This window comes from Oppia nitens, unplaced genomic scaffold (genome assembly GCF_028296485.1).
Source record: "Oppia nitens isolate AA-2021 unplaced genomic scaffold, nextdenovo-longstitch-racon4-pilon3 scaffold20_pilon_pilon_pilon, whole genome shotgun sequence".
NCBI classification, from domain to species: Eukaryota; Metazoa; Arthropoda; class Arachnida; order Sarcoptiformes; family Oppiidae; genus Oppia; species Oppia nitens.
The window spans coordinates 470,199-542,287 of record NW_026533200.1 but is presented as its reverse complement, the minus strand read 5'-3'; the positions used below and the strand labels follow the sequence as shown (position 1 = coordinate 542,287).

At 20.5% G+C, this 72,089-nt stretch overlaps 3 protein-coding genes, 2 long non-coding RNA genes and 1 other non-coding gene across 6 annotated transcripts; 2 read left to right on the top strand and 4 right to left on the bottom strand.

Annotated features, from left to right (window-relative positions):
* Positions 1 to 1,751: 1,751 nt before the first annotated feature.
* LOC128953125 (sphingomyelin phosphodiesterase-like) lies at positions 1,752 to 6,488 on the top strand. Its single transcript, XM_054298600.1, has 5 exons — positions 1,752 to 2,031; positions 2,741 to 3,402; positions 4,511 to 4,624; positions 5,019 to 5,461; positions 6,127 to 6,488. The coding sequence occupies exons 1-5, from the start codon at positions 1,897 to 1,899 to the stop codon at positions 6,486 to 6,488; spliced, it is 1,716 nt and encodes a 571-aa protein (XP_054154575.1). The 5' UTR covers positions 1,752 to 1,896.
* Positions 6,489 to 7,584: 1,096 nt separating this feature from the next.
* LOC128953177 (protein TIS11-like) lies at positions 7,585 to 9,323 on the bottom strand. Its single transcript, XM_054298650.1, has 3 exons — positions 8,945 to 9,323; positions 8,542 to 8,848; positions 7,585 to 8,468 (listed from the first exon to the last, which is right to left on the bottom strand). The coding sequence occupies exons 1-3, from the start codon at positions 9,026 to 9,028 to the stop codon at positions 7,744 to 7,746; spliced, it is 1,116 nt and encodes a 371-aa protein (XP_054154625.1). The 5' UTR covers positions 9,029 to 9,323; the 3' UTR covers positions 7,585 to 7,743.
* Positions 9,324 to 23,283: 13,960 nt separating this feature from the next.
* Positions 23,284 to 24,734, bottom strand: LOC128953184 (uncharacterized). The gene is made up of 3 exons (XM_054298657.1): positions 24,669 to 24,734; positions 24,467 to 24,565; positions 23,284 to 24,097 (listed from the first exon to the last, which is right to left on the bottom strand). The coding sequence occupies exons 2-3, from the start codon at positions 24,528 to 24,530 to the stop codon at positions 23,388 to 23,390; spliced, it is 774 nt and encodes a 257-aa protein (XP_054154632.1). The 5' UTR covers positions 24,531 to 24,565; positions 24,669 to 24,734; the 3' UTR covers positions 23,284 to 23,387.
* A 25,830-nt stretch (positions 24,735 to 50,564) lies between these two features.
* LOC128953217 (uncharacterized) lies at positions 50,565 to 51,568 on the top strand. The gene is made up of 3 exons (XR_008484467.1): positions 50,565 to 50,670; positions 51,046 to 51,153; positions 51,419 to 51,568. It is a non-coding gene; the product is annotated as an uncharacterized LOC128953217 (long non-coding RNA).
* Positions 51,569 to 54,991: 3,423 nt separating this feature from the next.
* On the bottom strand, positions 54,992 to 55,064 carry Trnam-cau (transfer RNA methionine (anticodon CAU)). Its single transcript has one exon. It is a non-coding gene; the product is annotated as a tRNA-Met (tRNA).
* Positions 55,065 to 62,114: 7,050 nt separating this feature from the next.
* Positions 62,115 to 63,279, bottom strand: LOC128953218 (uncharacterized). The gene is made up of 3 exons (XR_008484468.1): positions 63,222 to 63,279; positions 62,977 to 63,084; positions 62,115 to 62,224 (listed from the first exon to the last, which is right to left on the bottom strand). It is a non-coding gene; the product is annotated as an uncharacterized LOC128953218 (long non-coding RNA).
* Positions 63,280 to 72,089: the final 8,810 nt, after the last annotated feature.

Genomic DNA, 72,089 nt, shown 5'->3' with positions numbered 1-72,089 from the left:
TACACAACAATCAATTAATTAATTAATATTATGATGTTTACCTAAAAAAAATTTTTTTTTATTACATTATTGTTGTTAAAGTTTATAAAGTTTTTTGTCTTGTTTTTTTTAATTAATATGAATACAAATAATATTTTTTGTTTTATTCAACAACAAAAATAATTGTCAAAAAAATAAGTATTTTAACAGTTTTTTTATTTTATTTAAATAATTTAAATATAAATAACATTATAAATATTATATATATATATATATAATTTATCTACTTTAATATAAAACTATTAATAAATAGATATATAATTTTTAAAATAAAATTTGTTTTTTTAAATAACTATTAATATTGTGTGTAAAAATTTATATATCAATAGCTAAATAACTATTTTATTATATTTAATATTTTAAAAAAAAATTATATAGACTTATATAGCTAACTAAAATTTGTATTAAATATTTTATTATTATTATTATTATGTAATTTTTTTTGTTACAAACATCCTATTAAGGAATTAATGATTTCTATATAAAACAGGATATAATTTATTTGACATTTTATTATTATATAAAAAATATATTTATATAATAAGTATAATATTATAATAATCAATATATTAAAATTATTATTAAATAAATAACTCTTTAATTGTGTATAACATTTAATAATCTAAAAATTGAAAAACTATTGTATTATAACTAAAAATAAATTTTTATAAAATATCATTCAAAAAAAAAAGTTTAATTTTTTTTTAATTATTATTAATTATTATTATCTAAATCATCATGGTTAATTTGAATGAATTTTTTAGAAATTTTTGTAATAAATTTCTAGAAAAAATGATAACTAGGATAGCAATTGCTATCATTGTTACCGTAATTGTTATTATAGTTTATAAACCTATTAAACAACAACAACAAACTAGGGTTGCCATTGACACTACTACTACTACTACTACAGTCAATCCTAACTATAATAATAATAATAATTTCTACTATCGACTATTGCCAATTGATATCAAATTGTTTAACAGTGGACCACCATCATCATTATCAACTACACCTATACCAATGAAATACCCGGCCTATCCTAGGCTACCAGTGCTCGATAAGGCCAACAAGTCGACTACCCACCCCCCCCCACATAACAACTAAATAATAAAAAGTATTATTAATTAATTAATTGATGAAAAATTATAATTGTAATAATGGCAATAATTGATATTGTTAATTAATTTTTGTTAATTTTTTATTTTTAAAAAAATATATATAAAATTATCTAGTTAATTTTTTTTTGTAAAAATTTATAATAAAAATAAACTGTTAATTGAATATTATTAATACTAATTGTATAATTGTATGAAAATATGTATTAATTAATTAATTAATTATTATTATTATTATTTAAAAAAAAATAATTATTAGTATTTATTTATTAATTTTTAAAAATATGTTAATTTAATTGTATTTATTAAAAAAAAATAATAATAAATTAAATTAAAACAAACAAAAAATATTGCATAATATAATTTTAATTAAAAAAAAAATCATAAAATTTTTTTAAAAATTAATTAATATAATTAATTAATTATTTTTTTATGTATAGAAAAAAACATGTCTCTAACATAAATAAAAAATAAATTATATATAATTTATAACAACATTTCAACTAAAATTATTAACAAACAAAAAACAAATATGAAATTAATATTATTTTTACTAATAATAATAATCGGCATAACATTAATAACTACTACCGGTGCTCTGGCCAAACACATAGCGGCGGCACCGGTAGCTAAAAATCATAATAATAATAATAATAGTTATTATCATCACTTTATTGATGCCGATGGCCAACACCAGCAACAATCAATTGGTCACAGTTTGGCCATACCGTTGACATGTATGGCCTGTAAGGCTGGTGTAGCCGTTATCAGTAATACATGGGTACCCATGAGGTTTATCAGGGAACTGGCTATAATGGTTTGTCAACTATTTCAGCCGCTGGATGTTTGTTCAGCGTTTGCCGATTTATTTCAGGTAACTGTGCTCTCTCTGTCTCTCAGTCTCTCTCTCTCTTTCAGTCTCTCTCTCTCTCTCTTTCAGTCTCTCTCTCTCTCTCTTTCAGTCTCTCTCTCTCTCTCTCTTTCTCTCTCTCTCTCTCTCTTCAGTCTCTCTCTCTCTCTCTTTCAGTCTCTCTCTCTCTCTCTTTCAGTCTCTCTCTCTCTCTTTCAGTCTTTCTCTCTCTCTCTTTCAGTCTCTCTCTCTCTCTCTTTCAGTCTCTCTCTCTCTCTCTTTCAGTCTCTCTCTCTCTCTCTTTCAGTCTCTCTCTCTCTCTCTTTCAGTCTCTCTCTCTCTCTCTTTCAGTCTCTCTCTCTCTCTCTTTCAGTCTCTCTCTCTCTCTCTTTCTCTCTCTCTCTCTCTTTCAGTCTCTCTCTCTCTCTCTMTCTCTCTCTCTCTCTCTCTCTCTCTCTCTCTCTCTCTCTCTCTCTCTCTCTCTCTCTCTCTTCTCTCTCTCTCTCTCTCTCTTTCAGTCTCTCTCTCTCTCTCTCTCTCTCTCTCTCTCTCTTTCAGTCTCTCTCTCTCTCTCTCTCTCTCTCTCTCTCTCTCTCTCTCTCTCTCTCTCTCTCTMTCTCTCTGTTTGTTTGCCTATCTATCTATCCCACTGGCACTGGTAGKTAACACACACACACACACACACACACAGATACCTAAACCCCATTAGTTTTTTTTTAAAATTCATTTATAGGAACCGTCAGAATATATCAGATATAATACCGATTTAAATAGCGATGAAATGTGTGCCGTATTTCTAGGAGACTATTGCCTATCGGCTACCGATCCATCAAAATCACCGAATGTCTACTGGAGGCTAACAATACCACCACCTAAACCACCAGTGAATATCAGTAGATCTACCGGTGCTACTACTACTACTACCAGCACTACTACGACTACTACCGGTGCTGATGATAATGATAATGATGACGATAGCGATACTATTAATACTAATACTAGAATAAACAAAATATTACACATAACTGACATACATTTGGATCGGGAGTATAGGCCGCTGACCACTGCCGACTGTGGCCGACCGTATTGTTGTCGTACATTGAATCAGTCGCTGGTCGACCAGCCCGATCGCCTGGACTCGGAACTATGGGGTAGCTATCGGTGCGATCCACCCGTCCGTTTAGTCCAAAATCTATTTGACACAATTGACTGGCCATCGATGGACTGGATCTACTGGACGGGTGACGTCACACCACATAATACATGGCAGGACACACGTGAGGGATCGGTTGAAACTTCCCGGCTGTTGACCGATATGTTTGCCAAATATACGGTCGGCTCTCAGGCACAGGTAGTTCCAGTTATTGGCAATCATATATCGATACCAGTGGGCTTGTATGTACATACATATATATATGTTAATTATTATTATTTATGGTATACCCACCCCCACCCACTAATACCTTAACTCATAACACTCACCCACTAATACATTAACTCATAACACTCACCCACTAATACATTAACTCATACACTCACCCACTAATACATTAACTCATACACTCACCCACTAATACATTAACTCATACACTCACCCACTAATACATTAACTCATACACTCACCCACCCACCCATATATATATATAAACTACTTTTTTTTAGGTTAACCTAACTAAAGCACCTGTACTTTAAAAAAAACAGTCATATTTTTTTAAAATGTTCAATACTTAACTGATAATAATATTTTTAATTATTATTATTATTATTATAACTACTAATGTGTTAAAAAAATTATTATTATTATGTTTTTCAAGTTTATGTTTTATATACTACAGTATTAGATAAACTTTTTTTTAAAAAAAGTCAATAAGTTTTAATTTATTTGATAATTATTATTATTTAGTTTTTATTTACTTATTATTAATTATTATTACTTATTAATAATGTTAACATTAGTTTACCATTAGTATTTATTTTTTTGCCAATATAAATAAGTAGCTTTAATAATAAATTATTTTATAATAATTTTAAAAATAAACAAAATATAAATTAAAAGTTTACAAAAGTTTACAAAAGTTTACAAAAGTTTATAAAAGTTTATAAAAGTTTATAAAAGTTTAGTATTGTTTGTTTGATTTTTTAAAATTAATATTTTGTTAGTTATTATATTATTATATTAATTAAAAGTAATAATTGAAAAGTAAAAAATTATTATTTTATATTTATATATATATTAATATAATATTGATTATATATTACTAAATTTATTTATCTATTTGAGTTTATTTTGTTATTAAAAATTTTATAATAATTAATAAGTTACAGTTTTTAATATATATATAAATATAATAATAATTATTAATAATATTATTTATATTTTAGTCAAACATAATATTTAAACTATAATACTGTTGTAGTAATTATTAGGTTTTTACTTTAAAATAAAATAATAATAATTTTATCAATGTCAATTTTTTTTTCAAACACACACACACACACATAGTTTTGCACCTGATAATATTGAGGACAGTCGACTATCATCCAGGGATCTGTACAATGAATTAGCCCAACAATGGCAACAATGGTTACCCAATAGTGCATTGAAAACATTGAAAATGTAATTTATTATTAGCTAATTAATAACTTTTCAAATAATAATATTAATTAATTAATTTATTTTATGTTTATTATCTGTCTCTATTACATTACACATACACACACACATATACACACACACACATACATATATACACATACACATACACATACACATACACATACACATACACATACACATACACATACACATACACATACACATACACATACACACACATACACACACATACACACACATACATACACACACACATACATACACATACACACACATACACACACATACACACACATACACACACATACACACACATACATACACACACATACACACACATACACACACACACACATACACACACATACACACACATACATACACATACACATAGTGGCGGCTACTATGCACTGGCAATTAGACCCGGCCTTCGGATACTGGTATTGAACACTAACTATTGTTCCCGATTGAATCTATGGGTATACTATCGATCGGTCGATACGGGCGACCAACTCAAGTGGCTAATCAAGGAACTGGATCGAGCCGAGCGGGTCGGCGATCGGGTACATCTAGTCGGTCATATACCGCCAGATAATGCCCAGTGTACCCAGTCGTGGCTATACAATTTTATGGCCATAGTGGAACGGTATACGGAAACGATAACCGGCCAATTTTACGGACATACACACTACGATGAATTTCGTGTATACTATGCCAACGGTAACAGTAGTCGGCCAACTGGTGCCGCTTTTATCGGGCCAAGTGTTTCGCCGTATGTACACTCCAAGCACCTGATGATCAATCCGGCCTATCGTGTCATCAAATGTATGGATAACGGTATGTATAGATAGATAGATATATATGAGAAATGTAGAGATAGAGAGTTAGAGAGAGAGTTTAGAGAGAGAGAGAGAGAGAGAGAGAGAGAGAGAGAGAGAGAGAGATAGAGATAGAGTTTAGAGAGAGAGAGAGAGAGAGTGAGAGAGAGAGAGAGAGAGAGAGAGAGAGAGAGAGAGAGAGTGAGAGAGAGAGTAGAGAGAGAGAGTTAGAGAGAGAGAGTTAGAGAGAGAGAGAGTTAGAGAGAGAGAGTTAGTGAGAGAGAGAGTTAGTGAGAGAGAGTTAGAGAGAGAGTTAGTGAGAGAGAGTTAGTGAGAGAGAGAGTTAGTGAGAGAGAGAGAGAGAGAGAGAGAGAGTTAGAGAGAGAGAGAGAGAGAGAGAGAGAGAGAGAGAGAGAGAGAGAGAGAGAGAGAGAGAGAGAGAGTTAGAGAGAGTTAGAGAGAGAGAGAGAGTTAGTGAGAGAGTTAGATATAGAGAGAGAGTTAGATATATATATATATATATATATAGAGAGAGAGAGAGAGAGAGAGAGAGAGAAAGAGAGAGAGTTAGAGATATAGAGAGTATAGAAAAGGGATACGAAATAACTGTGCGCTTCTATACCTACTAAATAACCTTTAAAATAATATGACCTACCTGTTTTTATTAATTATATAATTTAATAGGTACAATCACCGATATGGACACCTATAACATGAATTTGATTGAAGCCAATCGCAATGCCGACGACACAACAACACCCGACTGGCCGTTCAGATATTCAATGGCCAGCGAATACAAACTCCGGGGGTTTACCGGTCAGGATATGGACGGTTTAATACGGAAAATGAAACGTAACTATCGGTCAAACAACCAGACAGATAAGGACAATCCGTATGTCAAACGTTTCTATGGGCACTATACACGTGCAGCACGTGCTGACAACACCAACACGTGTGACCAAACGTGTAGACAACAATTGTTGGCCGATATGGTTACCGATAATGCATTTCAATCAATGCCCGACTTTATTGCCGATATTGTTTGAAAAGTTTTTTTTTGTTGATTACTATTATTATTATTAAATAAATTTTTATCATTATTTAGTTATTTGAAATAAATATTTTTTTTAATAAAAAAAAATAGTTTATAAATGTTTATCAATTATTATTAGTTATAATAATAAATATTTTTAAAAATATGATTATATGAAAAATCTAKGGTTTTATTAAAAAAAATAGTAATAATTACTATTATTAACTATAAATTAATTAATTTTTTAGATATAATTATTATTACGATATATAGAAAATAATGATTATATGAAATGCTATGTTTATTATTATTGTATTTATACTATTAAATAAATTTTTAATTATTTAGTTATTGAAATAAATCTATTTAAATAAAAAAATTAGTTTATAAATGMTTATTAATTATCAATTTATTATTATTTATTTATTATTTTATTTATTTATTAGTTATAATAAATATTTTTTAAAAATATGATTATATGAAAAATCTGGTTTTATTAAAAATAGTAATAATTATTATTATTAACTATAAATTAATTAATTATTGACATTATTATTATTACACTAATATTTTTTTTAATAAAAAAAAGGTTATATGAAATGCTATGAAATTATTATTATTATTAAAAAATTTCATTATTTAGTTATTGAAATAAATATTAAAAAACAATTTAGTTTATAAATGCTTACAATTATTTATTTATTTATTTATTATAATTAGTTACAACTAAATAATATATTTAAAAAATAAATCATTATATGAAAAATCTATGGATTTAATATAATAAAACAAAAATATTACTATTACTGTATAATTATTAATTAATTACAAACATAATTATTTAAGATTAAAATATTATTATTTTATTAAAAAAATTATATGAAATCCTATGTTATTACTATTATATACTAAATGTTTGTATGTATTATATAAAAACTGCTTAAATCTATTACTATTTTTTTCTAAAAAAAAAACTAATATATATTTCTAGCTAAAAAAATCATAAAAAATTATAATTATTTTTATAATTAATATAAAAAAATAATTATTAATAATGAAATCAATTACTTACTAATTATTATTATTAAAAAAAAACAAAAATAAAAATCATTTCTAAAAAAAATTAATGATTAAATAAAAATTGAATGACTTATTGAATGACTATTTAAGATAATCCAGTGATATATATATATGTAGGAAATGGTATGACACGGGTTAGGKAGGGGACAGTTAGCCGAGTGGACAGTCAGGTGTCAGTGGTTGGGTCCTCAATTGTGACACATATTGGCAAACACTGACAGTCTGTATCGGGTGTATAGATCGTCAACCGCCGCCGATTGACAGCCGCCGATATCATCTACGGGTGACGATAGACGGCCACCACTTGTTGTCGATGACGACGACCCGGAAGAGGACGCGGACGACAACGAATTGGCCACCGATGAAGACAATTGCCGACTAGTAGTAGTAGTGGTGGCCGACGACGACGATAGGGTCAGACGGGACAGATCGGTCGCTATAGTAGTTGAAATACTGTCGGCTACGGCAACAGTGTTGGCCATCATATGGTAGTCATTGTTGCTATTGTTGATTGAAGTGGTCATACAATTAGCTGACGGCTGCTGTTGTTGATCAATACACGTAGCGTTGACCACATCGACGTTAACAGCTTTGGCAGCCATTTCGGTAACCGTAATCAAACCCTCCTGAGTGGCCACTACTTCATCCGGCGAGTGTATGTACGAACATCGGGGACCGAAACTACAGAAGCCGTCCGAATGAAACGCTTTGCACAGTTGTGTCTTGAATTTACGGTGACGGCCGCGAAACGGCCTCAGCTCGTGTACGCCGTGAGCAAACAGACACTGATGCCCATGAGGACAGTTGCCTTTTTCCTCCCAGTGTCGGCACATTTCAATCTTATACCGACTTTCCTGATAGTTTCGGTTGTGTAGTGGCGGCGGTGGTTGGGCTACAACTACCGATCCGTCGGCTATTGGGATGAATGGGAAAGTTAGTTAGTTATCGTAAGGGTATGGAAACCAAGTGTTTGTATTATAACATACCGGAGCTATTGGATGCTATACTACAGGATGAACCGGGCCGTTGACTTGTAGTCATCATCATAGGCAGCGGTGGTCTCATTGAATACATATTACCGGCGCTGAGGTTATTGTTGTGGCCATTATTATTGACGGCTGGCGGCGGCGCGGCCGCCGATTGCCGATAGGACTGGTGGTTGCGGTTGTTTGCCTTATTATATAAGGCCATAGAGTCGATACGCAAACCATGACCACCACTACTACTACTACTAGTACTACGACTACTGCCGCCACAACTGGCCATACCTTTTATGACCGCCGACGGGTATGTCTAATACAATACAAAAAAATTTTTTTTTTAATTACATTTAGAAAAATAAATTTGATTTTTTTTTTGATTTCATAGGCACCGGGAGATTATGCTTACCATTGAATTGTTGAATGTTGAAAACGGCATCATCTGATTGCTAGTATGATGACTATGAGGTGGTTGAACCCAAAATGTAGACATTGTTTTTAGTTTAGTTGATAGCACTGGGAGGTTATAATATCAACCCAACAAAAAAGGGGTTCACTTTAAGGTACTACAAGTATATTTAAAACTTAAATGATTTTAAATTTAGATATAATTTTTGGGGTCTCTATCTCTCATAGACTAACACCCAGTCATTCAATAAAAACAGTCAATTATAGGACAAACTAATAGTATATATAAAAGTATTTCACTAAAAGTTTGCAATCAATAGGCTTTTAATAATAATAATATTGAAAAATAATAAAACTTTGAATATTATATTTTTGGACACACATTTCACCTCACCTTTTATATTAGGGGGGAGGGGTATGAAAGCAAGCACTGGTATGTCATATATTTATATATATATATATACCCAAAACACGACTGTCCAGTCATTTGTTAGACTATTACTACTACTACTACTACTACTACTACTACTACTACTACTAGTGGTTAAGTATTTGTCTATTTATTTATTTATTTAGTTTTATTATTATTAGTATTGATATTGAAAAATAATTTCTCATTTTTAAATACCTTTATATAAAAATAACTAACAGTTTTATATATATATACAAAAAAAATTATTATTATTAATCCGTTAATCCTCTATAGAGAGAGCACTGGTAGCTAATCACATACACATACAGTATATATCTATTAAACTTTATACAGGTTTTTAAAATGTAAAATTAATTTTTGTGGTATTTTTATGATAAATAATATTAATATATTTCAAAACATTATTTGTTATCATAATTCACTGGAAATGTTTTCGTTTCAAATAATAATAATAATAATAATAATAATTGTTTGTATATTAGTATCAATAATAATAAAAATTATTATTAATTTTCAAACCCTTTTTTCCCCCTAAAAACTTAAATTCAAAAATACATTATTATTATTACTGCTATTTTATTTAAAAAAAATAAATAAAGTTTTTTTAAATTTTGTTATAATAACACTATATTCGACTTAAAAAAAATTTAGTATAATATTAGTAATAATATTAAAACATTAATTATTATATGATATTATTATTAATAATATAGTTTAGTAAACTTTTATTTGTTTGTTTGTTTGTTTATTATTTAGTATTATTTGATAAATAATTTTTAAATTTTTAATCTCAATAATAATAATAATAATAATTACGTTTATGTCACGTTTGAAATACATTTAATAATAAATTTATATTACAGTTATGTTTAAAACATTATTATTATTATTACTGTATTACTTACTATTGATAATAATTTTTAATATTGTTTAGTTTAAAATATTTTCTATTATATATATTTAAAACTAACTTTTTTTTATAACAAATAATTATTATTATTACTAACTATTTTGATTATCTATTAATTTGATAATATAGTGCAATATTTTAACAAATTTTTAGTAAATGTATTTTTTAATTAATATATTTTATTTTTAAATTAGAAAAATTATTTTCTAGTAGAAAATACTAATTAATTTTTTTGTTACAATAAATATTATAATTATATAACTATTATTATTATTAGTTATTAAATTATATTTTAATTAATTAAAATGCAATTAAAATATATTTTGTTAGATGATCTGTAATGTATTTAATTAAAACTAAATTATTACAAAATAAATAAAATATAATACACTGTATAAACATTTATATTATATTAATTATTATGAATAATATTAAAAACATATCAAATACATTAGGGTTATGTAATTAATATTTAAGTGCATGTTTACCTAGAGTTTTATTACACCCATAAAAAAATGATCATGCTACTTTATATATATATAATAAATTGGAAAATTACATGATTATTGCTTTTATGAGTTGTAATAACTTAATCAATAATTTTTTATTTTAATTACATTGTATTAGTTTATTACTATTATTATATTAGTATTAAATATAATATACAATTTATAATTATTAACATATAAAAATATTTCAATTTAATTTTTCTAAATTTATGTATTATAATATTTTTTAATATTTAATAAAAATTATTAACATTAAATAAACTAATATATAAAAATAAGGGGAAAAAATATATTTAAATATATATATTATATATATTTTTTATTATTATAAACAATTACATAAATCACCAAATAAAACATTATGTAATTAATATTTAAATAAATGTTTATATGGAGTTTTATTACAATAAAAACAAAAATGATCATGCAAATTTATATATATTTTATGATAAATTATAATATAGTTTGTTAGACAATTTTGTAAAAAAAATAACATGACTATTGATTATTTTTTTTATTTTAAATTTAATTATTTAATTTTATTACGTTAATCACTAACCTTGTATTAGTCTATTGATATTATATATAAGTAATTAATTATATATATATATATATATATTGTATTAATTATTTATACAAATTAATTACTTACCATGGTGCAACTGATTTTATAATTTAATAATTATTTTTTTTTGTGTTAGGGGTATATAATGAGCGCTAATTTTATCAATTTTTTTATATCAAATTATAGTTATTTAATAATTTAATAAAACTATTATTATTATTATTATCAAAATGCAGAAAAATCAGCTAGCTACATTGTTTCTATTGGTTGCCATTTTGTTTATCATACAAATTGGTCAAAGTATTCAAGGTAATCAATTAATATATAATTTAAATATTTTTTTTTGTTAAAAAATTATTGTTTTTTTTATTAAATTAATTTTAGGATATTAAAAATTTAATAATTTATATTTGACTTTATTTATCATATATTAATACAGTATATATATATATATATAATAGTATAGTTATTATTATTATTATTACTAATTTTATTAAAGATTAATTATCTAATATAATTTTTTATTTAATTTTAAATAATTATTTATTATTATTATTATTATTACATTTGATTAATATATGAAATAATCATTTGATATAATATATTAATTGTAAAATAATTTTTATTATAAAATTTTATTTTTTCACTATTTCTTTTGTAATTTTTTATTTTTTTAAATATTTAATATTATTATTATTACTATAATACATTTGATTAATACATGAAATAATTATTAGATTAGAATATATATATCTAATTGTATAATTAATTTTCTTATAAATTTTTTTTAAAAATTATTTTTTCAATTTTTCTTTTGTAATTTATTTTTTTTTATATATAATTTATATATATAATTTATATATATAATTTATATATATATATATATATATATATAGACTGTCTACTCAATAACGCCCCGTGTGTAGAGGACGGCAGTTTGGGTATATGTTGTACAGAATTTTGTCTCAGACAACCTAACGAAGCCCAGGGCTACTGTACCACACGTTAACAATACAGTACAACATCAATTAAAAGTACACCATGGTGCACCCCCACCCACTTGATATATATCTATACTAGTTTAGATAATTTAGATGATTTATTTATTTTTTTAATTATTATTATTATTAGTTAGTTAATTTTTTTAGATCACCATTGTACTTTGTTTGTTTGTTTGTTTGTTTAATTATATTAATATATAATTTTAATTATTATTAACAACAACAAACAAGATTAATTTATTGTGTAATCAAGATTATTATTATTTTTTTCTAAAAAACAATTTAAATTTAATAAAAAATTTTATTTTTAAAAATAATTTTTGTATTTTTATTAATTAATTTTATTAGTTTAAAAAATAATTATATATTTTTAAAATATTGATATTAATTTTTTTTATTAAATTTCTAAAACAATATACAAATTATAGTATATATTACTTTTTTAATTCAATAATTAAAAATGTTAATTAAGAAAACTAATAATATTGAAATACATTAATATATTAATATTATATATTTTTATTAAATAGTTATAATATAAAACATAAATATTAATAATAAAATACATTATAGTTATGTTATCATTATTTAAATTTTTTTTAAATAATTTTAGTTTGTATTAAGTTTTTTTTATTATTATTTTTTCAAAAATTATCATACTAAATTTATGATAATAAAAATTAATTTATGAAATTATTGTAATTTCTAGACAATTGCTAAAAAACAACATGACTATTGTAATTTTTTTTAATTATTAATTATTAATTTTATTAGTTAATAATTTAATCAATTGATTTTTTTATTGTATTAGTTTATTGATATTATTACTAATTTATTATAATTATTTTTTTTATATAAATGATTTATTATTATTATTATTAGTTTTTTTATTACTTACAATGTTATTGATTTTAGTATTTAATAATTTTTTTGTGTTTTTTTGTGGGTATATAAGTAATGATCATTTTATCAGTTTTTTTTAATCAAAATAAATATATCATTCAAATTATTGTTATTTAAATTATTAATTTTATTATTATTATTAATATGAAATTACAGAAAAATCAACTAGCTACATTGTATAAGGTGCCAATTTATTTATCATACAAATTGATAAAAGTGTTCAAGGTAATATATATATATATATATATATATATATATGATATAATATAAATTATTTATTTATTTATTTAATTGTTAATTATCTCCTACAGTACTAATAATTTTTTTGATTATCATTAATATATTAAAAAAATTATTTATTAGAAAATATAATTAAAAACTGTGAATACTGTTTATTAAAAATAAATTATATTTTTTATTATATGATAATAATTTTAATTAATTTTTTTTAAAAAAATTATGATTATTATTATTATTATTATAGATTGTCTACCCGATAGTGCCACATGTCTAGAGGACAGTATAGTAGGCAAACCTACCGAAGCCCTGGACATATTGAACCTAATTGTATTTAATTGTATTATTATTAAATAATATTATATTATATAATACAACAACAAAAAATAGACCATGGTGCACCCACCCACCCCCCTTTAGACAATGCAAACTAATTATCATTATAAGTTAGCTAGTTAATTTATTAGTATTTTTTAATTTAGTTAATTTTGTTAACTACTATAGTATTATTATTTTTTTATATAAATAGTATAAATATGTTAGAAATACTACTGTATTATGTGTTGTTTTGTATTTTAATAATTTATTTATTTTTGTTAAATAGTAAAAATATATTTATAAAATATATTCAATTATTATATGGAAAAACAAAAATATTTGTTTAATCAATATTTATTTAAAAAACAATTTAAATAATTATTTAATAAAAAATATTGTTTTCGTCAATTAATTTTAAATTAGTTATAAAAATAATAAATTACATTAATATAAAGATATATGATTTAATAATAAACTTAATAAAAATTTTAGTATATTTTACACAAAAAAGTAAAGTTTATTAAAATAAATGATTTTTTTTAAATTAAGTTTTTAATAAAAACAATATTTTAAAAAATAACTTATTAAATATACTAGATTTTAATTATTGTTTTTTTTTAATTATTATAGCTGTTAATACAATAAATGTTTATTCAAAAAATTTATAAGTTTTAAAACAATATTATTATAAATCATTTATTACTCTTATTAAATAAAACACAAAAAAATAAATTAAAAATGATAATTGTTTATTAATATAAAAACTTATTGACTATAAATTTATTATTTTTTTAAAAAAATCACTGATTTAAAATCTAAACTAGTTCAATTATTGTTGTTCAACATAAATAATACAATATAAATTATCAATTAATTAATTAGTTTTTAATTTTAATTCAAGTAAAAACTAATTTAATTATAACTTAAATTAATTTTTTTTTAAAAAATTGATTTAATTTTATTAAATAAATCATTTAACTCAAAAAAAATTCTTTTTTTAATTAAATTATTTTTGTTTGTTTTATTGTTAAATTTAAAAAAAAATAATAATACAAATCTTGATTATACATTAAATTAGTTTTCTTGTTAACAAAATTATACTATAAATACAATGGTGTTATTTTATAGATAGAAAAAAGTAAATAAAAAAATTAATTAATTAGTTAATTAAAATATTATCAATAAAACAAAACTAGAATTTTTAGAAAATAAAAAATAATATATTAATTAACATTATTATTAAAATAAAAAATATTAATATATATATATTAATTTAGATATTATAGTAGACACCATTAGTATTAGTATAATTACTGTAATATTTATAGTATCAGTTTTAACGATAGGTACAGTAGCCCTGGGCTTCGGTAGGTTTTCTGAGACAAAATGTTGAACAACATATACCCAAACTACCGTCCTCTAGGCACGGGGCGTTATCGAGTATACAAACTATATATATATATATATATATATATATATATATATATATAATTAATAAATAATAATAATTAATAAATAAATAAATAATTAATAAATAAATAAATAATTAATAAATAAATAAATAATTAATAAATAAATAAATAATTAATAAATAATTAATAAATAATTAATAAATAATTAATAATTAAATAAATAAATAATTAATATACATATATATTTGAAATATACCAGAGAGAGAGAGAAAGAGAGAGAAATAAAAAATAAATAATTTTATAAATTAATGTTAATTAATATAAATTAAATTATTACAAAAAAAAAATTATATCTAATTAGTAAGTATTATAAATAATTAAATTTTTGAATAACAAAACAAAACAAAATACAATTCAATAATAAAAACAACACACAAATAAAAACTAAAATTAATTAATTATTATATTTTGTTGTTTTTGTTGATATATGTATATATTAATTTAAAAATTTACCTTGAACAGTTTGGCCAAACTGTATGATAAATACAATGGCAACCAATAGAAACAAATTAGCTAGCTGATTTTTCGACATCATTTTATTGTAAGTTATTGACTGGCTGATTGAAAATATAATTTTTAAACTAAATCTTATTTAACTAATTTTTATTATAAAAGTGTAATAACTTTTAATGATTTTCTAATAGAAAACTACCGATCCTTATATACCTTAAATTTTTTTTTTGAAAAATATTTATTTATTTAGTTATAAGCAATGATTTTTATTTTGTATTTTTTTAATAATTTAATGATAATAATAAAGTTTTCTCAGAAATTAGTTTTTCATAATAACTACTGTATAATAAAATAAAAACAATATTTTAAATTATAATTAAATAAATTATAATTACTAGACTAACTGTTTATTATTAATATTATTATTATCTTAATATTTTTGTTAAACAATAACTGTCTACTAGACTATTAGTTTTTAATTAGTCATTTATAATAGGAAAATTTTTAAAAATATTTTTTTTTTAAAAATATATGTCTATGTTTGGATAATGCCTTAATTATAATATTTTTTTTGTATTATTAAAATTAAATAAAAATTAATAATGTTTAACATTAATAGTTATTTTTTATTATTGTAAATATATTTAATTAACAAAAAATTACTATTATTACTAAATAAAAATATTAATTAATTTTCTACAAATACTATTAAATTAATTAATTTTATTTTCATAAAAAAATAAATATAGTATTAATAATAATATTTTGTTGTTTTTTTTTGTATATTTGTAATAATTGAAATAACAAAAAAAAAAGTTTAGTAATATTTTAGTTTAGAATAATTATTATAAAAACATTTTTATTTTATTTTTTTTAAAAAATATTATAATTTTTCTTAGTATACAATGACTAATTTAAAAAATTTTAGTCTAGTACATATTTATTGTGTCTAACAAATAAATATAAAACATTAATTATAATAATAATAATAAACAATTAGTCTATTTTAATATAATTTATGTGATTTTTTTATATTGTTTTTATTTTAATTAATGTTATTAAGAAACCACTAAAAAATATAAAAATTTATTTTTCTGAGAAAAATTTATTATTATTATTATTATTATTTAATTAATTATTAGAAAAAATACAAAATATAAATCATTGCTTATAACCGGAAAAAAATATATTTCAAAAAAATGTAGACATTTTAATATTAACAAAAAAAACAGTTTTTTTTTAATAAAAAATAGGTATATATAAGGATCGGTAGCTTTCTATTAGAAAAAACATTATATAAGTTATTATAATAATAATATTAATTATATATTTTATAATAAAAAATTAGTTAAATAAGTTTTTTTAAAATAATTATATTTTCAATCAGTCAGTCAATAACTAAAAAATTAATAATAATAATGTCGAAAAATCAGCTAGCTAATTTGTTTCTAATGGTTGCTATTGTATTTATCATACAGTTTTCCCTATCTGTTCAAGGTAAAAAAAATTTTCAAATAAATATATATATTTAAGTATAATAAATTAATTTAATTAATGTTTTTATTGTTTTTTTTAAACTTAAGCTATAGATTAATTAATAAATAGATTATATATATATATATATTTAAATTTACTAAATAAATTACATGCTATATATATATATTCAATATACTATATGATTATTATTAATTATAATCAAAAAATAAAATAATTAATTTAATTTTGTTTTATCTTAATTGTAATTTATATACTCTATATATATATATATATACTGTATTATAGATTGTACTAAACATTAATTATTAATATATTGATAATTTATATATATATATATATATATATATTACTATTATAGTTTGTCTACCCGATAACGCCCCCTGTCTAGAGGACGGTAGTTTGGGTATCTGTTGTTCAACATTTTGTCTCAGACAACCTACCGAAGCCCAGGGCTACTGTACCTATCGATAAAACTGATACAAAAAAAAAATTATACTATACTATGGTGTCTACAAATATCTAAATTAATATATATATATATATGTATATATATATAATGTTAATTATTATTATTTATATTATTTATTTTTATTCTAAAAAATTATTTACAATATTGTTTTTAATTAATTTTATATATATTTTTAAAAAATGATAATTTTTTTATTTTATTTTACTTTTATTTTTTTGTTGTTGAAAAAACACCATTGTATTGTATAGTATAAATTTATATTTAACTTTTTTTAAAATAAAAAATTATGTATTAATTTTACATAATTTTTTTCGATATAAAACTGTATAATCAAGATTTTTAAATAAAATACAATAAAAATTAAAAAAAAATTAAATTGTTATGAAAACTAAAATTTCATAATCATTAATTAATTAAGTAGTTTTTAATTTGTATATTGTTTTAGTAAAATAAATTGTTTTATTAAAATAAATTGTTTTATTAAAATAAATTGTTTTATTAAAATAAATTGTTTTTTTAAAATAAATTGTATTATTATTATTATATTTTTGAATTTAACTTTAATATTAGTATTAATTAATTAAGTAATATATTTTTTTTAAATTTTTATTGATATATATATATATATATATACTGTATATATAGTAATTACATTTACTATACAGTAATAATATTTAAACAAAAATGTTAAACAATTTTTAATTTTAAAACAATTAAAAATAATTGATATGTATATATATAGATAGTAGAGTTATAGCAATTAAACAAAAATAAATAATTAAATTATGATTTAATTGATTGATTGTATGATTATATCTCTAATAAAGACAGTAATGGCCGACAAACCGACTGATGTTTTGTGTGGTAGACATCCGTCAGCGAGAAGTACTTCATTGCGTTTAGTCCGTAGACGTCGAGGTTGTTGTTGTTGTCGGTGTTGTTGTTGTTTGTGTCGATAGTATTGATAAACATAACAACCGTTACGATCATTGATCCTATCGTTGATAATCAATGTCAGCCAATGTTTGTTATCAATAGTAAACTCTTTGAAACCAATTATACCGCAAAAGGCAACTGAAAATAGATTTTATTTTATTTTTAATTATATTTAATAATTTAAAAACAACTGTAATTTTATGTGTGTATGTGTATGTGTATGTGTATGTGTATGTGTATGTGTATGTGTATGTGTATGTGTATGTGTATGTGTATGTGTATGTGTATGTGTATGTGTATGTGTATGTGTATGTGTATGTGTATGTGTATGTGTATGTGTATGTGTATGTGTATGTGTATGTGTATGTGTATGTGTATGTGTATGTGTATGTGTATGTGTATGTGTATGTGTATGTGTATGTGTATGTGTATGTGTATGTGTATGTGTATGTGTATGTGTATGTGTATGTGTATGTGTATGTGTATGTGTATGTGTATGTGTATGTGTATGTGTATGTGTATGTGTATGTGTATGTGTATGTGTATGTGTATGTGTATGTGTATGTGTATGTGTATGTGTATGTGTATGTGTATGTGTATGTGTATGTGTATGTGTATGTGTATGTGTATGTGTATGTGTATGTGTATGTGTATGTGTATGTGTATGTGTATGTGTATGTGTATGTGTATGTGTATGTGTATGTGTATGTGTATGTGTATGTGTATGTGTATGTGTATGTGTATGTGTATGTGTATGTGTATGTGTATGTGTATGTGTATGTGTATGTGTATGTGTATGTGTATGTGTATGTGTATGTGTATGTGTATGTGTATGTGTATGTGTATGTGTATGTGTATGTGTATGTGTATGTGTATGTGTATGTGTATGTGTATGTGTATGTGTATGTGTATGTGTATGTGTATGTGTATGTGTATGTGTATGTGTATGTGTATGTGTATGTGTATGTGTATGTGTATGTGTATGTGTATGTGTATGTGTATGTGTGTGTATGTGTATGTGTATGTGTATGTGTATGTGTATGTGTATGTGTATGTGTATGTGTATGTGTATGTGTATGTGTATGTGTATGTGTATGTGTATGTGTATGTGTATGTGTATGTGTATGTGTATGTGTATGTGTATGTGTATGTGTATGTGTATGTGTATGTGTATGTGTATGTGTATGTGTGTGTATGTGTGTGTATGTGTATGTGTATGTGTATGTGTATGTGTATGTGTATGTGTATGTGTATGTGTATGTGTATGTGTATGTGTATGTGTATGTGTATGTGTGTGTGTGTATGTGTATGTGTGTGTGTGTATGTGTATGTGTATGTGTGTGTGTGTGTGTATGTGTATGTGTGTGTATGTATGTGTATGTGTATGTGTATGTGTATGTGTATGTGTATGTGTATGTGTATGTGTATGTGTATGTGTATGTGTGTGTGTATGTGTGTGTATGTGTGTGTATGTGTATTTAAACCTACTGTCCTCCATAAACAAATCCATGTCCGAGCCATCGATACTACCCGTAAACTTTTGGTCAACCATTTCCCGACACTCTCTCAACATATTTGTACAAAACATTTCAAACAACTTTCCCACTGATTGTTGATTATGTTTAGCAATCATTGATTGTATCTCTCGGTCACAGTTAAGCTAAACACACATAAATAATATTTTATATTTTACTGTATTATATCTATATATGTTTATTATAAGCCATTACATACTTGTAATGCAATTTGCAAATACAATACTTGATGTGATAGCCAATACCTTTGATAGCCGCGGCCAGTCATCCATAGCCAACACTGGTCACTGATATACGGACACCCGGCTCTCAATTGACCGATACATATGTCGGATGTGTTGTTTTCATTCATAGGTATCAATAATGTGGACAATCGTTGTGTGTATTCATAGATGGGATTGACTTTACGATTAGTATAGTCCGGGTTCAGACCAAACATACCTTTTTTCAATATGAATCCAATTGCTATTCAAAAAATTAAAAATATAATTAAATAGTAAAAAATAAAAAATAATTAAATAGAAAAATAAAAAATAATTAAATAGAAAAATAAAAAATAATTAAATAGTAAAAAATAAAAAATAATTAAATAGAAAAATAAAAAATAATTAAATAGAAAAATAAAAAAAATAAATAGTAAAAAATAAAAAATTTATTTTTAATAAACAAAAAATAGATATTTTTTTAAAATATAAAAGTCTAGAAAATTAATTTAATAAAACAAAAACAAAATTATTATTTGTTTTAAAAATTTTTTTGAATAAAACTAATACTACAGTAAAAAAAATTATATTAATTGAAAAGTTGTTTATTAAACAATAAACTACTAAACCAAAAAAATACACAAAAAATAGTTAATTAAGTAATTAATTAGTTAGTTAATTTGTTAGTTAATTAGTTAGTTAATTAGTAAGTAAATTAATTAGTTAATTAGTTAGTAAATTAATTAGTTAATTAGTTAGTTAATTAGTTAATATACATTGATAATATTGGGGATCATTTTTAGCAATTGTTGGCAACGCTATCGATATTAATTGATCCGCTTTTCCGATCATATCGTCAATGATTTCAATCAATAAACTAAACCGATTGTTGGGTCGGGTATTATCGGGGATCGGGTGTCCATCACTACTACCAGTCCTTAGTAGTAGTCTAGTCTTAAGCACCGATATCTGGTCGCTGAGCACACGTAGACCATAGAGACCGTCGACAATCTGGTCGCCCGAGTGTTGGTCATAATAGACAAACAATTTGTATATAAAATTCACAGATTTTTCTAATAAATCAAAATTTTCGGCCGAGATTTGAATGGTTGGACTACTACTCAATAGAGCCGCCGATAAATCAATTGCCGGCCGATTATTGTTGACTACCACTACTAATTGATGGCCAGTTGTCTGTATGCTGTTGTCTACCAATTCATGAACAGGTAGTTCATTGCTTGTATAGACTGTCCATATTATATCCAATTTTAATAAATGATAATAAATATACAATGATATCAATGATAGTGATATTATTAGAAATTTAAATGATTTGTTAATAATTTTCATAATATTTTTTTTTATATATATTTTAGTTTTAAAATAACTAAAATTATTATTTTTTTTAATAAAAAAAAGCTGAGAAATAATTAATAATAATTAAAATATTGTTTTGTTTTGTTTAACTATTAATTTAATTAAATAATTATTGTTTTTTTAGTATTTATTAAACTAGAAGTTTGTTATTTGAGATGAATTTGACTTTTTATTGTTTAATTGATTTTTTTAAATAAAAACAATTATTAATTCAATTTTACAAACTTACCATGATAATGCTAAAAAAATTATTTGCTAATATTTATATAGCAATATTTTTTTAAAAAAATATATATATAGTTTAATAGTTAACTGGTTATACTGATTATGAATTAATAATTTGTTTAATATTTATAAATTTTGATTATTTATTAATAATTATTTTTTGTTTGTTTCTAACTTAACTTAATAATAATTTAATAATAAAAATATTGTTGGCAACGCTATCGATATTAATTGATCCGCTTTTCCGATCATATCGTCAATGATTTCAATCAATAAACTAAACCGATTGTCGGGTCGGGTATTATCGGGGATCGGGTGTCCATCACTACTACCAGTCCTCAGTAGTAGTCTAGTCTTAAGCACCGATATCTGGTCGCTGAGCACACGTAGACCATAGAGACCGTCGACAATCTGGTCGCCCGAGTGTTGGTCATAATAGACAAACAATTTGTATATAAAATTCACAGATTTTTCTAATAAATCAAAATTTTCGGCCGAGATTTGAATGGTTGGACTACTACTCAATAGAGCCGCCGATAAATCAATTGCCGGCCGATTATTGTTGACTACCACTACTAATTGATGGCCAGTTGTCTGTATGCTGTTGTCTACCAATTCATGAACAGGTAGTTCATTGCTTGTATAGACTGTCCATATTATATCCAATTTTAATAAATGATAATAAATATACAATGATATATCTAACTTAACTTAATAATAATTTAATAATAAAAATATTTTTATTATTAGTTTTAATACTATTATTATTATTATTATTATTATTATTATTATTATTATTATTATTATTATTACTACTACTACTACTACTACTACTACTACTACTACTACTACTACTACTACTACTACTACTACTACTACTACTACTACTACTACTACTACTACTACTACTACTACTACTACTACTACTACTACTACTACAACTACTACTACTACTACTACTACTAATATATAATATATATTACTTAATAAATTTCTATACTATTTTTTGATTGATTGTTGTGTTTGTAAAATTATTAATATTATTATTATTATTAAAAAATTAATTTTTATCATTAATTAATTAATTAATTACTAATTAATTTTGTAAAATGCTTTATTTATTAAAAGAAAATTTGTTTTAAACAAAAAAAATTATTATTATATAATTATATAATCAAATTGACAATCATAATGATTGACTATTAATAATATATAATTATAAGTTACTAATAATAATAATAATTATAATTTTAAACAAATATTAAAAATACCAAAAATAATTAAATAAAAAAAACAAAAAATTAAATAAATAAATCAAATTTCCGTATACATTGCAAGTGTATGTAAACCATAGGTGAGAGAGGGAGGGGAGGGGGTGTTAGGGGGTTAGTAGTTATAATACTACTGTTGTTTTGATTCGCCATTGAAACCATTGATAATCTTTTTAATTAAATCATTGAATTTCTGTAAAAATTCATTAATTTTTTTCAAATCTTCGGGAATTTTATTTTTGGCCAAACGTTTCGCCTGTTCCTGGACTACACAATCAAAATTACGGCCAATTCGGCCGAAAAAATCGGGTAACAACTGTTGAAATTTCGGTAAATCATTGGCTGATAAATCTCCGGCAATACTAGTCGATAGCCTAACCAATAGATCGCCCAATTGTCGGGTAAATATTGGAGTACCTGAACGTTGTTTACCACTGGTTAACGATTCAAATGTTTGATGTATTTCCCGGGATATTGTGTCCAATAGCCCGGCGGCCAAACCAATCAAATCGGATAGTTGTTTGTTTTTCGTGGCCAGTATTGCTTGATAGGCACGCATACATCGGGTCAATGAGCTAATCAGGCCATTACCCAGGTCATCTTGCAATATAAATCCTAGATCCTTATCCAGATTAGCCTGACCCAGATCACTAAACAGTTTGTTCAGCAATTGACTTAATTGATCAAATTGATCATGATACTTTTGGGCCAGTACAGGTAGCTGATGGCGTATGAATAGTTGATAGACATTGAACTTGTTTTCAGGACAATTACATCCATGTCCTCCTCCTCCTACTCCTCCTCCTCCTCCATGATGTCTAAATGATGTTAGACTGTCCACTAATTAAATAAATAAATTATTTTTAATTAATTAATTATAATATTTAGTAATAAATAAAACTAATTAATTAAATAAATAAAAATTATAATATTAAGTAGAAATAAAACAAATTAATTAAAAAAATAAATAAATTATTTTTAATTAATTAAATAAATAAATAATTATAATATTAAGTAGAGATAAAACTAATTAATTAATTAAATAATTAAATAAATAAAATTAATTAATTAATAAAATAAATTAATAAAATAAATTAATAAAATTAATTAATAAAATAAATAAATAAAATTAATCAATAAAATTAATTTATTAATAGCTAAACAATTTATTAATAAAAATAATTTATTAATTTTTTTTATATATAGTACCTTGAGCAATGTTAATAACTATAGCACCGATAAGCAAAATTATAGCTAGTACAATTTTTGCCATTATTTAGTTTGCCAGTATCACTAATTGTTAAAACTCTATAAAAATTTAAAAAAATAAATGTTTTAATAAAATTAATAAATTTATTTTAATTAATACAATATATTATTGAGTTAAAAAATAAGCAATTAAAATATATACCTGTTATATTAAAATTTTGTATATATAGAAATTATTCAATTAACCCAGATATATTAGATAATATTATTTTTTAAAATAAATCAAGCAACTTATATACCCCTTAATTGCATGACTAATTGATGTCTACATATACACATACACACACATACACACACATACATACACATACACACATATACACACACATACACACACATACACACATACACACACATACACACACATACACACACATACATACACATACACACACATACACACACATACACACACATACATACACATACATACACATGCACACATATACACACACATACACACACATACACACACATACACACACATACATACAAATACACACACATACACACACATACACACACATACATACATAAAAATTATGGAAAATTTTAAAATTTTAATAAAATCATTTTAAAATTTTCGTAATCATAATAATTAAAAATACATTATTATTATTATATTTTAAAATAATTATAACATTAAGTTATTGTTTTTAGTAATCAAATAGTTATTTAATTGTTTATTAAATTATTTCTATAATATTAATTAATCATATTTTATTTTGAAAATTTAACCATATTTAAAATTTCATAAAATATACTATAAATATATAATTATTTATATATTTTTAGTTTATAAAATATTATATATATATATTAATGTTTTTTAGTACTGCATTATTACATGTACTTTATTATTGTTTCATTAAAAATTAATTAGTCAATGATTTTGTAATTTTATAATTGATTACACCTATCATAGAAACTTTACTTTTAAACTTAATATTTTTATTAAATTTATTAAATAATAAAATTTATTTCAATTAAATTTATTATAATATTTAACTTATAATATTATAAATATATATATATATATATATATTTGATTATAACTTAATAAACATAAACTACTAAATTATTAAATAATAATAATAATATATATTTTTCAATAAAACTTGTTTTATTAAATATTTAAAAAAAACTTATTTAATAAAATAATATTTAAGTACTTTATTTTGTACTTAAAAATTACTTATTTAAATATTACAAAATAAGTTTTTCAGTGATATTTCTAAAATTTTAAAAAACTTAAAAAAACATTGACAAATAATTTATTTTGTTTGTTTAATAAATACATAAATTTATTTATTTAATAATAAGTAAAATATATTACAATAATTAATTTTTTTAAATAATTCAAAATACAAAAAATATATATTTTAAATTGATTTTTATTTTTTTAAAAATTATTTTGGTTGTCTAAATAAAAACAATTTATAAATAAGATAATTAAAAAAAATTGAAAATACATAATTAAATATATATAGCTAAATAATTATAAGTTACCAGTATAGTATTATATGTTTAAAAAAATAAAATGTACAAGCTAAGTTAGTAAATTAAAACAATGATTATAAAATTTTAAATTTTATTAAATGTTTTTATTACAAAATAAATTTTGTTTTTTTTGAAAAACTATGAATCAGTTAATTTTACATTTAATAAAAATTAAATATATGTTTAAATTATATGTTTAATGTATTTCTCAATTAATTAATAGGAAGGGTATATAAATCGCTTAAAAATAATTTTATTAATTATATATTGATATATAGATTATAATTAATAAGTTAATTAAATTTATTTTATAAATTTAATCTATATTAGAGGTATGAATAATTTTTTTTGTATATAATAATATTTATTATTATTATTAAAAATTAATTTATATTTTTATTTAAAATAGATTATTAGACAATAATGGCAAAATATATACAAGCAACAATTTTATCATTATTAATTGCTGCTTTAGTTATTAAAATTGTTCAAGGTATATATTTATATATATATATATATAACAATTTATTTACTAATTATTAATATTATTATTATAATAAATGTTTATTATTATTATTAATTTAAAAAAAATAATTATTAATAATTATTATTATTAATAGTATTAAAAAAATAATTATTTATAATTATTATTAAATTTTTGTTTTATTTAATTAATTTTTGTTTTAATTAAAAAAATAAAATAATATAACCAAGGTAACAACCACCAGCTAAAATGTGATTCAAATGATGATAAGTTCAATATCATTAAGCTATTCAAACATCATCATCTAGCTGAATTAGCCAAAAAAAACATCATCATGCTCAATTTGATGAACTAAGCCGATTGCTGGATAAATTTTTTCAATGACCTAGGTCATGCACCATTGCTAAATGATCTGGGTTTTATACTACACGATGACCCGGTTCAGGCACTCAACGATACAGTCAAACAGCTGTATAAAGATCGTGAACTATTAGACCAGACTAATCAACTGTTGGGGCCAACAATTGGCGGGTATGGGCGCCGATCTATTGGATCGGTTAGCTATGGTTATACAAACAGCTACCGAACCCAATGATTGAGGATAAGCAACGCCAAAGACCCGGACTATACAATCCTAAGCTATTGAAGCTATTGTTTGAATTAAAACTGGAATTATTGAATGAAATTGAATGCAAAAAATTTACCAAAATTTTTGCAATTATTATCCGAAAGTTTTGAGAAAGTTTGCCAAAATTTTCGATGTGTCTTAATTGAACAATTCAAACGTCTAGCGGAATCTAATCCGGAAATTATGAATAAATTTACCGAAATTATCAATAAATTTACCGAAATTAACAATAAATTTACCGAAATTATCGATAAAATTAAAGATTTTATCAAACAGTTTATCGATAGGTTTACTGGTAGTCCTGTAAGCGGCTAATAATCAATAGGTCTACTATTACACCCATCACCCCTCCACCCCCACCCCACCCACACCCCACTAACCCAACCCTAACCTAATCCCAAAAACACACCTACACTTACACAATAGGAGGCTTCAATTTTTTGTTTGTTTAATTAATTTTTGATTTATTTTTATCAAAATTTTTTTAACTAATTTTTTTTATTATAAATTTGTTAATTATTATGAATTATATAATTATTTGTTTTTTTTTTGATTGCTTTAGTTTGTACTGTAGTTTAGATTATTATTATTATTATTATTATTATTAAATATTATTAAAATTATTATTGATTTTTAATTGATTTAGTGTTTATAATATAACTATTTGTTTGTAATATTTTTTTTATTAATCACATTATATTTATAATAATAATAATAATAATTATTATTATTTAATTTCTTTCAATAAACAAATTTGCATTAAAAAATTAATTTTATTATTTTAAATTAAAAAAAATAATTAGATAAAAACTAAATATCTATTTATAGAAATGTTTTTATAAAATAAAATAAATTTTAATATGAAAATTAACTGAAAATAAATTAATATTTTAATCAAAATATATATACAGTATATATAATCTATAATTTTTTTTTAGTTAACTATTTAATTATTTACTAGAAAAATATTGTTTATTAAAAACTTGTTTATTATTAAAAAAAATCAATTATACAATTATATAATTTATTTATAGATTTTAATTATTTTTAATAAAATGCAAATTTAAATAATTATGGTCATAACAATTTTGATGGAAATTATTATAATATATACACAACAAAACAAAATTTATAATATAGTATACTATATTTGGATATGTTTTTTTAATTATTATTTTTTAAAACAAAAAAAAATATTATTTATCATAAAATATTTTTGTAACAACAACGAAAAAATTAAAAATTAATTACAAAAAAAATTATTTATACGGAAATCGTATCCGTTTTTTATTTCAATTGCATCTATAAAAGCAAACAAAAATTCAAAACATATTTAATAATTAATATTTATTTAAAATATTTTTTTAAATTTTAATTTAAAAAAAATAAATCAATCAAAAAATATGCAATCACCAAAATTTAACCTAGCTTCATTGCTATCGATGATATTGTTAGTATTGGTTATTATGATTATGGACCAATTTGCCCATGGTAAGTTATTAGTATATATATTTTTAAAAAAATAAAAAAAACAATTATATCTTAGCTAGTTAATTATTTAATAAAATCTTAATTAATTTTAATTAATTCCAACCCCCCCCCCTAAATTTTTTTTTTGAATAGCTTGTCTACCCCGTGGTAATCGTTGCCAACCCAATGGCAGTTGGGGTAACTGTTGTAGCGGTTATTGTAATAAAAATGCCGGCAATCGTTTTGGTTGGTGTGCCTAAAGCTATACCATCACACTGAGCACCGGGAGGTTTATCGGACACAATATACTTGTAAATGTGTTTATTATAATTATATTTGAATTAATTATTTATTTAAAAATATTGATTTGATTTTTTTGTCAATATTTTTTTTGTTAAACAAAATTATTTTCATTGTATTTAATAGTCTTAAAAAAAATAAATTTCTATCTAATATAATATTATTATTAAATTAAATTAATAGTTTTTTGTGTAATTTATAATATTTTAAATAACTTATAATTTATAGTTTCTTTTAGCTAATTAATGTTTTTTTTATTTGTTTATTATAATTTATAATTTATATTATTTAATTAGCAATATATTACAATAATAATTAAATAAATATACAGATATTTACTGTACAAAACTGATAAATAAATAAAATTTATTATAAAATACATTATTATATATATATATATATTTAATAAAAAATTTTTAAAAATTAAATTTAAAATATTAGTATATATTATTTTAATTTTTATAAAAAATTATATTTTATTTATAAAAATCATTGAAAAATATTCAAATTAACAATTTATAAATTTATTATAATTATAATATTTCTATTAAATTAATAATACATAAAATTAATTTTTTTTATAAAATTTGAATAAATATAATCAATAAATTTTATTTCTTATAAATCAATATTTAATAAAAATTTAATTAACAAAATTTTAATTAATCATATTTTAGTTACACATGATGCATTTAATATTTAATATACAGTAAAATTATTTAAAAAATCAATAAATTTAATTTAGATATTCATAAATAGATTGATTTAATTATTATAAAGAAAAATAATTGTGAGCACCTGTATGTTAACTACATATGTAGTTCCTTTCCACCATTTTTTAGGTGCACTGTCCAGTTGGTTGTCCCTGATTTTGAAAGCACATACCACTGCAACAGTTACCCATTGATCCATCAGCTTTACATGTACTATCTCTGGCCAAACATGCTAGATGAAATTAATAAAAATAAAATAAATTAATTATATATTAATATATATGAAAAAATAATAATTTTTTTAAAAAATATATATACACTAACCGTCAACAATGGCTAAATTGTTGGCCAATGATTGTATAATGACTAACATTATAACCATAACAACTAGTTTACCAATTGATTGCATTATTAAAATTAATTTTTAAAAAAAACTGTTTATTAGATATACTATTGTTTTAAAAATAAAATGATAACCTGGCTAACTAACTGGCAGCTTCTTATATACAATAAAAATTGCAATATTTTTTTTAAAAAATTAATAAATATAATTGTGTAATAATGTTTTACTTATAAATTGTTTTTATAAATAAATAAACATGTTTTTATATAATTTTTTTTTGAAAATTCAAATGAAATTTAAATGTTTTTATTATTTAAAAATTTCCATGATAATTCTAAATAATTTTTTATGATTATAATTTATGATGCTGATTTTACTATTATTAGTCTAGTCTACTAAATATACAGGTTGCTTTTTGAATTTTCTTATTGATTACGAAATTGTTTTACATTAAAATTGTAATGTGTAATAATTTTTTTAAAAAAATAATTGTTTATAATTCAAATGAAATTAAATGTTTATTATTTATAAAATTTCCATGATAATTTTAAATAAATTTTTATTAATAATATTTATTATGTTTACTTTATAATTATTAATATCAACTATACAGTTGTTTATGAATTAGAAAATATACACGTATTTTAAAATGATTTTATTTGTTTTACTACAAAATAATTTATGATTTAATTTATATTTTAAAAGAAAAATAATAATATTGATAATTTAAAAAATAAAAAATAAAACAATTAATTTATTAGTACGGTTTGTATAACTTATTATTATATGTTATTGTTATTATAATTTATTAAAAAATATAGATAACTAATGTATAATAATTAAATAACTTTTATTAAGACTAGTAAATATTTAATTTAAATTAAGTTTATAATAAAATACTAAATTAAAGCAAAAATTAGTTAATAAAAAATAGATTAAAGTTTTGATTTAAAATAAATAAAAAACAAATTATTTCGTAGTTAAATAAATTTTATTAAAAGTTTTAAATTTTTTAAATTATACATGGTGCATTATTTAATATTTAATAAATAGGAAAAAATCATTGAATTTAATTTATAGCTATTAAATATTCATATTAATAGTTTAACAAAATTATTATTAGGTATAATTGAAAGTGTTTTGAAAGCACCTGTATGTTAGATACATATGTATATCTAACCCATTTTTTTAGGTGCACTGACCAGTTGGTTGTCCCTGATTTTGAAAGCACATACCACTGCAACAGTTACCCATTGATCCATCAGCTTTACAGGTACTATCTCTGCCCAAACAAGCTAGATGAAATTTAATAAAAATAAAATAAATTAATTATATATAAATATATATGAAAAAAATAATTTTAAAAAACTATATATACACTAACCGTCAACAATGGCTAAATTGTTGGCCAATGATTGTATAATGACTACCATTATAACCATAACAACTAGTTTACCAATTGATTGCATTATTAAAATTAATTTAAAAAAAACTGTTTATTAGATATACTATTGTGTTAAAAATAATATGATAACCTGGCTAACTAACTGGCAGCTTCTTATATACAGTAAAAATTGTAATATTTTTTTTTTAGTTTAATAAATATAGTTGTATAATAATTTTGTTTAATTAATTTGTTTTTATAATTAAATATACATGTTTTTATATGATATTTTTTTGGAAAATTCAAATGAAATTCAAATGTTTATTATTTTAGAAAATTTCCATGATAATTCTAAATAAATTTTTATTAAAATTTATGTTTGTTTATTTTATTATTATTACAGGTTAACTATATACAGGTATATATCTAGTAAAATATACAGGTTGCTTTTTTGAAATTGTTTTCATTAAAATTTATATATATATATATAATTGTTTATTAAAATAAATAAATAAATTTATTATGATTTTTTATCTAAATTTATGTGTTATTATATGTTTTAAAACTTGTAGAAAATAATATACAGTTAATTATAATTAATGTTTTATTTATAAAACTTGTTTTTTAAATAATAAATTGCTTTATTTAATTAATAATTAATAAATTTATTTAATTTGAAACTTATATAACTATACATATACTGTACTAATTATGAAACATATAAATTTATATATAGACATACAGTTAATAATTAATAATAAAAAAATAAACATAATAAATTAAATTAAAAAATTATTTAGAATTATCATGATTAGTTTTTTAAAACATAATAAACATTTAATTTCATTGGAAATATTACCCAAAAAATAAAATTCAAAGTAAAAAACATGTTTATTTAATTATAAAAACAATTTATTTTAAAAATTATTAGACATCTATATTTATTAAATTTTAAAAAATATATTGCAATTTTTACTGTATATAAGTAGCTGCCAGTTAGTTAGCCAGGTTATCATATTAATTTTAAAACAATAGTATATCTAATAAACAGCTTTTAAAAAAAATTAATTTTAATAATGCAATCAATTGGTAAACTAGTTGTTATGGTTATAATGGTAGTCATTATACAATCATTGGCCAACAATTTAGCCATTGTTGACGGTTAGTGTATATATTGTTTTTTTTAATTAGTTTTTTCATATATATAAATATAATTTTATTTTATTTTTTATTAAATTTCATCTAGCATGTTTGGGCAAAGATACTGCCTGTAAAGCTGATGGATCAATGGGTAACTGTTGCAGTGGTTTCTGCTTTCAAAATCAGGGACAACCAACTGGACAGTGCACCTAAAAAAATGGGTTAGATATACATATGTATCTAACATACAGGTGCTCTCAAATAAACTGTTAATTATACCTAAAATAATTTAGTTAAGCTTATTAATATGTATATTTAATAGCTATAAATTAAATTCAATGATTTTTTTCCCTATTTATTAATTATTAAATGCACCATGTATAATTTTTAAAAATTTGTTTTTTAAAAATTTTAATAAAATTTAATTAGCAACGAAATATTTTTTTTAAAGCAAAACTTTAATCTATTTTTTTGTTATTTACTAATTTTTGCTTTAATTTAGTATTTTATTATAAATTAAATATTTACTAGTTTTAATAAAAGTTATTTAATTATTTTACATTAATTATTTATATTTATTTAATATAGAGTAATAACAGTAACATATAATAATAAGTTATACAAACCGTACTAATAAATTAATTGTTTTATTTTTTATTTTTTAAAATAAATTGTGTTTTAAATTATTAATATTATTATTGTACAGTAAATGTCTATATTTTTATTTTAAATACAATTTAAATCATAAATTATTTTGTGGTAAAACAAATAAATTGATTTTAAACTACATAAATATTTTCTAATTCATAAACAATTGTATAATTGATATTAATAATTATAAAGTAAAAATAATAAATATTATTAATAATTATTTATTTAAAATTATCATGGAAATATTTTAAATAATAAACATTTGAATTTCATTTGAATTACAAAAAATTAATTAATTAAAAAAATTTATTACACATAACAATTTTTAATGTAAAAACAATTTCAAAATCAATATAACAATTTTAAAAAAGCAACCTGTATATCTACTAGACTAGACTATTAATAATAAAATAAACATAATAAATTTTTAATATAAAATTATTTAGAATTATCATGGAAATTTTTAAAAATAATAAACATTTTAATTTCATTTGAATTTTTAAAAAAAAATCTAAGTAAAAACATGTTTATTTAGTTATAAAAACAATTAATTAAACAAAATTATTATCCAACTATATTTATTAAATTTTTAAAAAAAATATTGCAATTTTTATTGTATATAAGTAGCTGCTAGTTAGTTAGCCAGGTTATCATATTATTTTTAAAACAATCATATATCTAATAAACTGCTTTTTTAAAAAATTAATTTTAATAATGCAATCAATTGGTAAACTAGTTGTTATGGTTATAATGGTAGTCATTATACAATCATTGGCCAACAATTTAGCCATTGTTGACGGTTAGTGTATATATAGTTTTTTTATATTTATAAATATAATTATTTTATTTTATTTTTTATTAATTTCATCTAGCATGTTTGAGCAAAGATAGTAACTGTAAAGCTGATGGATCAATGGGTAACTGTTGCAGTGGTTTTTGCTTTCAAAATCAGGGACAACCAACAGGACAGTGCACCTAAAAAATGGGGGTTGGATATACATATGTATCTAACATACAGGTGCTCACAATTATGTCTATAATTATTTAATGTCTATACTATTTATGAATATCTATGATCTAAACTAAATTAAATAACACTTTTTTTTATATAACCTTATATTATATTTTAAAATGCACCATGTATTTAAAATAAAAATATTATTAATTTAAATTTGTTTGTTTTTTCATTTAAAAAAACATAATAAAATTAGATTATCAAAAAAATTAATATTTATTATTTTTTGTATAACTCAACTAATATGATACTCTAATAAGTTTATTATTAATTAATTATATTTTTAATTTAATAACATAATAATATAAAAAAAAATATTTTTATTAGTTTTATTAGTCAAAAATAATAATTTGTTATAATTTATAGTAATATGTGTATTTTTTTAATCAAAAAATAAATATATACTATAATAAATCTGTTTGTAAAATTTTTTGTATTTAATTAATTAATTTTTAATAAAAAATAATATAATTATATATATATATATATATATTTAAATACAATATACTAATATGTACTTGATCAACTAAATTATATTGTACTCACATAAAATGTACTAATATAATTTATGATATTGATGGTTTTATTTTAGCTAGATGCAATGGCAATTTTTTTATAATAATAATAATTATATTTATCAATTATATACATTAGTAACTATTATTATTAATAAATTTTAAGTATATAAAAATTAATATAAATTTTTTATTATTGGGTACACAAAAAATTAATTGCTAATTGAGTTGTTTATAAATTAAGTGTAAAATTTTTATTTAATAGTTAAACGTTATTGTATTGTAATTACAATTGTTTTTTTAAAAGTATATAAATTATTGTTAGACTTCAATAGTAGAAATAAAATAGAAAATATAGATAAATTAACAAGTTAAAAAAAACCAATAGTTTTTTTTATAAAAAAAAACATTATAAATATATTTTAATTATTTTGAATTTAATACAAATAATTGAAAAAAATGATTTTATAAAAATTTATCTTAACTAATAATTTAGTTTATTTTATTTTTTTTAATTAGTTTATGTTTAATTTATGTTAGATTTAATTTACTATAAAAAATATTTGTTGATTTATATTAAAAAATAATTATCATAATTATTAAATAACAATAAAAAAAAGTATTCAAATTAGGATATTATTACTACATTATAATAAATTAAAACAATAACAAGAAAATATAAATAATACAAAAATAATTTTTATTACAAATTAAAAAATTTTAAGTTTTTATTATTATTATTATTTAATTAAAAAATTGCTATTTCATTTAGCTAAAATTAATCATAAATTATATTAGTACATTTTCGGGGGTACAGTATAATTTAGTTGATCAAGTACGTATTTGTATATTGTATTTAAAAAAGATATAATATATAATTATATTTAAAAAAAATAAATAAATACAAATAATTTGCATTTAACTACTACAACAAAAATCTTTATTATATTATATATATTTATTTTTTGATTAAAAATTTAGCTAATAATTTATTTCTAACAAATGTGACTGTGTGTGTATGTGTGTGTGTGTGTTGAGCACCTGTATGTGTTCACACCGAACCTCCCCACCCCCCATCCTAGCCCACCCAGTTTAGGCGCACTGACCAGTTGGTTGACCACTAAGCTGAAAGCATAGACTACTACAACAGTAGCCCAATGAGTCATCATTTTGTAAACATTGACTACCAGTGCCCAAACATGCTATATATTTTTTTTAAATTGATATATATATAATAAAAAATTATTAAAATTTTAAAATTAAAAAAAAATTCAATAATTATATTAACTAATATATTTTATAGTATTTATTATTTATATTTTTTTTAATTATATTTTAAATATTTTTAATTATATTTTAAATATTTTTAATTATATTTTAAATATTTTTAATTATATTTTAAATATTTTTAATTATATTTTAAATATTTTTAATTATATTTTAAATATTTTTAATTATATTTTAAATATTTTTAATTATATTTTAAATATTTTTAATTATATTTTAAATATTTTTAATTATATTTTTAATTATATATATATATATACTAACCGCTAGCCATAATGTTGTTTGACTGTATGATAACAATCATTGAAACAATAATAATAATCATAAATAATTGATTACCAATTGATTGCATTATTATTATTATTATTAGTTTTTAAACTTATTTATTAATTTATTAATTAATACCACTACCAGTATCAATTATATTATCAATCCTAAAATTTGTTGTTTTTATTTGTATTAAAATAATTTTTTTTTTAAACTTTCAATAGTTAACTTAAATTAATATTTTCAAATTATTTATTTTTTCTACTATTAAAGTCTATTCCCAATACTTTATATATATTAAAAAAACAATTGTAAATACAATTAACAATAACATTAAAACTATTAAAATGTAAATTTATTCAATTAATTTATACATTCATTCAATGATATTAGTAAAATAATTTTTTTTTGGTACCCAATCATAATCATAAAAAAAATTATGTTAATTTTTTATAGACATAAAATTTTATAAATAATATTAGTTATTAATGTATATTATCGATAAATATAATTATTATTATTATTTTTTTTTTAAAAAAATTGCCATTTCATCTAGCTAATAAACACTATTAATGTCATAAATTATACTGGTACATTTTTTTCAGGGGTACAGTATAATTTAGTTGATCAAGTACGTATTTGTATATTTTTTTTTTTTTTTAAATATATAATTATATTAATTTTATTTTTAAATAAATAAATTAAATACAAATAATTTGCATTTAAATACTACTTTTTTAAAAAAATCTATATTATTGTATATTATATATATTTTGTGGTTAAAAAAATACACATAAATATTATTATAAATTATAACAAATTTTTATTTTTATTTTTGATTACTTATACATGGTGTATATTAAAACTACTACTACTACTACTACTAATAATAATAATAATAATAATCTAAAATATTTAAATAATATTAATTAAAAAAAATAGTAAATATATATTATAATAAATACAATATATTTACTATTCAATTAAAATTATATTAATAATAATAGTTATATATTTATTATTATTAAATACAACAAAAAAAAATCTAAATTATCTACGAGAGCACCTGTATGTTATGCGAGGACATGTAGTTTAGGTGCACTGTCCGGTTGGTTGTCCCTGATTTTGAAAGCACATACCACTACAACAGTTACCCATTGATCCATCAGCTTTACAGGTACTATCTTTGCCCAAACATGCTAGATGAAATTTATTTAGATTAGATAAACAAGCAAAAAATTAAATTAAATTAAAATAAACAAATTAAAATAAATAAATGTATTAAAAAAAATATTGATTAAATTATTAAATAACAATAATAATAATTATAAAAATAATAATAATTATTATTATCTATAATAGTAAAATTAATAATTATTAACAATAGTAAAAATTATTATTAATAGTAATAATAATAATTATCTATAATAGTAATAATAATTATTATTAATAATAGTAATAATTATTATTATTAATAGTAATAATAATTATTATTAATAGTAATAATAATTATTATTAATAGTAAAAATAATTATTAATATTAATAATAATTATTATCTATAATAGTTATAATAATAATTAATAATAATAATAGTAATAGTAATAGTAATAATTATTATTAATAATAATACTAACCGTCAACATTAGTTTCATTTAATTGTATGATAACTATTACTATAACAATCATCAAAATTAGTTTACCAATTGATTGTTGCATTTTTTTTGTTAGTTAATTATAATATAACAATATATCAATTATTATTATTATTATTTAATATCAACTTAATATTAGTTGTTTGAAATGTTGAAATCTTATAACCAAAATATAAAATCAAACTCTTTATATACCTTTTAAAAAAATTATTTATTTTGTGTTAAATTTTTTTTTTTGGTGCATTAATATTCAAATTAAACAATAAAAATAAGTAATTAAAAAATTTCCTAAAAATGAAAATAAAACAATAAATTAATGTAATAAAAAATAACATTATTTTTTTATATTATTTTATTAAAATAGTATAATACTATAGATGAATCGATATTTTTAGTTTTATTATTATTTTATTTATTTTTTGATAATTAATTTGATTGAAAAATTTTCCATTGCATCAAGCAACAATATATTTGACTAAATTATAATACAATTATTTTTATTAAAAAATATTATTTATGCAACAATTATTTTAGTATTTTTAATTTAAATTATGTTTTTTGATTTGATTATTAAAAAAAACTAAAATAATTACAATTGAATATACATTATAAATATGATTATCTGTATATGTAATTTATTTTTAACATATTTTTTTATTAATTTTTAAATTTTTTTATTAAGTATTACTATATGCTAGTATTTTTTAAGTATGTTTAATAACAATTAATTTATGTTATTATTATATAGTTATATATATATATATTATTTAAAATAAATATTTTATAATTATAATTTTAAATTAATTTAATTTTAAAATTACTTGTTGATTATATATTTATACATTTTGTTTTATTGTTGCTACTTGTTTATGTAATATAATAATAATAATATTAATAATAATAATTAAATAGTTAATTTTATCAGTATTAGCATCATCATCTTATTTTATTAATATTACTTTATTTATTTTTTTTAATTATTATTATTATTAATAATTTATTTTAATATTATTGAATATATAATTTCAATATTAATATAAAAATTTTCCATTAATATGAAATAATAAAAATTAATGACTTATTTTTATTGTTTTTATATAATATTTTTAAGATTACTTAATATAATGTAAAAACTAAAATTTCTATATTATTAAAAAAAATTAATTAATTAATTAACAAATTTAATGTTTAATAACCATTAAACAAATATTAACAACAAAAATTATATATAATCTCAAAAATTATTATCTTATAATATATAATATATAAAATATTTAATTATAATTTGTTTCTAGTTAATTTTAGTAATATATTATCATTTATGAAAATATTAATTATAATCAATAAATATTATCTAGCTAATTATGTTTTTTTATTTAAAAATTCATTTAAAATAATCAACTTTATCTAGTTATTTGATTAAAACTAAATTTAAATATTTTTTTTAAAGTAATTATTGATTGTATTATTAATATAAAAATCTATCTTATATTATGTAATGTTATCTAAAAAGTCTAAATAAATTTAAAATTAAAAAACGCATAAATTTTAGTACAGTATATAAAAACAAAACAAATAGTATTTATAGAAATTTATAATAATTATAATAATGAAATTTATTAATAATATTAGCTAATAATGTATATAATTGATAAATATAATAATAATTACTATTTTTTTTAAAATTGCCATTTAATCTAGCTAAAAAAACATCATGAATGACATAAATTATACTGGTACATTTTGTTGAGGTACAATATAATTTAGTTGATCAAGTACATGTATTGTATTTTTTAAAAAGATATATAATTATATTAATTTTATTTTTAAATAAATAAATTAAATACAAATAATTTGCATTTAAATACTACTTAAAAAAATCTTTATTATATTATATATTTATTTTTTGATTAAAAAAATACACATATTATTATAAATTATAACAAATTTTTATTTTTATTTTTAACTACTTATACATGGTGCAAAATACTACTACTACTAATAATAATAATAATAACAATAATCTAAAATATGTAAAAAATATTAATTAAAATTAGTAAATATATATATATATAATAGATACAGTATATACTATATTTACAATATATTTACTATTCAATTAAAATTCAAATATAATAATAGATATATTTATATTATTAAATACAACAAAAAAAATCTAATTATATACGAGAGCACCGGTATGTTTTGTGTGGACTACTACTACGGGAGCACATCTAGTTTATGTGCACTGTCCAGTTGGTTGTCCCTGATTTTGAAAGCAAAAACCACTACAACAGTTACCCATTGATCCATCAGCTTTACAGGTGGTACCAGATCCCAAACAAACTAGATGAAATTAATAAAAATTAATTAAATAAAAATTAAAATGAAAATAAACAATAAAAAACATAAATAATATTTTTTTCGATAAATTATGTATTATTATTTTATTAACATAAAAGATATTTATTATATTATTAATAATAATTAATAGTAATAACAATAATAATTAAAAAATAGTTATAATAATAATAATAATAATAATTAATAAAAGTAGTTATAATAATGATGATAATAATAATAATAATTATTATTAATTAATAAAAATAGTAATAGTAATAATAATTAATAAAAATAGTTATAATAATAATAATAATAATTATTATTATTATTATCATTAATAAATAAAATTCATAATTATTAATAATAATAACAATACTAACCTCCGTCAACATTAATAGCCATTGATTGTATGATAACTACTACTAAAACAATCATCAAAATTAGTTTACCAATTGATTGTTGCATTTTGTTAGTTAATTATATAACAATGTAATAATAATAATTATTATTATTTAATATCAACTTTAATATTAGTTGTTTGAAATGATAACAAAAATTAACTCTTTATATACTTTTTTTTTAACAAAATTTTAGGTTTATTAATATTCAACTAAAAATCAATTAATTTATAAAAAAAAATAGTAACTAGCACATTAATCAATTATGTAATACAAAAAACAATTAATTAGTATAATGAAATAAAAAATATTTTTTTTTAAATTAATTTATTACAATAACTATTTTTATTTAATAATACTATGGATGAATCGATAATTTTATTTAATAATTAATTGTATTTGTGAAAAATTTTCAATTGCATCAAGCAACAATACATTGACTTTATATCTCATTAATTATAATACAATTACTTTTTTAAATAAGGTTTTTTTATGCAACAATTATTTTAGTATTTTTAATTTAAATTATTTTTAATTTTTTTTACTTAAATTCAAAATAATTACAATAGAATATACATTATAAATATGATTAACTTTATATGTAAATAAATAATTTAATTTTAATTTTAATTTTATTTTTTTATTTAGTATTACTATATGTTAGTTTTTTTAGTTTATTTAATGACAATTAATTTATTTAATAAATTATATAGTTATAAATTTATATATATATATATATATATATATATATATATATTTATTGTATTTCTATTTAAAATAATTAATATTTAATTTCTAGTTACTTATATCTATAATTTTTTTTATTGCTAGAGTTTATGTAATATTATAATAATAATAATTAATTCATCTAGCTAAAAAAATAGTTATATATACATACGTACATAAATTATATTAGTACATTTTTTGGGAGTACACTATAATTAAGTTGATCAAGTACGTATTAGTTTATTGTATTTTTTAAAAATATATATATAATTACTGCATATTAATATTTTAAAAAATAAATTAATTACAAATAATTTGCATTAAAAAATTTTATTATATTATTTTTTTGTTGATACACAGAAAATACACATAAATATTATTATAAATTAAAATATGTATTTTTTATTTGATAATTAATTGTATTTGTTGAATAATTTTCTATTGCATCAAGCAACAATACTTTGACTTTATATCTCATTAATTATAATACAATTACTTTTTTTAAATAAGGTTATTTATGCAACAATTATTTTAGTATTTTTAATTTAAATTATTTTTTAAAAAATATTTTTTACTTAAATTCAAAATAATTATTAATACAATGAAATATAAATTATAAATAATTTATTTTTTAAATATTTTTTTCTTAAATTTTTAAAAATTTTATTGAAAATTACTATATGTTAGTATTTTTTAGTTTATGTAATAACGATTAATTTATGTAATTATTATATATATTTTTACAAATATTATTAACAAAAATTATACATATCAATTAATAAATATAATTGCCATTACATATATACATAAATTATATTAGTACATTTTTTGCAGGTACACTATAATTTAGTTGATCAAGTACGTATAGTAGTATATTGTATTTTAAAAAAATATATAATTATATTTTTATAAATAAATTAATTAAATACAAAATAATTTGCATTTAACTATTACTACAATTTTTTCTATTATATTATATATATTTTATTTGATTAAAAATACACATAAATATTATTATAAATTATAACAAATTTTTATTTTTATTTTCAAATAGTTATACATGGTGCATATTACTACTACTACTAATAATAATAATAATAATAATAATAATAATAATAATCTAAAATATTTATATAATATTAATTAAAAAATTAGTAAATATATATATATATATATACAATATATTTACTAATCTATCAAAATTACATTATATAATAATAGCTATATATTTATTATTATAAATTAAATACAAAAAAAAATCTATAAATTATCTACGAGAGCACCAGTATGTTTGCTGAGAGGACATGTAGTAGTTTATGTGCACTGTCCAGTTGGTTGTCCCTGATTTTGAAAGCAAAAACCACTGCAACAGTTACCCATTGATCCATCAGCTTTACAGGTACTACCAGAACCCAAACATGCTAGATGAAATTTAATAAAAAATAAATTAATAGATAAACAAATTAAAATAAACAAAAAAATAAATAAATAATTTTTTGTTGTATCACTTTTTTTTACATAAAAGATATTTATTATATTATTAAATAATAATTATTATTAATATTAATATTAATAATAATAATATAATTATTATTATTATTAATTAATAAAAATACTAATTAATAATAATAGTAATAATAACATTTAATAATAACATTTAATAATAATAGTAATAATAATAATAGTAATAATAATTATTAATAATAGTAATAAAAATTATTATTAATAATTAATAAAAATAATAACAATACTAACCTCCGTCAACATTAGTAGCCATTGATTGTATGATAACTACTACTAAAACAATCATCAAAATTAGTTTTCCAATTGATTGTTGCATTTTGTTAGTTAGTTAATAATTATATAACAATATAACAATTATTATTATAATTTAATATCAACTTAATATTAGTTGTTTGAAATGATAATCTTATAATGAAAAAAACAACACTTTATATACTTTTTAAAATAAATTTAAGTTTATTAATATTCAACTAAAAACAATTAATTATAAAAAATTAGTAACTAGCACATTAATAAATTATGTAATACAAAATTAATTAATATAAGCAAAAAATAATACATTAATTATGTAATACAAAAAAAAATTAATTACTATAACCAAATAAAAAATGTTTTTTTTATTAATTTATTACAATAACTATTTTTTATAATACTATGAATGAATCGATAATTTTATTTTTATATATTGTATTTTTTATTTGATAATTAATTGTATTTGTGAAAAAAATTTTCCATTGCATCAAGCAACAATACATTTGCATATATCATACATTAATTATAATACAATAACTTTTTTTTAATAAAAAAAGTTTATATATGCAACAATTATTTTAGTATTTTTAATTAGTAATTATTTTTTATATTATTTTTTTGATAAATACAAAATAATTACAATAAAATAAACATTATAAATATGATTAACTTTATATTTATATAAAAATAATTCATTTTAGTTTTATTTTTAATTTTTTTTAAAAATTTTATTGAGTATTACTATATGTTAGTATTTTAAAATGTTAATTTAATAACATTTAATTTATGTAATCATAATATATATTTATAGTTATAAGTATATATATATATATGTTTTATTTCTATTTAAAATAAACATTTAAAATATTTAATTTTTAGTTAAAAATATACATTATTTTATTGCTAGATGTTTATGTAATATAATAATAATAATTAATTAATTAATTTTTTTGTGTATAAGCATTATCATCTTATTTTTTTCATGTCATTTTATTTTTTTTTAATAATTATTTTTATTAATAATTTATTACAATATTATTGATTATATAATTTCAATAACAATATAAAAATTTTCCATTAATATGAAATAATAATAATTAATAACTTTTTTTTGTGTTTATATATATATATATATATATATTAGATTTACAAGATTACTTAATATTAACTTAAAATAATATATTTATGTATTATTATATCAAAAAAAAATAATTAATTAAAAATATTATTTTAAAATATAGAAATTATTTAATTATTTAATAAATAATTGTTTTTATTTATTATTTTATATACATACATATATATAAATTTATATATTAGCATTTTTGTATATCAATTATAATCAATAGACATTATCTAGCTAAATATCTTAAATATTTAATAATCTAGTTATTTTATTAAAACAAAAAATTATATAATTTTTTTAGTAATTATTAATTATATTAATACTATCTTATATTATGTAATGTTATCTAAAAGTTTAAAATAATATAAAAATTAAAAACACATAATTTTAGTACAGTTTATAAAAAACAAAACAAATAGTATTTATAGGAAATTGTTGTTTTATTTTTATAAAATTAATAACTAATTGATATATATATATATATTATTTGGTGTCCTATTAGTTGGTTAACCCCTAATAATAATAGCAGCCCACTCTCGCCCACCCCCTCAATAAAACAATATAATTATAAATTTTATAATAAATTTATAAATTTATTAGATTTTATTAAATATAATAATAACTAACTAAAAAACAAAAATTATTTTATTAAAACATTATTTTAAATTAATTATTATATATAACTTAACATAACATAAACAAAATAATTATTAAAATCAGCATCATCATCATTGCTAATTTAACCATGCTGAAATACTATTAATTGTTTAACCCCCTCCCCAATAATAATAATATTAATAACTCTCGCCCCCACCCCCTCAATAAAACAATATAATTATAAATTTTATAATAAATTTATAAATTTATTAGATTTTATTAAATATAATAATAACTAACTAAAAAACAAAAATTATTTTATTGAAACATTATTTTAAATTAATTATTATATATAACTTAACATAACATAAACAAAATAATTATTAAAATCAGCATCATCATCATTGCTAATTTAACCATGCTGAAATACTATTAATTGTTTAACCCCCTCCCCAATAATAATAATATTAATAACTCTCGCCCCCACCCCCTCAATAAAACAATATAATTATAAATTTTATAATAAATTTATAAATTTATTAGATTTTATTAAATATAATAATAACTAACTAACTAAAAAAAATTATTTTATTAAAACATTATTTTAAATTAATTATTATATATAACTTAACATAACATAAACAAAATAATTAAATTTAATTTTAATTAATTAATTAATTTTTTCTAAAAAAATATTATTATTATTAAAATCATCATCATCATCATCATTGCCAATTTAACCATGCTGAAATACTATTAATTGTTTAACCCCCCTCCCCAATAATAATAATATTAATAACTCTCGCCCCCACCCCCTCAATAAAACAATATAATTATAAATTTTATTAAAAATTTATTAATTTATTAGATTTTATTAAATATAATAATAATAACTAACTAAAAAACAAAAATTATTTTATTAAAACATTATTTTAAATTAATTATTATATATAACTTAACATAACATAAACAAAATAATTAAATTTAATTTTAATTAATTAATTAATTTTTTCTAAAAAAAATATTATTATTATTAAAATCATCATCATCATCATTGCCAATTTAACCATGCTGAAATTTTTTGTTTTGTTTTTATCCAATTATTACACAATAATTTCCAACACACGATTCATCRCCAGTACAATCTTCCCATGTTTTGCATGTAGSCATRTCTACAGTATATATATATATATATATATATATATTTATTTATTTATTTATATATATATTATTTAAAAAAATTAAAAATAATAATTAAATTAAAATAATAATAATATATAACTAATTAGTATTAAAAAATTAGATAACAATTATACAGAAAAAAAAAYWAATTTAATTATATTATGTAATAATTATATGTAGTTTTCAAGAGAGAGATAGACAGAGAKAGACAGAGAGATAGACAGAGAGATAGACAGAGAGATAGACAGAGAGATAGACAGAGAGATAGACAGAGAGATAGACAGAGAGATAGACAGAGAGATAGACAGAGAGATAGACAGAGAGATAGACAGAGAGATAGACAGAGAGATATAGACAGAGAGATATAGACAGAGAGATAGACAGCAAGAAAAAAAATAATTATAATATAATATAATATAATATAATATAATATAATAATTTAATTTAAATATTTTAAACATATTTGTATATAGATTTAATAAAAATTCTAATAATTTTATTAAATATAAAAAAAATTAAATATTAAAAATTATAACTAAATATACTATTAAATTGTAGTTTATTTTATTAAGTAATGTCCAGTATTATAATAGTTGTTATTGTTATTTATTTTTACTAATAATTATATATATATATTTAATAGTATTATTTTTTTTAATAAAAATTATAATCATTTACTACTACTACTAAAATATAAAATTTATAATTTTTTTTTAAAAAAAAACTTACCAGCTGATATAGTATCAAACTGTAGTATGACTACCAGTATACTAATTGTTATCAAGGTAAATAATAATTTACCAACATCAATTAGTTGTCCAATCATAGTTTTTTTAAATTTTTTTTTTTCAAAAAAAATTAATTAAATTAAAATTTTTCTTTTTGATAACTTATACTGACTACTGTACTAACTATGCTAACTATACAAAATTGATTTTTTTAATAATAAAATTATTTATATTATTATTTTAAAAAATCGCCATTTAATTCATTAAGTTAAAATTATTTATTAAAAAAAAAATATACAAGTATATTAATAATTATTAAGATTACCATTTTGATTTTTTTTAAATTTATATAAAATACTTGTATATTAATTAATTAATTAATTTTTATTTTTACATATACATTACAAAACTACTGTAAAATTATTTATGTAATTATTATATTTAATATAAAATTTTTATTGCATTACTATTACTAAGGGATGTGTAAAAATTTTTACAAAAAAACATATTATTATTATATTTAAAGTTTAATATTAGTCTTAATTTTTTTATTAACAATTACTAATAATAATAAATGAAATTTTGTTAAACAATAAAAATTTGATAAAAAAAAATTATTTATGTATTTTTAACAGTTAGTATTACATAACATTACTCTAGTATATAATTTTTCAATAGATTTATTACATAACTATTATATATAGTTTTATTTATTTAAAAAAAATTAAGTATTTTATTATTATTTTAGTTAATTATTTCCCAATAATAATATAATTGATTTATATCTTATATATTTATTTATATTATAATCTAAATTATGTTTTAAATTTTTTAAAAATTAATTTTACATTTACTTTATTTAACAAAAAAAATGTATGCTTTTAATTGTGGTAACAATTAATTAATAGATATTAACTATTAGGTAATAGACAAATAAATGTGCGTAAATACACTAAATATTTTATTTAAAAAATATTTTTGTTAGTATATAATATTACATATTCAACAAAAAATAAATCATTTACAGGAAATTGAAATCACATTATATTTTTTAAATATTTTAATATCTAAATACATGTACATTAATGAACCCAAAAAAATAAATTAGAAAAAAATAATTATTATTTAGTAAGTCTACTGTAAATAAAAAAAAAATATTTAACAAAAAAAATATATTTTTTAGTACATAGTCTAAGATCTAAAACTAAACAGTCTTTATTATTATTATTATTATTATTATTATTATTATTATTATTATTATTATTATTATTATTATTTTTATAAAAAATAAAACTAATATATAGTTTATAATAGCAATGAATTTAATTCAATAAATAAAATAATTTTAATTAAAAATAACATCATTTTTTAAAAAAAAACATATTGAAAATTAATTAAAATAATTATAATTAATAAAAAATAATAATAATACTTTTATATTAATTAATTAATAGATAACTATTAAGAGAAAAAAAACTATTGAAAATAAATTAATTATTTATTAAGTCTACTGTAAGTAAAAAAAAAAAATATTTAACAAAAAATTTTATTACATATTCTAATCCTAAAACTAAACAGTCGTTTATTATTATAATTATTATTATAAAAAATAAAATAAAACTAATATACAGTTTATAATAGCAAAACATTAATTAATTAATACAACAAAAAAATGGTTTACCAACAAAATTCAAGCAACAATAATAACAATGATCAAGGTCAATCAATGATGATGACCATGATGATTATGCTGAAAACTGTTATAATGATAACCATGGTTATTATTATTGGATCACTTACTCAATTGGAGCCAGGTGAAGTTGGCCATCAGGAATGGTTTGGCAAACAACGTAAGTATTTTTTTTTTAAAATTAACCCTGGTTGAATTTATTTTTTATTTTTATATTATTTATTTATTTTTGATAGACTCTAAATTAAAAAATTTTATTTATTAAAAAAAATTAATTGTTTTATTTTTTGTTTGAATTAATCAAAAATAGCTTGTAGACCACCAATGTGCTAATTAAGCCCAGTTTCAATTAGGGGGTGGGGTTAGGGGTGGTGGTTGGGCAAAAAAAGACAACAACAAAATGGCTAATTAAAAAAAACATATTATTAATTAATAAATTAAATATGATTTATTTTTTATATAATTCAATAATTGTGTAATAATTTGTTTTGTTTGTTTGACTTAATTAAATAAATTTTTTTAAAACAATAATATAATTTGTTTTAACTATAATGAAATTTTTTTTCATAATTAAATATACAAATAAATAGATAAATATTATTTATTAGCTATTATTATAATATAAATATATAATATGAATTTATCATTTTTGTATAGCATTATTAAAATACTATTTATTATTTCAATTAATTTAACTAATTATTTAATAATTTAATAATTTTTTTAAAAAATAATAAATATCGTGTTAAAAAATTTAAACACATAATTAGAGTTACAAATGTTTACAATTTAAACAATGATTAAAAAAAATTATTAATATATTATACTATTAATAAACTAAACTAAATAAATATAATGTAATATTTATTTATTTTTAAATAATTAAATATATATAATAAATAGATTCAAAATATCTTTTTATTAATTATTATTATGATAATATACATACATATATATTATAATATTTTTTTAGCTTTAACATTTTTAGCATTATTAAAATACTATTATTTTAATATATATATATAAATGGAAATATATAGCATTGCCAGCTATGATTTTATTTATTAATCGGTATGTGGTGATGGTGGTGATGGTAGTAATGATAATGGTGGATCAAACATACATCTACCATTATAGCATACTTGATCGCAACAATCATCATTATTATTACAATAATCATCTGCACCTTTACAATCTAGAAAATTAATGAAATTTTAAAAAAAAAATTATTAAAATTATTTAATAATTTTATTAGTTTTTTAAATATCAAAAAAAAAAAATAAACTCTAATAATATTTAGATTTTAAAATTTAAACAATTAAAATAAATTTTTATTAATACTACTAATAAACTAAAAAAAAATAAAATAAATAATTATAGTTTAATTACTATAGTTATGTATAGTTTTAGTTATATAGTATATATATATATATACTATAGTATTTATTTTAAATATTTTTTTTTATATTTTATAAAATTAATTATAATATTAATATATATATAATGTATAATAATTACTTACTATATACACTATTAAACTGTATAATTAGTACAGTAATTATTATTACTGTTATTATTATCATCACTATCATTAAACTAAAAAAAAAATTTACCACCATGGTAATATAATTAAAAAAAATTTAATCAATCATCATCATCATTAATTTTTTACCTGAAATTTAAATGATTTATTTAAAATTAAAATTTTTATAATTAATAGTTTTTTTTTAGTTTAATGTGCGAACTCTGCTGTCTTAAAGTCTAAATTAATAAATAAAAAAAAATAATTTTAATTAAAAATAACACCATTTTTTTAATAATAAAATAAAAACATATTTGAAATTAATTTTTTAATGTAAAAATTTTAATGATGACACCATTTTGTTTTTTTTCTATAAAAAATTATAATAATTTTATACTAATTTAATAGATAGATAGATAGAGATAGAAACAAAACTATTAATTTTTTTTTTATAAAAAATTATACTTACATTTAAAATAAATTATTTATTATATTCTATAACATATTAAACATTTAATAATAAAATTTAAGGTAAATAGTAATTGTTTTGTTTTTGATTTAAAAAAAAGTGATCATGATAAATTATCATCAATGATGATGATGATGATGATTACATTTATTATTATTATTATTATTATTAACATACAATTGGCAATGTTTACTGATTATGATAGTGATGGCTTTATGCTTGAAATTAATAGACATAGTATGTATTAGTTTTTTTTATAAAAAATATAATATTTTATAAAATTTTAAAAAGTAAAATAATCATATAATTTTGAAACAAATAAAATTATATGATTATTTTTAGCTAAATTATTTGTTTTTTTTATTTTGTTTTTTTTATTTTGTTTTTTTTTTTAAAATTATTAATTAATTATAATAATAAATATTTTTCTAATGTATAGTATATATACAGAGTGTACAAAAACAAAAATGGCTAATGATAAAAAATTTTTTAAAAATATTTTTTTGTTAATAATTAAATCTAATTAAGTTATTAGAATTTAATTATCTATTAATTATAAGTATATTAATTTTTTTTATATTAATTAATATAATTTTTGAATTATCTATCTAGATAATTGTCTAATAACCGATGAAAAATGTAGAATAAATCATCCAGAAAATTGTTGTAGTCGTATATGTAAATTGACTAAGCTAAACAAATTTTATGGAAAATGTGCTAGTAAATATTTTAATAACTATTATTTATTTAAATGAAATATTTTAATAACTATTATCTAATTAAATATTTTAATAACTATTATCTAATTAAATATTTTAATAACTATTATCTAATTAAATATTTTAATAACTATTATTTAATTGAAATATTAATAATGTTTAACTTAATTACACTAGATTATTAACTAAAATATTTTTTTATATATAATTAGATTAGTTTTTTACATATTTTTAAAAATATTTTTTTTACAAAAAATAATATTTAGAATGCGACAATGGTCATACTCCCTGTACACGTGGATCAACATGTTGTAGTAAAATATGTAATTTTTATGGCGACTATAAAATACCTACCCAGGGTAAATGTGCTGTTCATAAAAAACATCGGTTAAATTATTGTGTAAAATAATAATAATAATAATAATGTTATTTGTTGGACACACTGTACATTACTTAGCTTTTTTTACAAACAAAAAAAATTATTATTAACTAATAAACATATCAGATTAAATTAATTGAAATAATAATATTTTAATATTTGTTATTATTAAATCAATATTAGATAAATAATTAAATAATAGTTGATATTGTTGGTTTATTTTTAAATAAATAGTATACAGTAATACTAAAAAAAGAGTACATTTATCAATTTTCATAACAATAATGTAATATAAATTATTATTGTAGAAAATAATTATTATATAATTATATAAAATTTAATACTTTTTTTTGTTTCAACAAGTATTTCATTAAAATTTTTAAATAATATTTTAATTTCTATGGTTTTTTAATTAATATTTAATTATAATAATAATAAATTATTAATAAATAAATTATTCAATATTATAAAAACAGTTTTCAACTCAATATAATAAAAATTATTTTAATAATAACAACAACAAAAAATAATATAATATTTTATTTATAATTATAGATTAAATACACAATATTTTTAAAATTTTATTTATCTAAATGTAATATATTTTTTTCTAATTTACTTTAGGTAACAAATTTTTATTTTTAAAATAATTTTATTATTATTATGAAACTTATAAATTTGAATTTTTAAATACAATAACACCAGTTAACAAAAAAATATAATATAATTATAAACTAAAAACAATTGTAATCATTAAAAAATTTTGTTAAAAATTATTTTAGTAACAAAAAATAATATACAGTATTATAAACTAAATATGTAATAATTTTTAAATTTTTAATTTTTTGTTAATAATAATAAATAGATATAATTATAGATATAGTTTATATAATTAATATTTAGTGCCCATATATGCAGTACATAGTAATAGTAGTAATAATAATAATAATAATGGGCACCTATACCTATTGAGGAGGAACTACCTAAAAAAAAAAATTTTAGGCGCACCTACTGTTCCACTTATTACAGGTACCACTGCAGCAAACATTCCAATCTTTACTAGGATTGCACCGTTTACCCGATACACGACAAGCTAATAATAATAATAGTAATTAATTTTAATTAGCTAGCTCATTTTTTAAATATTTAATATATATATTATTATGTATTAAATATAATTTAATTTTTTAAACAAAAATTTAAAAATTACTTACCATCAACAAATTGGTTCATCATCATCATCATCACCATGACAACCAATACAATCAATAGCAATGATGCTAGCTTAGTTTGCAATTGTTGTTGTTGTTGTTGCATGATACAATTTAGTATTATTATTATTATTATTATTATTTTAATAACAAAAAAAATTTTATAATAATATTTTTTGTTGTTGAATAATTAAATGTTAATTAATATTAATAAATTTTTAATTTTGATTTATATACTAAATAGTAGCGGAAATTTTTATTCAAATAAAATTTTTATTTAATCAAAATTTTTTTTTTTATAATTATAATTAAAATATTGTTTATTATAGATAACATTTTTTTTGCTTATTTTACAACAACAACAACCAAATAAATCAATTGCCAATTATAGTAAAAAATAACAATTTATTTTATATTTTTATCTGTAAATTGTTAAATGACCATAATTGTAATATCATATTTTTAAAAAAATAAACTATTTTAATATTAAAAAATCTATTTATTATTTTAAATCTATTATTACAATTATGGTAATATTAATAATAATTATTTTGAAAACATTTTTTTTTGTATTTTAGTTATAACAACAATAAAAAAAATCACTAAAATAATTAACAATTTATTAATATTTTTTTTTGTTTAAACAATATTTATTTCCATAAATATAAATAACAAATTTATAATTAGTTTATTGTATTTTTTTAATTTAAACTTTGATAAAATTAAAAATAAATTATTTAAATGATACACCAAAAAAGTATTATTAAATTATTTTTTAGTATTTCTAAACATATTTTATTAATATATAAAATTTTTAATAATAATTATATGATCTTGACAATTTTAAATAATTATTAAATTATCAAAAAAAAAATATTTCAAGTTTAGGTTATATTTTCAAAAAAATAAATAAATAATAATAAAAAAAACTTTTTATTTTATGAAATAATAATAACAAAAAATAATTATTTAAACATATATATATTGAATTACATTACAATTGTGTAATAAAATTACAATTATTTATTTATTTATTATTAATGAAAATAATATTTTTTTTATAATAAAATTAATTATAATAATAATAACAATAATTTTGATTAAATTGTTTATATAGTTAAAAACAAAAATTATTAGTTAAACAATTAAATACACTGTTTATATATACTGTAATACTATGATATAAAAACTAATTATTAAACTGTTTGTATTATTAGTATTTTTTCGAAAATGATCCCGGGTGCTTGGATTACCCGGTAAATCGGGTAAATTATTATTAACCGCAATAACCGGTTTTTTTCCACCAACTTTTACGGCAAACACCGCTACAACAATAGCCCCAATTGCCATACATATGGCACTTGTAGCCCCATTTTAAGCATGCTAAAATTAATTAATTAATTAATTATTGATAAATTAACCATGATACAATTTTTTTTTAAAAAATATTTTACATACGAAATCTTGTTGACCTAATTTTGTTGTTGTTGTTGTTGTTGTCATCGTAACAATATTGGCCACCAATTGCTAACAAAACTACTACTACTAATACAATCAATTTTAATTGAGCTTGCTTATTTTGTTGTTTGCAATACATTATTATTATTATTATTATTATTATTATTATTACAATATATTAATTAGTTACAATTATATTTAAAATTTTTATTTAAAATTTTTTATTATTGTTAATATGTTTTTTGTGGTTTAAATATCAGTTATTTTTTTTTATATACAATAAAATAAAAATCTATGTTTTTATACAAAAAAAATATTTTATTTAAATWWAATTTTTGTTKTTTTTAGTATATAGATATARTAGTTGTAKAATAATAAATACTTAATTGGACATAGTCAATTTTACCATAAATGTTAAAAATAATAAATATTATTTTTATTTAATATTTAATTAATTTGCAAAAAAATAATAAATTATAATAACATTTATTAAAATGATTGCAATACCAGTATTAWTATTATAATTAAAAATTTTATTTTATTTWCAAATATAGACAAAAATAACAATTTTTTTTAAATAACATAATATACAGTACTTTATATTAAACTGTATTAATATTATTTATAATTAAAAAAAAATAATTATTATTATTTCTAATGTTATCATTTTTCAAGTATAAATAAACTATTTAAATAAATCTATAATAATATTATTAAGTGGTTTATAATAGATTAGTATAATGATAATATTTATACAAAAAAAGTTTAGATAAATAATACAAAAATTTAACTGCCCCGGGTGAGGATCGAACTCACGACCTTAAGATTATGAGACTTACGCGCTACCTACTGCGCTACCGAGGCCGGGTTAAAATTACCATGTTTAAATTTGATTGTGTTGCTTTAATATTAAAAAGCTAATATTTTAAGCTAGATAATTTTAGAAATTAAAAAAATAATTTAATTTGTTGTAAACTAAATTTATATATATATATATTTATATATATATACTGTATATATATTTTTACTAAAGTATTATATTTGATATTTTTARCCAACAAAAAAAATTACAATTTTTATTTTAATGTATTATTATTTATATTATAAAATATCTTAAATGATTTATTTGAAAAATAGATAAATATTTTAAATAAAAATAATATATTTAATATTTATATAAAAAAGTATTTAAAAAATAATTATTATTTATTTAATTAAATTTTGTTGTAATTAAAAATATATATTTATTTATTTAAAATTTTTTTTCGTAATTAAAAAATACATTCAAACAATTAACAACTATTAAAAAAAATATTATAACAAATAATAATATTAATTGAATTTTATGTTTTTTTTAATAGTTGTTTATTTTAAAAAAACACTTAATATTACTGATAAACAAAAACACTATACTATTCAATAAATATACTCAAAAAAATATAAATATAACATATGTTTTTTAAAAGTATGATATTTATAACATATRTATATATTTATATTAAGAAAAAAAATATTTTAGTAGTGGGGGTGGGGTGGGTCTAACCCTCCCGACCACCCCTACCCAGACCGCCAAATCCGTGTATAAATGATTGTAAAAATTTCAAACGATCCGATCTATTCGCTAGCCATTCATCATAAGTTAGGGCACGTTTAGGCGGTTTGGGTATATAATGTTTATACCGGTTTTCCGATAGCATACTATATGTTTAATTGGTTGATAGTTATTCATATTRTTGTTGAGCACCGGRTGATTATAATGATAGTCAACCCAACCACTACCACTACCACCTAATAGATAGTCAAGTCCCGGTGTTTTATGTAACTGTATATTATTATGATAGCAATGGTGTCCATAGTTATTATTATTATAATGTTGATGATGATTATTATTATTATTATCATGATCAATTTGTTTATCAATAATAATATTAGTATCATGGTAATTATGATTATTATGATTATAATTATTATCATCATGATCAATTTGTTTATCAATAATTACATTAGTATCATGGTAATTATGATTATTATTATTATCATCATGATCAATTTGTTTATTAATAATTAKATTAGTATCATGGTAATTATGATTATTATGATTATAATTATTATCATCATGATCAATTTGTTTATCAATAATTACATTAGTATCATGGTAATTATGATTATTATGATTATAATTATTATCATCATGATCAATTTGTTTATCAATAATTACATTAGTATCATGGTAATTATTATTATTATAATTATCATAATATTTATTTGTATTTGTATTTTCYACATAAATTTCCGGTAAATTTACCGAAAATTTTGTTACGGTTTGCGGCGCCGGCAGCGGTCGGTGGTGTCGAAACTCATGGATATCGGTAGTTATCAACGATTTTGTATGGCTAGCTATGGGCACTGGTATTACATCATTTTGATAGTGGGGTTCACTGGCAGTAGTAACGGTAGTATCTATGCGCTGGTTAACTATGATGGGTGGTGGAGGTGGGCGTAGGGGCAGCTCCKGTAGCAGTTGCTGTGGTRGGGGTGGGGGTAGTAATAGATGTCCCGCTGGTTCATGAAAATACTGGTGCACTATATCGCCCGGTGCTGGTAAATGTAYCGGTGCTGGCAAATGTCCCGGTGCTTGAAAATGTATCGGTGCTGGCAAATTGCCCGGTGCTTGAAAATGTGCCGGTGCTTGAAAATCGCCCGGTGCTTGAAAATCKCCCGGTGCTTGAAAATGTACCGGTGCTGGCAAATGTCCCGGTGCTTGAAAATGTSCCGGTGCTTGAAAATGTACCGGTGCTTGAAAATCGCCCGGTGCTTGAAAATGTACCGGTGCTTGAAAATGTTGTCGACTATTATCATCTAGTACAACAGGAGCTACTAAGTGATCATGGTGATTTATTATTAAATTATTATCATTATCATCATTTAAATGGCCATGATTTTCTAATGGTGGATAAAATTGTAAAAATTTATCATGCTGAAAATTATTATTATTATTATTATTAGTTTCATGATGATGATGATGATTTTGATGATGCTCAATTGTTTTATTTGCTAATTGACCATCATCAAATTGTTTTAGTTGATCAATTAGTTTTAATTCAACATTTTTCGATGATGTACATACTAGATTTTTTTTTAAAAATAAAATTAAAAAATTAAAATATATATAAATAAGTTAAATATAAATAGTTTAAATATATTAATTACTAAAAAAATAAATAAATAATTAATTAGTAAACTTACCTATGAATACAAAATAAATTTCTAGACAATAATAAAACAATAATAGATTTTGTTGTAAAAACATTTAATTATTTAATTTGACTTTTTTGTTAAAATTTTTTAATTAATAAACTTCTACTAAAATATAATTTTTTTTCAATAGAAAAAAGTATATATTGTTTTAACATTAAAATAAAGTATTTTTTTCAATCATTTCAATTATATAACTCATATAACTTATAAAATCAAATTCAATAAAGTTTTTTTTGTGTTTACAGATAATATAAGTTTTAAAATGTTTTTAAAATTTAAATTATATATTATTATTACTGTAAATATCTATAATAAATAATATAAGTTATTATTTTGCCGCAAATAAAGTTCACATTTATTGCATAATCTAAAGTTAATTATCAATATTTAGAGGAAAAAAATTATAGTTTATTATAGTTTTATTTAGTTTTTTTTAATGCAAAAAAAGTTCAATACTATTAATGCAAAAACAAACAAACAAACAATATATTTATCTAATTATCAAAAATGTTATGTTATATAATAATATACTGTTTATACATAAAAATTTATTACAATATAACTAAAGTCTATATTATTGCATWTATATATATTGTCTAATAAGTTAATTACATATAATTATAAACTATAGTTTAAGATAATTAATGTTATTTATTAGTGATATTTCAACAACAAMAAAAWATTACTATTGTTTTTTTTAGTTAATAATCAATAAGCAATTAATTATTAAAATTTTAATACTTTATATGTGTTGCTAATAAACATTGAGTCTTAGGTATTTAAACAAAAAACTTAAAATAATAATTTATATACAATATTATAATTTAATTGTTTTAAACTTTTTAAAATATAATGTTTATTTCAAAATAGTAATTCAAATATATATTTTCTAAATTTTTAATATTATTTTTTATTTAAACTTAAATGTTATTAATTTATATATTAGTTAATATGAACTTTTATTATAATATTTTATAAATAATTTATTAAAAAAAAGTTCATTGTATGAAAAACTATTTTATGAAATTAATTATTATATAATAATTATAAAATAAAATATATATCTTTATTAATTTTTATTTAAACTTAAATGTTATTAATTTATATATTAGTTAATAAAAAAAACTTGTATAAAAATTTCATTTACCAATAAAAATAATATTTATGAATTATTTATTTAGTAATTAATTATTATTTAACTATAATTATTTAACTATTTATGTTATTATACTAATTAATAACATTTAAGTTTAAATTAATTGAATAAATTATTTTTTCAAATAAGTATAAAAAGGAGTACACAAAAAAAAYTTTATAAAAATATCAAAAACCAATAAAAATATTATTTATTGTATTATTTATTTAGTAATTTAATTATTATAAATACAATTAAAACATWATAATAAAATTATAATTTATATGTAATCTTATTATTATTAATAATAATTTTACTTAAAATACATAAAATATTTTTTCATTAAATTAATAATTTTCAATTAACATTTAATATTTCTATTATTTGGACAACCTAGATAAAAATAAATTTTAAAAATATAAATAAATAATTAACCAGTTGAGAATGCTAGAAAGCATTTCCACACGAATTCCTAATCATAATTAAAAATTAAATTCAGAATGATAAAATAAAATCAACTATAGTTATGTAGGGTATCAAACGATTTAGTATGACAAAATAAACAACTATAGTCATGTACACATCAAATGATTCAGTATTACAAAATAAACTACTATTTTCCATAAAAAATAAACTTAAAAACGATAAAAAATAAAAAATCAATATTCAAAAAACATTTTTTACAAAAATTAAAAAAAAACACATACAAATTTTTTTACAATTAATTTTTACACATACACACCATTTTCTTCAATTTCCTAAAAAATAAACTTAAATAAGAAAAAACAAAAAAAAATTCAAAAAAACATTTGTACACATAGTGGATTCGAACCTATGTCCTACACATACACAGACAGACCACAGACAGACAGACAGACAGACTTATAGAATGCATATACGTATTCCTTTCAGGAATTCGTGAAAATATTATAATTTTTATATACATTGATAACAAAAACAATTATATTATCAAAAAAAAACATTTTACTAAATATAAATACCATTGCCTTCAACATAGCCATTGGCTAAACTAGCAATTTAAATTATCGCAACAATAATCATTGTTGACATCACATGTTTGATATTGTTGAATACAAGCTAAATTAATTAATTAAATTTAAAAAAAAAATAAAATTAAAATCAATATATATATATACTAACCATCAGCTAATGGCATCCATATAGCTATCAATTGTATGATAACTACAATACTGATGACCAATAAMYGCATCAATTGATTGTTGTTGTTATTGTTGTTAATCATTATCTATTAGTTTCTAAAGTWTTTTTTWWAAAAAAWTATTCAAATTATAAATATATATTGATATATGAAAAATATTTACTTGAATTAAWWAATTTTTTTATTTTACTAAATGTTTGTTTCTTATATACCTTAAAATCTCTCTCTCTCTCTCTCTCTCTCTCTCTCTCTCTCTCTCTCTCTCTCTCWCTCTTTCTTTCTCTCTATCACTAAATCATGTAATTATAAACTAATTAAAAACATTTATAATTAATTTTAAACATTTGCGTCAATTAATAAAMWTATTTGAATAATAATTATACAAAAAGTGAAGTAATARGAWATAATAAAATCTATAATGTTTTGAAATAATATTTTTTTTAATAAAATTTTATTATAACGTTAATTATAATTGAAACTATAATTTTTATATTACAGAAAAACAACTCTAATAAAAAACTATTTTTTTAAATTAAATTATTAAATTAAGTTTTCATTTATGTAATAATTMTWTTTTTTAATAATATATTTMTATATATAAAATTAATTATTTTATTTGTTATAAACTCTATTATAAAATGTAATATTTTTATGTATTTTTTAAAAATAATTTTTAATATAAAATTTAATATATTTATGTTTTTATATAAATCTCTCTYTTTTATCACTAAAAACAACTATTWTTWAAATATTWATTAATAMATAATAAAATTATATATAAAATATATTATATAATAATTGTTTAAACATATTTGTTTAAAATATATGTGTTAAAAAAAAAGATAATAATGAGAAAATTTTAACTAATAATTTTTWAAAAATATATTTKMTTTGTTAAAAAAATTAAAAATCAATGAAAAAATACATGTATATTATACAAAAATTTTATATATCATTTTTTTTAATAATAAAAATATCTATTAAATGATTCATAAAAAAATCTATTAAATGATTCATAAAAAAATTTTCTTAAAATCATTTCTAATATATTGTTATTTATTTAGTTTTTTTTTAGTTAAAAATATTTCTATGTCATTGTAATTGTTATCTACTGTATACCWGTAATACTAATTTCATATTTTCATTACTATCTAAAATAATAAATTATTTTTAAAAAAAATAATTTACTTGTATTTTTGTATAGCTAACAATTATTTTAGTTTAAAATATTTKTTTATAATATTTTGATTGATATTTTTTAATAATACTAATAAAATGTCCAAAACTGTACTTGCTACTATTATRATRATAATAATAATTATTATCATTATGGTTAACATAATAAACTGCACTAAAAGTAATATAGTTGAAATATATAAAATTTATTTTAAAAAAATAATTATTAACTATTTAATTTATTTTGAATTAATATTAGTAATATTAGTTAAAATTTATTTTTGTGTATTAATTTTATTTTTTGAATTATTTCTAATATTAAATAAATATTTTCAMTATTCATGCAATTCCCGGTAGAATTTATAGAGATGTTAACGCTATTGATGRCCAAAAAATMAATTAAATAAAAAATTTTCTAAAATAAWTTMAAAATTGTAAAACTATTTTTTATTTYTATATCTWWWTTATTTAATTACAATGTTTATAAAAAGATAATCTATTATTTTGTCAGATAAACTAATAAATTGATATATTTTATTAAAAATTATTTATTGAAATTTATATTATAATTTAATAATTTAATTGACATTTTTAAATACGATATAGATTTATTTATWTTTAAAAAATTAGTCTAATATAATTTATATAATTTTTATTAATAAATCTATAMTAATAGTATTGTTTTAATTTATTTGAATTAATTGAAACTTTATAAAAAAAACAAAACATAACAAAAAATATMAAATAATTAAACAAWAMTAATAAACAAATATTTTTTTTTGTTTTTATAATAAYTAATAATTATGTAAAAATTTTTTAACATCAAAAAAAWTTATAGTAAAATAATAATAATTATAATTATTATTATTTTACTATAAATTATATAATTTATATAATTAATAAATCTATAATAATATTTATAGTATTAATTTATTTATTGTTTTTTAATTTATTTGAATTAAYTGAAACTTTATATAWAWAAAAAACAAAACAAAAATATCAAATAATTAAACAAAACTATTAAATTAATAATATTTTTATGTTTTTTAATAATAACAATAATAATTATGTAAAAAAAAATTTTTTAACATCAAATAAATTTATGTTATTATAAAAATAGTAATTATTATTATTTTTATTTTAAATAATATTAATTTTTAGCCCTACAACTAGGTGMTTCATTATCAGGATCATCCTCATCATCAAAACAATCAAAATCAGGATTACAACATTTAGCTTCATTCAAATCGCAATCATCATAATCATTTGTACAAGCTATTAATATTTAAAAAAAAAATAAATTATTCAATAGTTAAAAAAAATTAAAAAAAACTATTATAAAAAAGATTAAAAAGTGTATGTGTATGTGTATGTGTATGTGTATGTGTATGTGTATGTGTATGTGTATGTGTATGTGTATGTGTATGTGTATGTGTATGTGTATGTGTATGTGTATGTGTATGTGTATGTGTATGTGTATGTGTATGTGTATGTGTATGTGTATGTGTATGTGTATGTGTATGTGTATGTGTATGTGTATGTGTATGTGTATGTGTATGTGTATGTGTATGTGTATGTGTATGTGTATGTGTATGTGTATGTGTATGTGTATGTGTATGTGTATGTGTATGTGTATGTGTATGTGTATGTGTATGTGTATGTGTATGTGTATGTGTATGTGTATGTGTATGTGTATGTGTATGTGTATGTGTATGTGTATGTGTATGTGTATGTGTATGTGTATGTGTATGTGTATGTGTATGTGTATGTGTATGTGTATGTGTATGTGTATGTGTATGTGTATGTGTATGTGTATGTGTATGTGTATGTGTATGTGTATGTGTATGTGTATGTGTATGTGTATGTGTATGTGTATGTGTATGTGTATGTGTATGTGTATGTGTATGTGTATGTGTATGTGTATGTGTATGTGTATGTGTATGTGTATGTGTATGTGTATGTGTATGTGTATGTGTATGTGTATGTGTATGTGTATGTGTATGTGTATGWTTATATATAATAGTTACCAGTGCATTTTCCATAAAAATATTTAGGATGMTCAGCTACACATTTCCCGCTACAACATTGATTTGGACGGTCCACTGCACATCTAGCATTTGTTTTACCACATTTAGCTATAATAATATTTTTTAAAAAATATTATTAAAAAAATAAGTAAATAGTTTTTTTTAAAGTAAAATAAATTTTTTTAAAATTTAAACATTTTTTTAGAAATTATTAAAATAAAAATAATTCATAAAATTCAACTTACCATCAACACTACCTTGATGATTRTTTGTYAATAACAATTGTACGATGAATATATAGACTACTAATAAACTAATTAGTTTATTAATATTGATCATTGTTAGTTTAATTAGTTTTTTCAAATTTTAATTTTAGTTTTAACTTAATTTTAGTGAAAAAACTTAAATTAATTGTAAATTTAGTTTTTTTTATTCTGATAATCAATATATGCTAATATAATAACAATTATATTTTATATTAATAATGAAAAAATTAAAACTTTTTTTATAAGCTTCTTATATACTTTAAGTTTATATATTATTTTAATAAAAAATATTTTTTATTASTAAATATTTTGTTGCAATAATAAAATATTATTTTTTTTTTGAAATAAGTTTAGTCATCATAAAAGTTAATGATAAAAATTTATWGTCATTGAATTTTTTKTTTKTTTAATAAGTATATTAAATAAAATAATAATTTAATACACAATTATATAGAATTTGATTWAAAATTATTWGATTTGTATTTTTTTKTTGAATTYATAAGTATTTTAATTAATATTTAAATTTTTTAAAATATAAATTATAACTCATTTAAAATTTTTATACAATTATATATTATTTTAATATTCAATAAAAAAATTTAAAAATCTTAAATAATAATTTTAATCAAAATAAAAATACATTGCATACTATTGAATAACATATACTATGTAAATGAAATATTATAGTAATAATAATAATAATTTATTAAATAKTATMACAAAAAAATGTTTAATATTATATATATATATATATATATATATATATATATATATATATATATATATATATATATATATATATATTCTAGAGTACAATGAATGTAATGCTAAAAATTTTTTATTATAATAAAATTAAAATTAATTAAACTGTTTAATGATTATCTAAAAAAAAATTTTTTATATAATAAATTTTAACTAAGCTTAGTCATCTATTGTTTAAAAGTCGATGTAATAATTATTATAGATATAAAATTTCAAAAAAATATCATTATTATTAATTCAATTAAATTGATATTTAGAAATTAATGTTTAATTAAATAATATAGAAATAAGTTTTAGTTTTTAAAAAAAACAATTAATTTAAACTGCTTTGTTAGTTTGTTATATTTTTATTATTTTTTTAAAAAATTAAAATATTTTAATTAATATAAATAAAAYTATATATTTTATATAAAACAAAAAATATTTAAAAATCTAAAAWACTAATTGTTATAAAAAATAAATAAATTGCTTAACATTAAATGGWGTATATTTTAGTAAATGAATAGTAATAATAATGATAATAAAATATATTAAATATTATAACAATTAAAAAAATGTTTAATTATATATTCAATAGATACTAATGAAAAATATTTTTTTTAATTATAAAAAATACTAATATAATTTATTATTTAATTATTTTCTAGAAATTTTTATATATATATAATATATTTTAACTAAGCTTTGTCATCTATTGTTAAAGTCAATGTAATAATTATTATTATATATGGAATTTATTTATTTTTTTAAAATAATTATTATTATTAATTCAATTAAATTGTTATTTAGAAATAAATGTTTAACTAAATAATTAGTTTTAGTTTTTTAAAACAATATTTTAAACTACACTTGTTTTAGTAGAGTCTTTATATTTTTATAAATATTTAATAAATTTTTTATAGAAATTTAATATTCTTTGACTTATAATTGTTATTCAAATGTATAATAATAATAAAATTAATTAATTAATTGAAAAAATAATTGTTTTTGTATTTAAAAATAAAAATTATCATCTAGTTTAATACAAATATTTTTTGTTTATTAATTATTAACTAATTAAATATTTAGCTATATTATAATATATTAAAAATATGCAAGGTCATTTTTTTTTGCTTTAATAATAAATATTAAATAAATAAGCAATCATTTTGTTTTTGTACAACTAATTTTTGTCAACAATAAAATAAGAAAAAAATAATTTAATTAAATTTTTTATATAGCAATTAAGTAAAAATTTAGAAAAAAATTAAAATTAAAAAATCTTTTTAATCAAAATTTTTATTTAATGTAAATGTATTAGTCATAAATATTAGTAGTATATTGACTTATTTTTTTTAAAAAAATTATAAATAATCATGGTAGTATAATTAATTTAAATGACAATGAAATTCCAATAGATAAATAATTATTTTTTTTAATATATATATATTGCAATAGTGGGTCAAAATTTATGATTCAAAATGCACTTAGAAATTATTATTAAATAATTTTTTAAAATTTTTTCCTTATATTATACAACACATAAATAACAAACAAAATAAACGATATTTTATAATTAATAAACATTTGCATGTATTTATTAAAGTATTGAAATTTTGTTTGTTATAATTTTATATTATTTATATTGAAGCCAAGGTTGTATTTACTAATTATATTGTAATGTATTTTTGTTTTATTTTTCTCTGAAAAATTATTGCAATAATTATCATTATTTTTTGTTAAAAATTTATAAAAGCACTAAAATGTTATATTGAAAATCTAGAGGTAAACACCTTGTTTTTAACAGAGTTTTATTTTGTTTTTATTCAATATTGCAGTATTAAAATAATGCACTGAAATGTTATATAAAAAAGTGAATAGTAAACTCCTAGTTTTAATAGTGATTAAATCCTGACTCAATGTGACACACTTTCTCCTCACGTACACTTTAGTATAAATAGAGGTGTCTCTCAAACACCAAAATCAGTTCTCCACTTGGGGTCATACTACGTGTATTACTTTAAAGTGAATTAATAAAAGTATTTGCATATTACTTTGTGTGTGTGTTTACTTTGTCATCGCGAATCAACTGTTTGGACATCTTAAGGGACGCCTTTGGACCTATCCACAACTACGCGGACAGCTAACAACTATTACGTAAGTAAATATTTTTATTATGAGAACTCCGGACCCCGTATCCGTTAACGGACGGCTCTTAGTGTACCTTATAGGCCCACGGTCCTTATAGGCCCACGGTCCTTATAGGCCCACGGTCCTTATAGGCCCACGGTCCTTATAGGCCCACGGTCCTTATAGGCCCACGGTCCTTATAGGCCCACGGTCCTTATAGGCCCACGGTCCTTATAGGCCCACGGTCCTTATAGGCCCACGGTCCTTATAGGCCCACGGTCCTTATAGGCCCACGGTCCTTATAGGCCCACGGTCCTTATAGGCCCACGGTCCTTATAGGCCCACGGTCCTTATAGGCCCACGGTCCTTATAGGCCCACGGTCCTTCCAGGCCCACAGTCCTTCCAGGCCCACGGTCCTTCCAGGCCCACGGTCCTTCCAGGCCCACGGTCCTTCCAGGCCCACGGTCCTTCCAGGCCCACGGTCCTTCCAGGCCCACGGTCCTTCCAGGCCCACGGTCCTTCCAGGCCCACGGTCCTTTCCAGGCCCACGGTCCTTCCAGGCCCACGGTCCTTCCAGGCCCACGGTCCTTCCAGGCCCACGGTCCTTCCAGGCCCACGGTCCTTCCAGGCCCACGGTCCTTCCAGGCCCACGGTCCTTCCAGGTCTTCGGATCTGTGACTCTATACAGGAATGAAACCCTACACGGACCTGAAACCCAGACGGATCTGAAACCCTATACGGATCTTGAACCCTATACGGATCTGAAACCCTAAACGGTTCTTAAACCCTGCACGGATCTGAAACCCTACTCGGCTCTTAAACCCTACACGGATCTGAAACCCTGCACGGATCTGAAACCCTAGACGGGTCTGAAACCCTAGACGGGTCTGAAACTCTAGACGGGTCTGAAACCCTAGACGGGTCTGGAACCCTAGAAGGATCTGAAACCCTAGACGGATCTGAAACCCTATTTGGGTGACAGACCCTATTTGGGTGACAGACCCTATTTGGGTGACAGACCCTATTTGGGTGACAGACCCTATTAGGGTGACAGACCCTATTTGGGTGACAGACCCTATTTGGGTGACAGACCCTATTTGGGTGACAGACCCTATTTGGGTGACAGACCCTATTTGGGTGACAGACCCTATTGGGTGACAAAACCTATTTGGGTGACAGACCCTATTGGGTGACGAAACCTATTTGGGTGACAGACCCTATTTGGGCTAAAGACCTAATTGGTCAGAGTAGATTAAATAGGAAACCGCTCGTTCCTAAGCCACGCATTACTATAAGTTATCACTAAAAGAGTCAAAACCGTAAGGTAAGTGGTGTATTGCCGAGTGTTTGGTTTACATAAGGAAGGTTAGACAAACTTAGATACCCGTAATATACCCACTTCCCCTACATTTGGTGAGCAACGATGAGGGATCAAATGATACCCGAGACTGGCGTTGAGTCCGAGCCGAATGGCTTTGGGCGTAGCCAGTATTCAACATAAATTATAGGCCTGTCCGAGCATGATGTCTTAGGGCGTTGCCTATAATACATTTATCACTACGTAGTATGGAACCACAACCTTCAACGTCATATGAAAGTCCAGACTTTGCCCCGCTTAGCAAAGAAGAAATGGACGACTTCTTCACTACATTATCTACATACGATAACAATAAAATATTAGAAGAGATGCACTTACTCGGATTTGATGAACTGTTTTCCGAAACGTCACCTATTTCGAGTACAGATATCGATGCGATTTATAGTGAGTCATCACCAAAACGCATCAAAACTGAACCTTGTGATGAAACCATTACTAATATCAATGCGGGTGTTGAGCCAATTGTTCAATTTGTTGAAAATTTTCACGGCTGTTATGAAAACGAGATAACAGTTAAGACCGAGTCTGACCTACCCCAGGTTTGGGATACTGGTCTGCGGGCACCAGTGGATGGTAACTGGTGGTTATCTGATCAGTTGAAACCTGTAGATATACATTGGATGGAACAACTTAAACCTGATGTCATCACCGAATATTCACCAATAAATCCAAAAATGGCACCAACGGAAATTTTATTGACCGATAATTGGCACACATACGACACGTACGTTACAGCTGTTGGTATCTCGTCAAGAGAAATTGTCATTGGACTCAACACTGGATATCTATACGTTTACAGTCTCGACGGCTATCAATTCCGTTTATCAATGGTAGCGACAACTGATGAGGTCACATGTATAGTTCCACTCAACGACTGTGGGATGTACATAATTACTGATAATAGTAACATATACTATTTTAATGCAAACACGTATAACATTACAAACATCGGTGAAGAGCGTGTAGTTTCACTACAGAAAACCGAGTTTGGCATACTAGGGATGACATATGGAGGGCGATTAATCCGAATCAATGACGGCAATATTCACGACGTCACTTATGAAATTATTGGATATTTGGCAACAGGAGTAACAGATTTTAGTATACTATCTGCTCGTCGATTCTTCTATCCAAATGACGGGCTTATCCTACTCCTACAAAATGGCGAGAACGTGGCGTTGATTAGAGTTTATATTGAAAATCACTCATTCAACTATGAACTTATATATCAGACAAGATTGTTATCATTCGACAACCAACCGCTTAATTTATACACAATCGGGGAAATGAAGATTGTAGGCGTTGAACTGTCAGAAACTGGACAACTGCTTTATAGCTTTGACGTTAAAGCTATGTTACAATCAAAGCTGGAATTTCAAACCTATCGATTACCAGAATCCCACGTTAGGAAAATAACCATCGGAGCCGGAGAAATGATGGTTGTATGTGATTGTAATCTAATATACATTTACGATATGCAGTTCATGACAGTTAAGTACACAGTACAGATGGAGAATTTTATAACATATCTACAGAAAAATAAAAACCGTTTAATGATCACCGGGCTAACCAATGGATATATGCTAATAAACCGCTTACCACAAACTGGAAAATGTTGTACCCGTTGTGAGAACTTTTTGCCACAAATTATAAATGGGTTCCCTAGTGGATTTATCGTTTGCCAACATAGCTTTATTCGATATAAATAATTTATATAACCCTATATTTGTATTTCTTATAATAATTAAAATTATAATAAATTTGGTGTTGGATTAATAAATAGTATTATTTATTATAGACTGTATGTGTCCGAAATATTTTCCGTACGGGAAACCGAGGAATAACACCTGTTATTCTTACTGTCCTTTTTGTCATATTTTGGTTGACGACAATCTTATGCTATTACATTGTCGTGAGTGTAATAAACGTTTGTGTGAATCAAAATTCAACGAAGACCAACAAATTGCCGAAAGTTATTTATACATCTTCAAGTATCTGCCGATCAAACAGTTTGAAGTACGTTCCAAATACTTGATTGATTTCAACAAAGAAAAAGTATTCAATTGTGTGGATAGTTTATACAAACTTATTAACGCAACCAAACGTGGACTTATATTCATTTTGCCATTAAATTTTCCAATACCAAGATATTGTAGAAAACAGTTTATAAACGAGTTTTATTCATTGATAACCGAGAAAGTAGACTTACTACCAACATTTGTGGACTCACCTCTGTTGGATCATACGTTTTTCTTGGAAGCTATAACTGAACCATTAATTCTTGACGTACGCAACGATCGACTAACTGCTTAATTGACATAAGCAGAACTGTTTAATGCCGTATAGAATTAGAATACACGGAATTTGGCAAGACATTAAACTAACACCTGAAGAACTAGTTACTGTAGCTTCAGGATTAAATAATAAAAGAAAGCAACTCCTTGGAAAAAGGTCATACAATTGTATAATCATATTTTGTAAAACTTATAACCTACAATTTAAAATCAAAAAACGTCAGCTAAGTCCAGAAGATTATTTCATTCAACTGCTAATCCCGTCCATGAAAATTTGTTTGTCGGTTATAAGTACATCATATACAAAAGCTAAGCGCTTGTTAGCATACAAATTACATAGAGAATATACAAAACAAATCACATATTTTATAGAATGAATGAACAATTTATATCGAATTTAAGAGCATTTGATAATTCAAGATTGTACAGTTTTAATGAACGCTACAGATATGATCTTTTATACATCCCATCGGAGACGACTACCCGTCAAATACCAGCGTATACACATTCTTGTTCAGCACATCCTGATTGGTTATATTCGATCTTTCCGTCGGAACCAGAATATACACCGGATATAATTAATAAAACACCCATTAACACCGAACATTTAAACTATGCTAACTTCAAAACAGAATTGGTGGATAAAAATTATATAGGTGGAAGAGTGACAGCATTGTTAGTTAATGACAGCAACCTCAGTATCGGAACAAACTATGGCACGATATATAATTATATACCATCTACTAATGACGGACTGAAAAAGTACTCCTTACTTGGGCCAATATACGATATAAGTAGCTCCGATCTCGGCGAATCTATGCTTATAAGTTCTGGAAAAGCAATTGAACAAATAAGAATAAACAAAGTAAATATGGTAACGGGTGGATACAACTTTCTAAAAATATTTCACACTAAGATTGGTATCTTAGCAGTGTCAAAGGAAGGAATTATATTTGAAATTATTTATGATGGAACACATCAAGCTCACATATTTCAAAGAATACCTATTTGCATCACTATTGATAACGTCATTTATGCGGAAATAAAGGACGACTCTTACGAAAATTGCGTTTTATTAATTCTATCATGCTGTAATTGGATTGGCATCTTGAAATTAATAAAAACTAATATCGGATTCGCACCCATTATAATACTTGAGAAACAAATAACTCGTTTTAAAAGTATGCTATTAATGGCCGCAACAAAAGACTATCTCTTTGTTACGACAGAAAAGTTAAGTCTAGAACCAGGAGATTTGACGACTACAATATTGGTTTACAAATGGGAAGACTTAAAAAGACATTTTGAAGCTTTTCACGAAATCATAGTACCGTTTGACCCTATAGGCGAAATGGAAATTATTAACAACGTACTAGTTGTTACATCCCAAATATTCAATCGTATTATAGCATATGACACAAAATCGTTTGGAGTTGTCTATAAAATAATGGTTGAGAAGGACTACGATAAGATGACTATTATTGACAACAAACTAATAGCCGCTAATAAAAAAGAAATAATTATTCGTAATTTACCTTTTATGTATAAAGTATGCCCCGATTGTAAACTAACTTATGCAAACTTTCTCGGCGACCCTTGTATATTATCCGGCATTAAAGCCTGTAAACACTATTTCCTAAAAAAAACAATGATTTAATAAATGTATACTTTCTTTACAAAATTTAAAAACAAAATAATAATAAAATAAAATAAAAAGGTGATGGGAAACAAACGTGTTTATTTTATTCTACTATTGGTAATTAACAGCGAGATTGTTGACATCTTACATAGATGTCAGACAGCCAAATATGATCATGTTACCAGTACACCGGATGTCTTCGTAACTGTCAAAGATGGTAGACAAGTTAACCCGATAGACATACAGAACATACTAAAAAACAATCCAAATTTTCATATTACTAATGGACGAATATATGATCGTAACAGTGGCAAACATGTAGTTATACCTAAAGACAGATTAAATGTTTACATACCACAAAAGATATATTCGAGAGATAATACTTATTTGAACGATGAATCAATTGGTACGTCAACAACAACAGTAACTTCTGTTAAAAGAAGAAAGCCACCACTCGAAGATAATAAAAACTATTACGATGATGATTGTAACCTACTTACCGATGATAGTCCACTAATCAAAGACTTTTCAGAAGATAAATATTTAATAATTCCTGGCCTAATAATATTACCCGTTGGTAAAGAAAATGATGGAAAGGCTTATAAATGTTTTATGAAATTATTAGAAGAACAAAATCTTAGGGAAGTTGCCGCCGCGAAGTCAG

Bases quoted from the DNA above. Each gene is read 5' to 3' on its own strand.
- LOC128953125 (XM_054298600.1), top strand. From the start codon at position 1,897: ATGGCCTGTAAGGCTGGTGTAGCCGTTATCAGTAATACATGGGTACCC. The intron at 2,032-2,740 runs GTAACTGTGCTC...ATTCATTTATAG, and splicing joins CGTTTGCCGATTTATTTCAG to GAACCGTCAGAATATATCAG. The intron at 3,403-4,510 runs GTATGTACATAC...ACACACACATAG, and splicing joins ATATCGATACCAGTGGGCTT to TTTTGCACCTGATAATATTG.
- LOC128953177 (XM_054298650.1), bottom strand. From the start codon at position 9,028: ATGTCTACATTTTGGGTTCAACCACCTCATAGTCATCATACTAGCAAT. The intron at 8,849-8,944 runs GTAAGCATAATC...GTATTGTATTAG, and splicing joins CAACATTCAACAATTCAATG to ACATACCCGTCGGCGGTCAT. The intron at 8,469-8,541 runs GTATGTTATAAT...TCATCCCAATAG, and splicing joins TATAGCATCCAATAGCTCCG to CCGACGGATCGGTAGTTGTA.
- LOC128953184 (XM_054298657.1), bottom strand. From the start codon at position 24,530: ATGGCAAAAATTGTACTAGCTATAATTTTGCTTATCGGTGCTATAGTT. The intron at 24,098-24,466 runs GTACTATATATA...TTATTTAATTAG, and splicing joins AGTTATTAACATTGCTCAAG to TGGACAGTCTAACATCATTT.